Below are 66,966 nucleotides of genomic sequence, written 5' to 3'. Positions count from 1 at the left end.
ATTTTATCCCCTCAAACCTGAGGTTTCCTGATCAGACATTTCAGTTGTTTGAAGCTTCACATTACTGGTAACATGATGGATTTGCTTATTCCAGAGGGAAATATCCCTGTGGTCATCTGGAGTTAACATGAATCAGTCTGTAGTTTGTTACCAAGCAGCTTCATTGAAACTCTTCACTAGTCATCCTAATCAAGATAACCTACATGCTGTATTTGTCTTTTTTTTTAAAGAGTTTTACTGAGATATACTCTACATACTATAAACATCACCTGTTTAAAACATATAATGTTTCTTAGTACATTTACAGCATTGTACAACCATCACCATAATCTAATTCAGAATATTTTCATCCCCAAACAAAACCTTATACCCATTAAGCAGTGCCTCCCTCTTTCCCCCCGGCCCTAGGCAATAATTACTTTATCAATATTTTCTATCTTTATAGATTTGCCTATTCTGAACATTTAACTGGAAATATACAATATGTGGCCTTTTGAGTCTGACTTCTTGCATTTAGCATGTTTTTGAGGTTCATCCACGTTGCACTAATATGTCAGCACTTCATACTTTTTATGGCTGAATAATATCCCATTGTATGGATATACATTTGTTTATTCATCCATCTGTCAATGGACACCTGGGTAATTCCCATCTTTTAATTATTGTGAATAATGCTGCAGTGAACACTGGTGTACAAGTGTCTGTTTGAGTCTCTGTCTTAATCGAAGACAGAGACTCAAACAGTTAGAACTGGACATGGAACAACAGACTGTTTCCAAATAGGAAAAGGAGTACGTCAAGGCTGTATATTGTCACCCTGCTTATTTAACTTATATGCAGAGTACATCATGAGAAACGCTGGGCTGGAGGAAGCACAAGCTGGAATCAAGATTGCCGGGAGAAATATCAATAATCTCAGATATGCAGATGACACCACCCTTATGGCAGAAAGTGAAGAAGAACTAAAGAGCCTCTTGATGAAAGTCAAAGAGGAGAGTGAAAAAGTTGGGTTAAAACTCAACATTCAGAAAACGAAGATCATGGCATCTGGTCCCATCACTTCATGGCAAATAGATGGGGAAACAATGGAAACAGTGACAGACTTTATTTTGGGGGGCCCCAAAATCATTGCAGATAGTGACTGCAGCCATGAAATTAAAAGATGCTTGGAAGAAAAGTTATGACCAACCTAAACAGAATATTAAAAAGCAGTCATTACTTTGCCAAAAAGGTCCATCTAGTCAAGGCTATGGTTTTTCCAGTGGTCATGTATGGATGTGAGAGTTGGACTATAAAGAAAGCTGAGCGCCGAAGAATTATGCTTTTGAACTGTGGTGTTGGAGAAGACTCTTGAGAGTCCCTTGGACTGCACTGCAAGATCCAACCAGTCCATCCTAAAGGAAATCAGTCCTGAATAGTCATTGGAAGGACTGATGTTGAAGCTGAAACTCCAATTCTTTGGCCACCTGATGTGAAGAACTGACTCATTTGAAAAGACGCTGATGATGGGAAAGATTGAAGGCGGGAGGAGAAGAGGATGACAGAGGATGAGATGGCTGGATGGCATCACCGACTCAATGGACGTGAGTTTGAGTAAACTCCAGGAGTTGATGATGGAGAGGGAGGCCTGGTGTGCTGCAGTCCATGGGGTCACAAAGAGTCAGACAAGACTGAGCAACTGAACTGAACTGAACTGAACTGATGGCAATTCTATGTTTAGCTTTATAGAGGACTCATCCAACTGTCTTCCAAAGAGAGCTGCACCATTTTACAACCTCTCCAGCAATGTATAAAAGTTCTGACTTTTTCATATCCTTGCCAACTCTTGTTATTGTCTCTTTTTGATATGTTGGACTTTTTACCTGGGAAAATAATTATTTCTCTTCTGAACCAGTGGTGCCTGGTCATCTTTGTGTTGCCCTTTTAAATTCAGAGCATTTAAAAATTAATAGACTTTATTTTTTAGAACAGTTTAGGTTTATAGATAAATTGAGCAGATAGTACAGAATTTAGTCTTATTTTGTTCCTTGATATACAAGATTTCAACCAAGGTCCTTAGTCTCTTTTTTTTTTTTTTCTTGGTCCTTAGTCTCTTTAAAGACGATTTCCTTGTACTCACTGACTCCAAAGATTTCCTTCTCAATCTACCTTCAAAAGACCCTGGGTGGATCTAGTTCACATCTGACATACCCTTGTAAGTTTTTTTCCAATCAAAAATTGCAATTCAAAAATACAATGGGGAGCTGCTACTTATAGGAATTCTATGGTGAATATTTTTGTGAAACAATGAGTTCTTCAGGCATGTGAAATAATCCCCTTCAAATGTGATGTGGCCAGAGGCATACTCTGACTCACTGAGGTGCCCTCACTGTAGCCTATTTCACTATAGAAATGGGTTAGCCCTTAAGTGTTCAATCAAAATGCTCTATTCATCATACTGGTTACCTGGGGGGATACTGTATTTGTCCATGAGTAAGACAGGATAGGAATACTACACCAAAAATTAAATTAGCAAGTCAAATTCTTGAATTTGAACTATCTGCTCATGATATGGCTACTTAAAGGCAGCAATCATTAAAGCTTTGGCAATTTGGCTAAAGATCTCATTAGCTTCAAACCCTGTTTCTTCAAATTTCATGTTGAAAATAACTTACCTCCTTGCCTCCTTCACTCTTTTTCTATCACCAGAATATTGATCTTTTTTAGACAACTGTTTTAGGAAGGACTGCCCCAGGCTCAGTTCTTGAACCTCTTATCTATTGACGCTTACTCCCTTAGTGATCTCATTCATTATCACAGCTTTAAACACCATCTACATACTGATGATTTCCAAATATACATCTCCAGCCCATATCCCCCCTGAACTCCACACTTCAATGTCTCACTGCTTAAACCACATCTCTCCAAAAGTCTAACTGGCTCTTCAAACTTAACATGTACAAAATTATCGCCCCCCACCCCTGCCAAAAAAGCCTTGAACCTTCCAGAGTCTTCTCCATCTCTATGACAATACTGCCCTTCTCATGGCCTAGGCCTTGGAGCTAAAACTCCAACCTCTGCTCTCTTTCTCTTTTAAAGCCCAAATCCTATTCCTTAGCAAGTCATTATTCACTCTTCTCCAACATACAGGAATTTCAACCACTTTTCACAGCCTCCACTGCTACTCTCATCAAAGCCACCATTAGTTCTTGCTTGAATCATCACATTAGATTCCAGGCACACTCTCACCTGAGGGGTCTTGCATTTGCTTTAACCCTAGATTGGATTCTTCTCTCAACCTATAGACTTCAATCCAATTTGGCTTTCTTAGTGTGCAACCCCACTCCTATATTCCCCATATCTCTCCCCCACTTTATTTTTCTATAAACCTTTTATTGCCATCCAATATACTATATATTACTCATTTATCTTTTTTTTCTCATTTATCTTTTCATGATGTCTCCCTTTGTAAACTATAAGCTCCATGAGGCGTGGATATTTGTTGAATGAACAAATGAACAGATAATCAGTTTAAAAGGTGACATGCATCTTCCCAAGCACCTCTATTCTCTCTTAAATAACCTATTACCCACCATTATCTAGTAACTCCAAATTTAGTTTCATTTCATTTAAATCCCACAGCATTTGCTGAACCTTTGCTATGCTTTAGACATTTTTATCAGGTCTTTGGATGCAGATCAACTTATTTAACAAATATTTGCTGAGTATATATAACTGTACTCAGCACTGAGAACACAGCAGTAAATGAAACTGACAGAATCCCTATTTTTGTGGAGTTTACAGATTAATGGGAGATATAGTTATTATTAATCAAATAATCACATAAATATAATGTGTAGTGATAAATTCATGGTATAAGGAATTACAATGATGAAAGTGATTTAGATTAGTGGAGAGGAAACCAATGGAAGGTTTCTCTGAAGGAATAACATTTAAACTGAGCTGAAAGTTAATTTCCAATATATACACACCCTACCAGAAATTATCTTTCTTGTACAAGAAATTATACCACTGTGAAAAAAAGTGGCTTCCTTTTTGTTCACCTATTTGGAAAGGAGTAGAGTATCTGACTGGTAGTCTTAAAAATAAACAATGATAGCTAGTGGGAAGCTGCTGTATAATACTCTCTAATAGTGCTCTATGATGACCTAGAGAGGTGGGATCAGGGGAGGGAGGTTCAAAAGGGAAGGGATATATGTATACTTATGACTGACTTACTCTGTTGTATGGCAGAAACTAACACAATGTTGTAAAGCAATTATACTCCAATTAAAAATAAAAAGTAAACAATGAGGTATCATTACACACCTATAAAAATGACCAAAATCCAAAACACTAACACCAAAAGCTGGCAAGGATGTGGAGAAATAGTAACTCTCATTTATTGCTAGTGGGAATGCAAAATGGTATGGCCACTTTGGAAGACAGTTTGGCAGTTTCTTACAAAACTAAACAGACTCTTCCCATACCATCCAGCAATTGCACTTCTTGATATTTAACCAAATGAGCTGAAAACTAGTGTCCACATAAAAGCCTGCACATGAATATTTATAACAGCTTTGTTCGTAATTGCCAAAGCTTGGAAGAAGCAACCATAAGTCCTTCCATAGGTGAATGGATAGATACACTGTGGTATGTGCAGAAAGAAAAAAAGAGAAAATGAGCTGTAAGCCCATGAAAAGACAGGGAGGAACCTTAAGTATATATTACTAAGTTAAAGAAGCCAATCTAAGAAGGCTATATACTGTATGATTCCAACTATATGACACTCTGGAACAAGCAAAACCACAGAGGCAGTAAAAAGATCAGTGGATCCTGGGGATTTGGGGAGAAGGAAGAATGAATAGACAGAACACAAAGGATTTTTAGGACAGTGACTCTCTACCGTATAATACTATAATGGTGGATACATGTCATTATACATTTGTCAAAACCCACAGGATGTATGACACTTAGAGTGAACCCTAATATAAATGATGGATGTGAGGTGATAATGATGTTCCAATATAGATTCATTGACTCTAATGAATCACCTTGGTAAGGAATTTTGATGAGGGGGAAGCTGCACATTTGTGCGGGTAGGAGGTATGCAGGAAATCTCTACCCCTTCCACATGACTTTGCTATTAACCTAAAACTTCTCTAAAAAAAATAGTCTGTTAAAGTTTATTTTGAAAAGGCAGTACTTTAACAAATAAGAAGGTACTGTGGGGTGGTAGAATGAGACAGAGAAGGAATCTGACAACTATGTGCTAGCCTCAAACCTGCCACAATCAGGCTATGACTTAGGACACATTTTCTTGGCTTTTCTGGACCTTGTACATAAAGGGGAGTAGATCTCAGTGGATCCTAACCTGGTTTGGGTTGCTTCCTCCCAGGCTACCCTTCACACCAGGGTTATCATCCTAAAAATCACAAGCTGGTTATACTATCCCCTATTTTCAGCTTCCTTTGCCTGCCTCCTCCAGGATAAAAGCCAAACTCTTTTTTAGGGATATATAGAGAGCCTTCATAATTTGATCCTTTTGGCCATGCTATAATTTCCTTTCATTCTAGCCCATATTTCTTTACAAGTGCTCCTCAAAGTGTAATCCAAGGATTGCCCACCACTGAATGCCTGTGACAAAAGCAGATACCTCTTCCCCACATAAGGTTAGAATCTCAGGTAATAGAACACAAGAATCTATCTTTTTTGCAAGATCTCCAGGTGATTCTGCCTCACATGGTATTTGAAAACCAAAACCCTGTATTTTAGCCATGCTGAACGCCGCCACCCCCATTCCCCTGCCTGGAATGTCCTTCCCTGCCTTAATCTACATAGTAACATCCACTTTTTAGCACAAATGGCACCTCTCCTGTGAAGCCTTTAGCCCAGCCCCTAGGCAATGGACTGTTCCCTCCTCTGTGCTTCTATAGCGCTTAGTTCATTTGTCAGACAGTACCTATTGTACTGTACTTAGAATCTATTTACATGTCTGTTTCTCCTCGGATGTGACCTCTAAAGTAGTGATTATGTCTTAATATATTTTTACATCCCCAGCATCTAGGACATACTAGACATACAATAAATGTTTGGTGAACAAATAAATGGATGGATAAAGATGAAGAACTAAACTATTCCTTTCACAAGTATTCGAGTGCCTAAAATGTGGTAGATACTATTCTAGTATAAGAAAGTAGCCAGAAATTTTTGCCTGTAAGGCAATTAGAACCTTGGACACAGGGTTCTATTTTAAGCCTCTTTCAGCATTTTATCTGTGGAAACTGTCCAAATGAGCCCCTTGTTTGCTTATTCACTCTTTAGGTTAGAACCACTTGTCTGATGTTTACAAGCGAGTGGCATTATAAGAATGAATGGCAGTGGGAAAGCACAATGCTCTTAGTCTGTTCCCATAAATGTGCTTTAAGAGTCCAGACTCAATTTCATAGTCACCTTATCTTTATCAATTTCCGGAGAATGTAACTTAAAGAGTTGGCAGATGAGAGAACAGTAAATGAAGACAAAGCCAAAGTGATTCTGTCAATAAATACTTTAATGAGAACTGAGGTCTGTAACATACATAGCAGTAACTGCCCTGGCCTATGCCTTTTGCTCTAGCCCAAGTCTGGGGCTAACAAACTACATTTAACCCACATTTGAAGAGAAGGCCATTTTGAGTATCATCCATCAGTATCCATCTTCACAGAAGATACCAATCTGGGGCCAGAGTCTCAATGTTAATACTTCCTCTCAGGGAAAAGTTCACATGGCAACACAAACACATGAGCAATTTTGAACCATCCTATCATTCTTCCACCAGAAGGGCCTTGGGAGACCAATGGTTCAGTAAACACTTACAACTTGATCAAAATACATTAGAACACAGAAAAAAGGGGAAAGAAAAGTAGAAAGGTTGGCAGGGTTTGGCTCACGTCCTTAGATTTGAAGCCTCTTGAGCTGCTCATATGTAATAAAAAACTGAAGAGTAAGTCATGGAAGATCACTGGAATGATACTGAAAGTCAAACCTGGTTATAAATTGTATACTGCATTCTCTTATTGGGATACTTAGTCTCTGCTATTCTAAGTTGTACTTGCTTAAAAGTCTTTTTAAAGACTACATCTGGCAAATCAAGCATGTGTTGAGTGCCCATCATGCACCCATTTTAATTGTTGGCATTTAGCAATATAAGCATATTAAAAGTCTAACATACTTCTATTCTTTAGGGGCAAATAGGCCACGCACACACACACACACACACACATCCAAGAACATCAACAACATAAAATTCAGTGCTAGAGTAACTGTTACAGACATTAGATGATCAGGAAGAAGAACGAACGGAGACACTATCTCCCTCAACCTACAGACTCCACAAGGGCAGGGAATGACTTTTCAACCCTGCAGTGCTCACCACAATACAAACACCACCACACACACCATCTGACTCACGGCTCTGCACACAGGAGGCACTCAAACACAGCTAAAGGAAGGAAAGTTACCCAGGAGGAAAGAGCCCCCCTTGGCTCTGGATTCCTTTGTTCTATGAGTATTTTCTGTCTTCTTATTTCCCCAGCTACTCTGGTCCTATACTTAGGGATAGGAAATGTGGACTACCGCAGCATAGATCTTCCTGTGGATACCTCACAGCAGGGTTTTCAAAACCTTCCTAGTCCCTTCCAGATTTGGCTGTGCTTGTTGTTTGTTTTAAAGAGGAAAAGAAATTTTGGCATTTCTTTTCTAATCCCTTTAGCTTGTATTAGACTCCAACTGAAAGCCATTCCTGTACTTAGTTCCATGTGCAATGGTCATCACTAGAATAGATTCTCATTTGCCTAAAAGGCTCCAATAATCACAATTTTCCTTCCCATAGCCTCAAATTACCTGGGAGCTTGAAGCATGTGCTTTCATTCTCATGTTCTCAAAGGATACAATGATGTTCCAGGGTCCAAGTCGAAGCCAGTTTGGCCAAAATCCTTTATAGAGTGCAAAAAAGCCCTCGTGTTTCCACATCTGAGGGAAAGATATAAAAGAAATAAGAGTGAATTCTCCTTACACTTTACATCTGACAATTACCATTATTATAGTACTCGTCTTCCACGCCCCTCCCCAACAACTTAGGATCCATGAATGATCCTTTTTGCTACAGACATACATTTTTAATTAGTATGGTATTCTAAATCCATCCACCCACTCATTCAACAAATATTTGCTAAGTACCTACAATATGCAAGATACTCTTCTCAGTGTTGGGATAATAGTAACAATAGTAAACAAGAGAGAAAGCAGCTGTGGTAGCCAGCCTCCAAGACGGCCCCCAGTGATAACCATCTCCAGTTATTCATACCCTTGTGTAGTCCCTCCCACACATATCAGGATTGGTCTGTGTCACCAATAGCATATGGCAGTAGTTAACAATGCTATGCTATGCTATAAAAGATACTTTGCATTTAAGAAGGTTTTGCCCTGTTCTCTCTTGGATAATTTGCTCTGGAGGAAGCCAGCTGCCATATCATGAAGAAAGGCCCACGTGAGGCGAAACTAAGGTCTCTGGCCAACAGCCAGAAAGGATACAGAGCCTTCCTGCTGACAACAACATGAGTGATCTCTGAAGTAGATGTCCCAGCACCAGTCAAGCCTTCAGATGATTATAGACCTAGCTGACATCTGGACAATTACCTCATGAGAGAGCCTAAAGCTGAAATCACTCAGCTAAGCTGCTTCTGAATTCTTGATCCACAGAAATTGTGGGATAATAAATGTATGATGTATTAAGGCACTGAGCTTTGGAGTCATTTATTACACAGCCATAGATAACTTATATGGAGAAGGCAATGGCACCCCACTCCAGTACTCTTTTGCCTGGAAAATCCCATGGACGGAGGAGCCTGGTAGGCTGCAGGCCATGGGGTCGCACAGAGTTAGACACGACTGAAGTGACTTAGCAGCAGCAGCAGCAGCTCACTTATACATTCTCTGCCCTCAGAGAATGCACACATCCATGTGTGTGCTCAGTAGCTTCAGTCATGTCCAACTCTTTGTGACCCCATGGACTGTAGCCCGCCAGGCTCCTCTGTCCATGGGATTCTCCAGGCAAGAATACTGGAGTGGGCTGCCATGCTCTCCTCCAGGGAATCTTCCCGACCTAGGGATTGAACTGGCATATCCTGTGTCTCCTTCATTGCAGGCAGATTCTTTACCACTGAGCTACCAGGGAAGTCCCACAGAATGCATACTCTAGTGGAACTGATGAACAAATATACAAATTAATAATATTATATTAAGAAATGATAAGTACTAATATGAAAACTAAAGCAGGGTAGGGGAATAGGGAATTGGGCAAGTCACTGTCCTTTCTAAGTCTGTTTCATCACTGCAGATTCTGCATATGTAATGCCATGGCTGACTTTATAGGAATGACTGGAGGATTAGGTGAGGGACAATGTGAAATGTTTTGAATTTGAGTTTTCTGTTTTATACGATGGAGGTCCTACATATACCAACTGAGTGGTTATTAGAATTAAATGACAAATAATGCATAGCAAAGGTCATAAATTGATGATGTGTTTTTTTTTATGATGTGTGTTAAATTCAGTCAACAGAAACAGTTCCTGTTTAATGGATAAATATTAAGTAACTCCTGTGTGTAAGATATCATGTTCTACAATGAAAAATGTTATTTTGCCCTCTCACTGGTGAAGTAAAACCCACCACTATACTAAAAAATGAATATATTTGGATAAAACAACAATATGAGAATCCAGACTTCTAAATATCCCTTATCCTATACTATAGATTAAGAAGACTTGATATGATTATCCTTACTAACCATTTTGGAAGCAAACAGTAACATAAGCACACTATTTATAAAAACATAGTGGTAATATGCTTGTCCCAATGGATCATCAGCAAATGCTAAAGGTCTCAGACCAAAATTGATGTTGGAAAATTGTGAAAATCAACCAAAATAAATCCTGGAGGCAGATAGCCTCCTAGAATCACAGACTGCTAAGACAAGGGACCTTAGAGATACAAACCAATCTCATCACCTCTCACTTGGAACACCACAACAAGCCTCCTAACTGGTCTATGATCTCCACCTAGGAAGCCAAGCAATCTTTTAAAATTATAAATTAGACAGTGTCATTTTCCTGCTTAAAGCTGTCCAATGACTTACCAGTAGATTTGATTCTAATTGTAAATTTTCTTCAGCGACCTACATGATCCTAAATGATTTAGCCCTGCCTCTCTCCAGTTTCATTTCCTAATACTTTTCCCTTCATTCATCTCACACACACAGTCACACCAGCCTTGTTTTTAACCCTTGAAAGTGTCCAGTTCATTCCAAACTCAGAGCCCTTGTACCCATTCCCTCTTTCTGAAATGCTTTTCTCTCAGATTTTCTCGTGACCACCCTCTTCTCATCATTCAGACCCCTGCTCAAATAAATGTCACCCCCTCACACCCTTTCCCTCACCATCCTAGCTGAAGAAGTTCCCCACCACCATCAGAGTCACTATCTCATTACACTATGTTAGTTTTTTCATAGCATTTACTTCTTTATGAAATTACACCATTTATTATCTGCATATTGATTCTCTGTCTCCCTCAACTAGAATGTAATCTCCAGGAAAGAAGAGAGCAGGGACCATGTTGGTCTTCACCATTCTACTCCACTAACAAACACTCTCTGGCATAGTAAAGTCTCCACTAAATATCTGAATAAATATTTGTTGAGTAAATGAACACACAAACTTTTACACACACACAGTCACTAACAATCTCATGAGCCTAATGATTCCTTGTTGAGTTCCAAAACAGGGACCAACTTCTGAACATTGGAACTGGAACTCTTTGGCTTGAGACAGTTGAGTAAAAACAAACAAGAACTTCTGTAGATACACAGAGATAAGAGGCTACTTTATGAAGTTATACATTCATTCAATAAATAATTTGCTGTGGATAGAGAGATACATAAGATATGTCCCTACCTTCATGGAACTTACGTCCACTGGGCAGACAGACATTAAAAGCAACTACAATTGACTTGAACAACACAGCTGTCAGGGACACCAACCCTCAAAGTTTTGCAGTCAAAACTCCTGGTATAACTTTTTATCAGCCCTCCGCAACCACATATTCAACCAACCACAGGTCGTGTAGTACTGTAGTAGTTACTACTAAAAAAATCTGCATGTAAGTGGACCTGTGCAGGTCAAACTTGAGTTGTTCAAGGGTCAACTGTACAATAAAATGTAACAAATGTCAATAAATGTGATACAGCAATACAACAGAATATTACCCAACCATAAAAAGGAACAAACTATAGGCATACTTCATTTTATTGCACTTTACTACACTTTGCAGATAATGGATTTTTCACAAACTGAAAGTCTGTGGCAACCCTGATTTGAGTGACTCTATGAGCACCATTTTTCCAACAGCAGTTGCCCATTTTGTATCTCTCTGTCACTTTTGGTAATTCTCATCATATTTCAAACTTTTTCATTATATTACTTTTTTGTTATGGTGATCTGTGATCCGTGATCTTTGATGTTACTATTGTAAAGAGATTACCACTCGCTGAAGGCTCAGATGATGGTTAACATTTTGAGGTATGTACATTGTTTTATTTAGACAATACTATTGCCCATTTCATAAACTATTATGTAATGTAAAAATAATTTTTACATGTACTGGGGAACCAAAACAGTTCATGTTGCTCACTTTACTGCAGTATGTGCTTTATTGTGGTGGTCTGGAAGCGCATCTCTTCTAGAGCTATGCTTGGATTAACACAAGCTACAGCATGGATGAACCTTGAAACATGTTAACTGAAAGGAGCTGGTCAAAAACCTCACATATTCTATGATTCCATTTATATAAGATACCCAACAATAGGCAAATCTACAGAAATAAAAGTACATTCCTGGTTGCTTAGGGCTGGGAGGATAGTGGGATAATAGCTAAAAGGCACAGGATTTCTCTTTGAGGTAATGAAAATGTTCTAAAATTGACTGTGGGGTTGATGGTTGCACACAGCTCAGAACATACCAAAAGCCACACAAATAGGTGAATTTTATGAATTAGTGAGTTGACTCTCAAAAAGATGTTTTTCAAAATATAATAAATGCTATGGGAGAGCAAGAACATAAAACTACACACACATATATAGTTTAATGGTCAGGGAAGGCACTTATGAAAATAACGCAATCTTATGGCAGAAACCAACACAACACTGTAAAGCAATTATCCTCCAATTAAAAATTTATAAATAATTTCTTTATAGTATCATCCTTCAATTAAAAATAAATAAATTTAGCAAAGAGAAAAAAGATCCCACATGTCATGTGGCACAGCCAAAAAAAAAAAAAAACTGTTCAAAAATGTTTTTAAAAAAATAAAAAATAAAAAAAATAAAAAGGAAGAGAATTCTAACACATGCTAAAAAATATTTAAAAATAATGCAATCTGAAGAATGAGTAGGAGCTAGCCATCTAACAAAGTACATGGCATGGGTGAAAACTTGGCAATGAAACAAAGTCTAGTACTAGAACTTGTTCAGTCTGTCTGGAATATAGAATCAAGGTAGCAAAGATAAGGCTGTAAGAAGTAAAAAGGGATCTAATAATATGAGCTTTGTGTCAATGAGAAGCAATTCAAGTGTTTGCAGATAGAGGTTAAGAGGATGAGATGTACAGCTGCTCATTTCTACATCAAAGAGGAATGCATCGTTCCGTTCACCCAAGTGTACTCTTACAGATAAAATAATAAAGTATGATGACCATATAGAGCAAAGTTGTTTTAATAGCAAATAAATGAATGGCTGGTAAATGTAAGTACATAAAGGTTACTGTCAACACGAAAATACATTTCTGACGATACCATATGGCATAGTAGTTATGAGTATAAACTCTGGAATCAGATGAACCCTGATTTAAATCCCAGATCTGCTACTTACTAGGTATATAATCTTGGGTAAATACTTAGCTACCCTGAACCTAAGTTCTCTCATTTATAAAATGGCAAAGATATTATCTACTCTATATGGTTGCTGCTAGTTAAAGAATATACTCTAGTGTGTGGTACATAATAAGCATGCAATAAATGCTAACTATTACTGTATTACTGTACCCTCTATCTCCTCTTAGCCAACCTTCTTGAAAGAGTATTTTACACTTGTCTACTTATCCTCACTTCCTATGTGTTTATCTGTCTCTCCCTATTAGAATTAAAATGTCACGAAGGCCAGGACTTTTTTGCTCACCAACCTAGAACAGTACCTGGCACAAAAGACACTTGAGCAATTTTGCAAGAAATGAATGAATGGTTAAACATACTCTCCAATGGACAGCAATCTGGCTTTTGCAAACACCAACCCAGCAAACCTTCTCTAGAAAATATTAAACCCAACAGACTTTGCAGCCCTTATACTGGATCTCTCTATCCCAGTTATTTAGTATTAAATAACTTCTCATCCATTCTTGAAACTCATTTCTCCTTTGGCTTCTATGACAATAGTATATCTTGTAAGTTCCCTCATATCTTTTGAACTGTTACCTTTTGGTGTCTTTCCTGAGTTCCTCATCGGTCAAGCCCTTAAAAATTGGGAGTTCTTTCTTTGGCCCTACTCTTCCCTCTATACCAGTGATTGTCAAGTGGAAGGGTGAGCATGTTAGAAAGGAGGGCTTTGGCAAAACTCTACTCTTCAGAGTATGAGAATCATTGCTTCTGTGAATCACTAGCAATGGAAGGAGCATTACAATACTCCAGTGTGTGACGAAAGCAACAAACTTGTGAACTCTTCTTCCTGCTCTCCTTGGTCTCCCCCTCCACAGTTATATAACACCTGTACACTACTGTTTCCTCAAGTTCTTACCTCCAGCCCTGAACCTCCAAGTTAAGACTAGGATATCCAAATATATTCACTGGGTATTCCCCATGCACCTCAAACTAAGTATCACAGAACTGTGATGTCCCCCACAAAACCTGCTCCTTTTCCTGTAATGTCTCTGTCAATAAAAGTCACCACATGGTCACCCAAACCAAAAACTGGCAAGTTATCTCTGACACCTTCTTTCTCCCCCACCTCTCCACACCAAGTCAACCAAATCCTGTTGACTTTATCAATTAAATTATTCTCAGCTCTATCCCTACTGTTCATGCCAAGTCCAGTCTCTCATCACCTCTTGCTCAGGCCACTCTAAGAGCCTCCCACTAAGTTTCCCTATCCCTAGGTCAGCAGTTCTCTAAGTGTGGTCCCAAACTAGCAGCATCAGTATTGCCTGGGAACTGGTTAGAAATGCAAATTCTCAGGTCCTACTCCAAACTTACTGAATCACAGTCTGGTGATGGGGCCTAGCCATCTGCATTTTAACAAGCCCTCCAGGTGGTACAGATACATGTTAAAGTTTTCAGGCTTATTCCCTTGGTTTTATGGTTTTCAACCTTGGGTGAACATTGCAATCACCTGAGGAGTTTTGAAAATCCTGACAACCTAGTTCCTACTCCAGACATTCTGAGCAGTTGTCCCCATCCTTTTTGGCACCAGAGATCAGTTTTGTAGAAGACAATTTTCCCATGGACTGGGAGAGCAAGATGGTTTTGAGATAATTCAAGCGTATTACATTTGTTGTGCACTTTATTTCCATTACTATTACATCAGCTCCACTTAAGATCATCAGGCATTAGACCCCAGAGGGTGGGGACCCCTATTCTGATGTTAATGGTCTAAGGTGAGCACAGAAGCTGAGAACATTCCCCAGGTGATTCCAGTGTGCACTTAAGATTGAGAACCACTGTCTTAGATCCACTCTCCACAAAGCCAGCATGATCTATTTAAAACATAAATCTGACCTGATTAAATCTTTCAACAGCTCCTCATCAACTAAAAAAAATAAGCCCAAGCATTTCAACATAGCATTTAATATCCTTTATAACTTTACTAACCCTCAGCCACCAACGTAGGGAAGGCACCACGGTGTAGTTAAAAATGTTGGTTTGCAGTCCTAATGAGATGGATGAAACTGGAGCCCCTTATACAGAGTGAAGTAAGCCAGAAAGATAAAGAACATTACAGCATACTAACGCATATATATGGAATTTAGAAAGATGGTAACGATAACCCTATATGCAAAACGGAAAAAGAGACACAGAAATACAGAACAGACTATTGAACTCTGTGGGAGAAGGTGAGGGTGGGATGTTTCAAAAGAACAGCATGTATACTATCTATGGTGAAACAGATCCCCAGCCCAGGTGGGATGCATGAGACAAGTGCTCGGGCCTGGTGCACTGGGAAGACCCAGAGGAATCGGGTGGAGAGGGAGGTGGGAGGGGGAATCGGGATGGGGAATACATGTAAATCTATGGCTGATTCATATCAATGTATGACAAAACCCACTGAAATGTTGTGAAGTAATTAGCCTCCAACTAATAAAAAATTTTAAAAAAAAATAAATAAATAAAAGAGGTTAAAAAGAAAAAAAAAAATGTTGGTTTGAAACCAATGGTCTGAGTTGAAATCCCAGCTCTCCCACCTACTAGCTGTGAAACCCTGGGCAGGTTAATTAACCTCTTAGTGCTTCAGTGTGCTGTAACTGTGAGGATTAAATGAATGAATACATGTAAGTCTTGTTAGAACAGTCCCTGATAAAGCACTCAACAGATGTGAGTTATTATATTCAGTATTCTTCCATCTACAGGAAACCTATCCCAAATTTCCAAACTGGACTAAAATTTCCTTCCAATGAGCCCTGAGTTTATCACTTAACAAGATGTGTTGATTATCTGTTTGTATACCTGCAGTACACTGTAATTTCTCTGTTTCTACTAAAATGGTGCCTGGGGACATCCCTGGCAGTAGTGAATAAGAATCCACCTGCCAATACAGGGGACATGGGTCCGATCCCTCATCCAGGAGGATGAAGACCCAGCACAACCAATAACTAACTAAAAAATAAAATATTAATAAAATAAAATGGTATCTGATAGATAATAGTTAACTGAACTGATAACAGCAGAGAAACCATATGATAGTATCATATTTTAGCTCCAAATTTGCTTTTTTAGAAGTATTATTACTAGTGGTTATATAATGCATAATACCAGTATGATTCTCAGCTTCCTACAAACATAACACAGCAGAAACTTTCAAAGCCAAACTGGGAACAATAGTACAATACTGAACTAGAATCGAGTATCAGATTTTCTATTACAGCATCTCTGCCTTGTCTGAAGTGGGCAAATGTGGAATACGTCCGGTCCTTTTCATCAGTAATTCTACATGGTGCTATTGATAAGGTATCCTGAAGTCTTAAGCATTCAAACTGGAATAATAATATCAAGGACCACTAAGCATCAGCAGATTACCAAGGAGATAGTTTTCCTACCTGGCAATTACTCTGAGAGGCTACTAAAAATAGACATAATGATTCTTCCATCTTCAGAGCAGCAACTAAGAATAAGGACTGCAAGAAGGTCTGAGACATCAAAGAAAATCAAAAACACAATCCAAGTTCACTATGTGCATACCTTTAAAATGCCATCCAAAGTGCCCTTATAGAGGTCCACGTGTCCCACAATTGCCCTCTGGTTCATCATGCGAGTTCGTACCACATCAACTGGATTGGAAGCCAGAGCCCCAGCCAAGCCACATGTAAAGCTGGAACTAAAGATAAAAACTGTAAGAAGACAGACTGCCCCACTTCCACCTCTGCCCGCGTAAACAGAAATTAGGTCAAACATAAATGTACAATGAGTCAGACATCACAGAAAACCTGGCACTTGCTCTTTTATTACAATCTAAAGAGAAAGGAAATCTTTACTAAAGAAACATTAGTCAAAAGCTGTCCCCTTCACGTTTCAATCCAAAATTCAGATGGCCTTTAAAAAAAAGAGAGAGAGAGTTTGTAAGTCTAGCAAGTTTCCTAAGCAGGAAGTATTATGCATCATCTATTAGTTATGTAAAATTTTCAAGTCACAACATCATATGCAAAAGGAGTTTGAGTAGTAAAATATCATAAAAGTTGCAAGATGAAAAAAATGTAAGATGAAATGAGCAACATTTCAGTCCAAAACTGTGGTCTTGCTTCATAAGCCCTATAAAATTTCACCTTTATTTTTTTTATCATTGATAAAATTTGCTTTCTGACCCAAAATTAATCAAAGCAAATAATAGATGAGTTTAAAAGGTATAGAGTCTATATGAACAAATTCAAATACTGCAGACATCTGGAATTAGACACTGCTCCCAAGTACCAAAGTGCCTATTGCATCTGGAATCTCTGTACGTTTATCAGAAGGCTTGAAGTTCTGGTGATAAGAGAGAAAAAGGTATTTAGGCCATATGTACTCATTACCAATTCTAGATGAGGACTTCAGTGAAAGATGCTTTTTGTGCTTGAAGTACTGACAATATGGAATGAACACAACCTATCTGACTTACACAAAGTGAGTTAAGATTGTGTCTCCCATCAGCCCTGACAATATCAAGTGCTTCTTCGTAATATCATACACTGGTAGCTCTACTCCCACAACGATGGCAGCCCGCTGAGCAGTTGGGACAACACCCTACAAAACATAAGTGACGTGAGACACTGCGGAAATACATTGGTAGTGAGTTAAGTCAAAAGGTAAACAAAATAGGCCAGGAATTTAAAAATGGCAGAAAAAAATCCAAGTCTGCAGCATAAGATCACTCTTTCCCATCAATTGCATATACTGAAACACTTATAAATGTCCAATTCACTTACTGTACTAAAAATAAAATCATTGATATGACACCTAAAGCACAAACAATGAAAGAAAAACAGATAAATGGACTTCATCATAATTAAACATTCTTGTGATTAGTAAAACAACAACCCACACAATGGGAGAAAATATTTGCAAATCATATATCTGGACTAGTACAAAGCATATATTATATTAATATATGGACTAGTATCCAAAATATATAAAGAACTGTTACAACTTGACAATAAAAGGACAAACAACCCAATTTTTAAAATGTGCAAAAGACAAAGACAGAAATATAGATCAATGGAACAAAATAGAAAGCCCAGAGATAAATCCACATACCTATGGACACCTTATCTTCAACAAAGGAGGCAAGAATATACAATGGAAAAAAGACAATCTCTTTAACAAGTGGTGCTGGGAAAACTGGTCAACCACTTGTAAAAGAATGAAACTAGAACACTTTCTAACACCATACACAAAAATAAACTCAAAATGGATTAAAGATCTAAATGTAAGACCAGAAACTATAAAACTCCTAGAGGAGAACATAGGCAAAACACTCTCCGACATAAATCACAGCAGGATCCTCTATGACCCACCTCCCAGAATATTGGAAATAAAAGCAAAAATAAACAAATGGGACCTAATTAAACTTAAAAGCTTTTGCACAACAAAGGAAACTATAAGCAAGGTGAAAAGACAGCCTTCAGAATGGGAGAAAATAATAGCAAATGAAGAAACAGACAAAGGATTAATCTCAAATATATACAAGCAACTCCTACAGCTCAATTCCAGAAAAATAAATGACCCAATCAAAACATGGACCAAAGAATTAACAGACATTTCTCCAAAGAAGACACACAGATGGCTAACAAACACATGAAAAGATGCTCAACATCACTCATTATCAGAGAAATGCAAATCAAAACCACAATGAGGTACCATTACACGCCAGTCAGAATGGCTGCTATCCAAAAGTCTATAAGCAATAAATGCTGGAGAGGGTGTGGAGAAAAGGGAACCCTCTTACACTGTTGGTGGGAATGCAAACTAGTACAGCCACTATGGAGAACAGTGTGGAGATTGCTCAAAAAACTGGAAATAGAACTGCCATATGACCCAGCAATCCCACTCCTGGGCATAGACACTGAGGAAACCAGAACTGAAAGAGACACGTGTACCCCAATGTTCATCGCAGCACTGTTTATAACTGCCAGGACATGGAAGCAACCTAGATGCCCATCAGCAGACGAATGGATAAGAAAGCTGTGGCACATATACACAATGGAATATTACTCAGCCATTAAAAAGAATTCATTTCAATCAGTTCTAATGAGATGGATGAAACTGGAGCCCATCATACAGAGTGAAGTAAGTCAGAAAGATAAACACCAATACAGTATACTAACGCATATATATGGAATTTAAAAAGATGGTAACAATAACCCTATATGCAGGACAGAAAAAGAGACACAGATGTATAGAACAGACTTTTGGACTCTATGGGAGAAGGCCAGGGTGGGATGATCTGAGAGAATAGCATTGAAACATGTGTATTATCAAGTGTGAAACAGATTACCAGCCCAGGTTGGATCCATGAGACAAGTGCTCGGGGCTGGTGCACTGGGAAGACCCAGAGGGATGGGATGGGGAGGGAGGTGGGAGGGGGGATCAGGATGGGGAACACATGTAAATCCATGGCTGATTCATGTCAATGTATGGCAAAAACCACTACAACATTGTAAAGTAATTAGCCTCCAACTAATAAAAATAAATGAAAAAAAGATGTGCAAAAGATCTAAATAGACATTTTCCCAAAGAAGATATACAATTATATACTGCTGGTGGGAATACAGAGCAGCCACTGTGATAAACACTTTGGCAATTCCTGAAAAAGTTAAACATAGAATTACTATATGACCAATCAATTTTGCATCCAGATATACCCAGGAGAATTAAACATGTATTTATGCAAAAACTTGTACATAAATGTTCATAACATCATTATTCATAATAGCCCAAAAGTACAAATACTTGTTAATTGATGAAAGGATAAACAAAATGTGGTATGTACATACAATAGAATTATTATTCAGCCATAAACAGAAATGAAGTACTGATAAATGCTGAAACACAGTTGAAACATTTAGAATAGTATGCTAAACTAAAGAAGCCAGTCATAAATGCCACATATTGTATAATTACATTTACATGAATTGCCAGAATTGGGAAATCTATAGAGACAGAAAGCAGATTAGTAGTTGCCTAGGTCTGGGAGGGTTGGAGGTTGTGAGAAGTGACTATGAATGGGTATAGGGTTTTTTCTCTGATGATGAGATATTCTAAACTTAGATGGTGGTGATGGCGGTACAAGTCTGTGGATATCCAAAAAACATTATATACTTTAAGATGGCAAATTTTATGGTATGTGAATTATCTCAACAAAGATGTTGGGCTCCCCTGGTGGTCCAATGGTTGGAAAACCACCTGCCAATGCAGGGGACACGGGTTCAATCCCTGGTCCAGGAGGATCCCACATGGCCAGCAGTAACTAAGCCTGGGAGCAACAACTATCGAGCCCGCCCTAGAGTTCATGCTCCACAACAAGAGAATCCACCACAACGAAAAGCCCACACACTGCAACGAAGAGTAGCTTCCGCTTGCCACAGCTAGAGAAAGTCCACGCACAGCAACAAAGACCCAGCAAAGCCAAGAATAAATAAATAAATAATTTAAAAAATAAAAGCATGAAGCAAAAGTCAGTAGGGAGAGGACAGCTTTCGAGTTTAATTCACAGAATTTAGAATGTGCACAAAGGATACACTACGATCACACAAAAGTTATGACATAGCCAGGGAGAAGGCCAAGACAAAGTATACTTCCTTACAAGTCCTCCTGCAGTAACACTAACAGCTTTTCAGTCACAAGCACACTATTTCTCTCACAGCTTACATGACAACACAGGGTTGCTAGAGCATTAAAAAGTCATGTTTTTGAAGAATAAGAATAACACCACAAAATGCTTATAAAGCTAAAGAAGGGAAGAGATAGCATTATTCTAACTGGACTTCCCAGGTGGCTCAGTGGGTAAAGAATCTGCCTGCCAATGTAGGAGACATGGGAGACGCAGGTTCGATTCCTGGGTCAGGAAGATCTCCTGGAGTAGCAAATGGCAACCCATTCCAGTATTCTTGGCTGGGAAATCCCATGGACAGAGGAGCCTGGTGGGCTATAATCCATGGGGTCGCAAAGCATCAGACATGACTGAAGTGACTGAGCATTCTAACTTTAGGAGGAGAGGTATATATACAAATGACACATTTATGTAAAAATTTTTACAAGGAATATTTTACTTTTATAACTGTTTAAATATCATTTAAAAAATGGAGGGACTTCCCTGCTGGTCCAGGGGTTATGACTCCATGCTTCCAATCTAGGGGGCATGAGTTCAATCCCTGGTTGGGGAGCTAAGATCCCACATGCTGTGTGACATGGCCAAAAAATAAAATTTAAAATAATTTGATAAAAAACTGAAAAAAAAAAAAAACTGAAAATAACATACCAGGAGGAGTAACTGCTTTCTGGGATACCTGTTAAAATTAGAGTTCAATCTTCTCTAAATTCCCAAACGCAATTCATAAAGTGGACGTGATGGAGCTGTGCTATCAGCGGATGCTTGATTCTGCTGAGCAGGCTGGTTCGCCCAGCAGTACCTTCCTCTCTGACCCTTCCACCTGCTCAACTCTGTTAGGAGGTAGTCCCAGAAGACTAATTTGGTGAACAGTATGGCCCCAAGGGGTGAATTTTGGTCACAGACATGTTTTGCGTGGCCTACACAGTGTTTCTTAGAAGGCTGAATTAGCGTCAACATTAAAAAAAAAAAAAAAAACACCAAAAAAAAAATACCACAGGAATGGATACTTCACACAGGAATGCTGATTTTCAGCCTCTCTTGAAAGCACCATGGACTCCCATGGCACATGGCAGCAATGAACAGGGCAAGTGCTCTCCAAGTCACCGCTCCACTATCTCTCCAACCCTGACCCAAGCGCCAGTCACTTTCTTACTGTACTCCTGCTGTTATTTCTAAGAATGGAGTTAGGAAGAAAGGGAAATGCTTCCAGTGAAAATGAAATGTTTCCAGTACCCATGTTATTACAATCAAAGCAAGAAAATAAAATACAGACGAAAAGGGCCCTGTGTTTGAAGAAAAACGTAAACATACTTCCCTGTTGAAATGAAAAAAAGATTCCTGCATTTTAATATGTAAATAATACATGTCTGTGTCAAAAGAATGTGCTAAGTTGCTCGGTCATGTCCGACTCTTTGCGACCCCTGGATTGTAGCCTGCCAGGCTCCTCTGTCCATGGGATTCTCCAGGCAAGAATGCTGGAGTGGGTTGCCATTTCCTCCTCCAGGGGATCTTCCCGACCCAGGGATTGAACCCACATCTCTTACACTAGCAGGTGGGTTTTTTACCACTAGTGCCACCTGGGAAGTCAAACGAATACATAACCCAATGTATTTCACTTCTTTACCTTACATGTCTGGATGATGTAAATAGCCTGGATTGTAAAAGTAGCCATTTTCAATTCCTCAAAAAATTAAACAGAATTATCATACAACCCACAGCAGTCCCACTTTTGGGTATATACACAAAGAATTAAAATCAGTCTTGAAAAGGTATCTGCATATCCATGTTCACAGCAGCATTATTTACAAGAGCCAAAATATAGAAACAAACTAAATGTTCATCAATGGATGAATGGATTAACAAAATGCAGTGTATGTATGTAATAGAGTATTGTTCAGCTTTAAAAAAGGAATTCTGACCCATGTGACAACATGGTTGAACCTTAAGGACATTACGCTAAATGAAATAAACCAGTAATAAAAAGACAAATACTGTATGATTCCACTTACACGAGGTACCCAGAACCATCAAATTCATAGGGAGATAATAAAAGGCTGGTGGCCAGGGGCTGGGGGAGGAGGAAATGGCACACTGTTGTTTAATGGGTATAGAGTCCCAATTTTGCAGGATGAAAAGAATTCTGGAGACTGGTTGTACAACTACGTAAAATTGTGTTATACATATTTTATTACAATTAAAGGATTATTTTAAATAAAAATAATGTAGTTGTACAACTATGTAAAATTGTGTTATATATATTTTATTACAATTAAAAGATCATTTTAAATAAAAATTAAATAGTTATGTCCCCCTGAAAAAATCTCCAATTCTATTTATTGCTCTGTCTTTGTCCTTCTCCTAGCATTAGTTTGTGAAAGAGTTCTAGTTAGTTCCATTTTCTGGTTTTAAATTAGACTAATCAAGATACGGTACCTCAAAGGGCCTTTTTATCAAAAACCAAACCTCAAGTGTCATTGATGGATGCCATTGATGAAAGGTTATTAAGTAACAGAACATATGCATGTTGTTGTTAGATATATTACAGCACTGTTTATAATAGCCAGGACATGGAAGCAACCTAGACGCCCATCAGCAGACGAATGGATAAGGAAGCTGTGGTACATATACACCATGGAATATTACTCAGCCAGTAAAAAGATTTCATTTGAATCAGTTCTAATGAGATGGATGAGACTGGAGCCCATTATACAGAGTGAAGTAAGCCAGAAAGATAAACACCAATACAGTATACTAACGCATATATATGGAATTTAAAAAGATGGTAATGATAACCCTATATGCAAAACAGAAAAAGAGACACAGATGTACAGAACAGACTTTGGGACTCTGTGGGAGAAGGCGAGAGTGGGATGTGCTGAGAGAACAGCATTGAAACAAGTATACTATCAAGGGTGAAACAGATCACCAGCCCAGGTTGGATGCCTGAGACAAGTGCTCAGGGCTGGTGCACTGGGAAGACCCAGAGGGATGGGATGGGGAGGGAGGCGGGAGGGGGGATCGGGATGGGGAACACATGTAAATCCATGGCTGATTCATGTCAATGTATGGCAAAAACCACTACAATATTGTAAAGTAATTAGCCTCCAACTAATAAAAATAAATGAAAAAAAAAGATATATTACCATAAACATGACCTGCTAATTGCAAAGAGGGGAAAACTTATCTTTTATTATGGTAAGAGGTGGTGGACAGTATCTTAACAAGTGAACAAACTTGGCATCACTAACTTGGGGACAACCTAATGTTATGTGCTTCTTGCTGTGGTGTAATATGACATACAGGGTCACCTATGAAGCTCTCTTACCAAAAACATTTCACATGCATCTAACCAAGCCAACAGATCTAACCTCCAGCATACAGGAAATACAGGGGAAATGCAAGGAAAATTTTATAAGAAAACTGAATATGGACTGGGTATTAGGTATTAGGGACTTATTAATTTTCTGAGGTGTGACAATTTATTGTTGTTGTTCAGTCACTCAATCATGTCGAACTCTTTACAACCCCATGGACTGCAGCACGTAAGGCTTCCCTGTCCTTCACCATGTCCCAGAGCTTGCTCAAACTCATGTCCATTGAGTCAGTGATGCTATCCAACCATCTCATCCTCTGTTATCCCCTTCTCTTCCTGCCTTCAATCTTTCCCAGCATCAGTGCCCTTGTAATGAGTCAGTTCTTCACATCAGGTGACCAAAATATTGGAGCTTTTATTGTCATTATGTAGGAGAATGTCCTTATTCTTAGGACATGCATAACCAAGTACTTAGGGGAGTACTATGATGTCTGCAACTTCCTTTCAAATAGTTTAGCAAAAACAAAGAGTATGTGTGTGTGTGTGGGTATGCATGTGTATATATATATGTATATATATATATACATATATATATACACGTAAGTAGATAAAGCAAATATGACTAAACTTTGAGTCATTTAATCAGGTGTGTAGGTTCTGTTCATTGTTGTGTTCTTTCAACTTTTCTGTATGTTTGACATTCCCTGGTGGCCCAGAAGGTAAAGAATCTGCCCTCAATGCAGGAGATGTGGGTTCGATACCTGGGTTGGGGAGATCCTCTGGGGGAAGGCATGGCAACCCACTCCAGTATTCTTGCCTGGAGAATACCCATGGACAGAGGAGCCTGGAAGGCTACAGTCCATGGGGTTGCAAAGAGTCAGACATGACTGAGCAACTAAGCACAGCACAGCACAGTTACGGAAAATTATAAAGAAAGAATAAAAGTGAGTCTCTCCCTTTTAAGAACCTATTAATGAATTTCCCATTATACTCTGAACTACTAGCAGCCTTATTTAATATTACAAACTTAAGTGATTAACATAGGACACAAAGTTATAGGAACAACAAAAAAAAAAACCCAAAGTACACATAGAAGACTGGAAGATAATATGACAAAATGTTAACAGTGATATTTCTAGTTAGTGGGATTACTGGATATTTTTCTTCTTTATATATTTTCTCAATATTTTATAGTATATCTTTTAACTTTTATAATGTTAAAGGGACCAATCCAAAGAAATGGAGAAAAACAACAAAATGGGAATGACCAGAGATCTCTTCAAGAAAATTAGATACCCAAAGATGGGCTCAATAAAGGACAGAAATGGTAGGGACCTAATAGAAGCAGGAGATATTAAGAAGTGGCAAGAATACACAGAAGAATTATACAAAAAAGATCTTCATGCCCCAGATAACCACGATGGTGTGCTCACTCACCTAGAGCCAGACATCCTGGGGTCCAAAGTCAAGTGGGCCTTACGAAGCATCACTACAGACAAAGCTAGTGGAGGTGATAGAATTCCAGTTGAGCTATTTCAAATCCTAAAATATGATGCTGTGAAAGTGCTGCACTCAATATGCCAGCAAATTTGGAAAATTCAGCAGTGGCCACAGGACTGGAAGAAGTCAGTCTTTATTCCAATCCCAAAGAAAGGCAATGCCAAAGAATGTTCAAACTACCAAACAACTGCACTCATCTCACACGCTAGCAAAGTAATGCTCAAAATTCTCCAAGCTAGGCTTCAACAGTACATGAACCGAGAACTTACAGACGTTCAAGCTGGATTTAAAACAGGCAGACTATGGCTGATTCATATCAATGTATGACAAAACCCACTGAAATGTTGTGAAGTAATTAGCCTCCAACTAATAAAAAAAAATTAAAAAAAAAAAATAAAACAGGCAGACGAACCAGAGATCAAATTGCCAACATGTGCTGGATCATAGAAAAAGCATGAGAATTCCAGAAGAACATCTGCTTCTGCTTCATTGACTATGCTAAAGCCTTTGACTGTGTGGATCACAGCAAGCTGTGGAAAATTCTTCAAGAGATGGAAATACCAGCCCACCTCACCTGCCTCTGGAGAAATCTGTATGTAAGTCAAGAAGCAAGAGTTAGAACTGAACATGGAGCACAAGACTGGTTCCAAATTGGGAAAGGAGTACGTCAAGGCTGTATATTGTCACTCTGCTTATTTAACTTATATGCAGAGAACATCATGCAAAATGCCAGGCTGGATGAAGCACAAGCTGGAATCAAGACTGCCAGGAGAAATAGCAATAACCTCAGATATACAGATGATACCACCCTTATGGCAGAAAGTGAAGAGGAACTAAAGACCCTCTTGATGAAAGTGAAAGAGGAGAGTGAAAAAGCTGGCTTAAAACTCAACATTCAAAAAACTAAGATCACGGCATCTGGTCCCATCACTTCATGGCAAGTAGATGAGGAAACAATGAAAACAGTGACAAATTTTATTTTCTTAGGCTCCAAAATCAATGCAGATGGTGACTGCAGCCATGAAATTAAAAAACGCTTGCTCCTTGGAAGAAAAGCTATGACCAACCTAGACAGCATATTAAAAAGCACAGACATTACTAGCTAGTGGGATTACTGGATATTTTTCTTCTTCATATATTTTCTCAATATTTTATAGTATATCTTTTAACTTTTATAATGTTAAAGTGATCAATCCAAAGAAATCGAGAGAAATGATAGAATGGGAATGACTAGAGATCTCTTCAAGAAAATTAGAGGTACCAAGGGAACATTTCACGCAAAGATGGGCACAATATGCCCATCATACTGTGGTTCCTCTTGAGGTTCAAGAGGGAGGGGATATATGTATACCTATGGCTGATTCATGTTGAGGTTTGACAGAAAACAACAAAATTCTGTAAAGCAATTATCCTTCACTTAAAAAATAAATAATTTTTTTTAAAAAAGCAGAGACATTACTTTGCCAACAAAGGTCCATATCATCAAAGCTATGGTTTTTCCAATAGTTATGTATGGATGTGAGAGTTGAACCATAAAGAAAGCTGAGCGCCGAAGAATTGATGCTTTTGAACTGTGGTGATGGAGAAGGCTTTTGAGAGTCCCCTGGACGGCAAGGAGATCAAACTAGTCAATCCTAAAGAAATATTCACTGCAAGCACTAATGCTGAAGCTGAAGCTCCAATGCTTTGGCCACCTGATGTGAAGAACTGACTCATTAAAAAATACCCTGATGCTGGGAAGATTGAAGGCAGAAGGAGAAAAGAACAATGGAGGATGCAATGGTTGGATGGCACCACTGACTCAATGGACATGAGTTTGAGTAAACTCTGGGAGTTGGTGATGGACAGGGAGGCCTGGGGTGCTGCAGTCCATGGGGTCACAAAGAGTCGGACACGACTAAACGACTGAACTGAACTGAAAGGCAACTGATAAGTTTTGGTCCTTTCAAAGGTGATAAGGAACTTCTTACCTTCTTATCCTTTGGGGGTTATCAAGAATCTTGCATAGTATAAGGTGACAATTCACAATTTTATGCCTTTATATAAAAGGTCTTCTTCACAAATTCCAGGTGTAAAGAATAATACCAAGAGTACTCACCCTCCACAAACCCCGGGTACCTTCTTGTTGGTATATATCAATGAAGCTGCCAATCATGCTGCCTTGGAACAAGCTTCCTTGAGCCTGCATTCGAATCTAAAATCGGAAGAGGTGCACATTTTGTTTTGTCAGAGAGCCAAAATGAAACGTTTCATTCATTTAAAATGAAGAAAACAGTATTTGGGAATTATAAAAAAAAAGTCAGCCTGCTATTATGATGAAATTAATGACTTAAGCTATGTATAGAAAGCATTATTTGTGTCAAAGTATATTTTTTTTTTGTTTTTGTTTTTGTTTTTTTAATTTGGCTGCACCAGGTTGTAGTTGCAGCATGCAGGATCTTCGATCTTCGTTGTGGCATGCAAATTCTTAGTTGTGGCATGTGGGGTCTAGTTCCCTGACCAGGGATCAAACCCCGGCCCCCTGCATTGGGAGCTCAGAGTCTTAGCCACTGGACCACCAGGGAAGGCTAAGTATATTTTATAAAGATGATTTTCATCAGTCTCACATTTTTCATACTAAGTCCATCATTTCTGGAGTTGGAAGAAAATTGGGGGAAAAAAAGAACAAGTACTCAAAGAGGGTAGAAAAGAATCCATTTAAACTATGATTAGTTTAGTGAAAACCTAGAAACAACCTACAAGTTCAAAAATAACAAAGGATTAGTTGCATAAAGTATGAAACATCCATTTAATGGAATAGTATGCAGCCATAAAATCTGATTGTAGAATAATATTTGTGGATATTTGAAAATGTCAACAATTAACTGCTAGATAGAAAAAGCAGGTTGCAAAGCAGTATGTATGACATATCATTTTTATCAAAAATACATAAACTTAAAGATAACCATATGCACAACCAAATGTTGATGGTAGCTTTAGTTTAAGTGACGAAGTCACAAATGGGCATTTCTCTCTTTTGTGTTTTTCCTGCCTTCCACTTTTTGCTACATTGAACATGCATTGTTTATTGAGGTGTAAAAAGCAGGGGGGGAGTTTTAAAATATAATTTAATGCTCACAAGACCTTACATTGAGTTTTATTGTAAAAAGCATGACACTGTATTCTGCAAAGTCGCCTCTGAGAGGTACAAGAAAAGGGAGATAGCATTGACAGGCCATGTGAAAGATCTGGTACAATTCACCACTGAGAGCACACACAGATCATGGTAGTCAGTCTCTAAATTCTAGTGGACCAAGTGCAGGCCTGATTTTCATGAAGCACAACTGTAGGTTTTAATAAATGTTCTTGGTAAGTCATGGTACAGGCATGTTTTTATGTGGGAAGTCCACTGCTACTACTAAGAGTGTAGAAATAAAACCTAAACCATATTAAAATGAAATATAAACTATCAAAAAGACAAACTGAAACCATAAATAACCTATGGTAAGTAGAGGACTTCTTTATGGAGGTAGTTCCTGAGCAGGGTTGGGATGACATCGAGGTAAGTGTGGCACTTTCCTCAGCCACAGAATGTAGCAGGAGGGTGTAAAAAAACCTCAGTAATTCAGATAAATGATATTTCAATGCAATATTTTTAAAAATCAAAATGAATGTACAAAAACCTACGATGAACCAATCATCAAAATTGTAACTAAAGACAGGATCCAATAGGGCAGGATTTAACGTAAGCAAGTGAGATGGATTGTACAAAATATGGCTATTTTGTTTCATCATGAAATTTTTACACTCATTTTAATTTTTAAAAAAGATTGCATAAAATGTTATTTCTCTTGATTATTGAGGGTTTTTTTGGCACATCCTTACATTTTGCACCCAAGCAGAGTATCTCACTTGTGTTGTCCTAGTCCTGACCCTGTTTCTGAGCTGTCTTAAAGGACAAATTCATGAGGAAAGGGGGAAAAATCATTGCAGGCAAAAAGAGAACTACATGCACACAGGCAAAAAAGCAGCACATAGTTCAGAGAGAGAACCATTCAAGGATAAGTGAAAGGATTAAACAGATCAACAGTGATTATAACTCCTAATAAGATTGTGACTACCCTGGTCCCCCACTCCCCAGGACCACTCACCACTCAGCACTACCTAAGTATAAGAAAGGAAAAGGCAGACTGTAGCACTGGTCAGTGGTTGCAACTGTACCAGACAAGTCAGAGGGACAGGAAACTGAAGTGAATCTGAAAAGCACCTTCTAACATGTATAATTACATGGTAAATATTTTAGAGTTTTAGGATACAGTCAGTTATCTTTAAAAATACTTAGTCTGTACACTCTAAAGTGATATAAAAATTCTGTAGATAAAATTTTCTCAATTTAATCCAGGAATATCATTTTCATAGATCCTTCATCAACCACCACTGGTTTCTTTCATGTGTACTGTTTTTCAAGTCACTCTCTCGGTTCTCAAGACTCTCTGAATCACAACAGATGCCCTTTCCACTTAACCTAGCCACCTGTGGTTTCAAATAAATAAAGTATATGTTCTCTTACTTTTTTCCCCTCACATTTCCCCTAAAATAATTTTTTAAAACTTGGGATCTTCTTATACATTTTAATCATATATTTAGTAATTTTAATTATCATCAGTTTAAATGAGTTAATAAGTTGGAAATGTTTACCACTCTATCTCAAATATAAGATATAGAGTGATACTATTAAATCAATGCAATTATTAGATTAAATCAAATATAGATTGATAATACTGATATAATTAAATAAATGTTTCATTCTGTGTTCTGAGAAATACTGAAAGAAATCCAATTATATTGTAAAAAACTCAGTACCACTAACCTATAATGTTCTGGTCCTGAATTCAGAATATCTCAACATAAGCCAAAATATATAATTTTAAAGCTAAATCTCATCCTTAATAGAAATATGGATAAGACAGGAAAAGACATCGACATCATAGACTTAAGATACCTCAATGAGTCATTAAAGGAGGTTTCTCTAAAACTGTCTTTCAGTGTATCCCTTTGCTTGCTATCCCAGCTTACACTACAGGTCGATACACCATACTAAGATTTGGGATGGGTGGGGGAACATGCCTTTCTCTTTTAAAGTGGGGAAAGGGTTGTTATAAACATGAGTTCATTTTTAGATCGGTTTTTGAGAAGGGTATAAAGAAAGTAAGGGATCTGGAAATTGATTCCCTTAAAATTGCATAGCCCCTTGGAAAGAATATTTAAAGGTTAGCATACTCTATAGTCTGAAGACTAATGGATTAATATATATCATAATAAATTGACTACTATTTATTGAGCATCTACTACCTACCATGTGTAATGATAGTTTACATATATTATCTTTAATTCTTAACAACTTCATGTATTATATACTGAATTATCTTCATTTTACAAATGAGAAAACTGAGGCTTAAAGCAGTTAAGTGCTCTGCCCAAGGTTTTACAGTTGGCAGTGACACAGTAGGGATCTGTGACCAAATCTGATACAAAGCCCATGCTCTTTTTGCTTCACACTGAATACACCCAATGCAACCAGACTTCTCTTACCTTCAGCACATCAGTGGGATTGGCTATAGCAGAAGATATCACTCCTGACACTACTCCACATATCATATTAATTAAAAGAGTTTCATCTGTAAAAAGGAACAAGAAAAGGAAAGGTCTGCTTATAAGAGGCACTGAGAAGAGAGTTTCTGAAAAGAGAGTACTGAGCTATCAGAGGAAGGGAACCATGGTCAAAGAAATGACTGTAGAAATGAACTACAAAGCTTATAAAAATAAAGAAACTCAAATATTTCTAGGTTCCAAAGGAGTACTGAAACAAAAAATTTGTAAAACATAGATTATTTTAAAATATTTCTACAATACACTGGAATATATCCTATTATTCTATATAACTGCCAATATTCCATATAAATTCAGAAAGTGCAAATAGCACTTTAATCACTTCAAACATCTAAAGAAAAAATTTTAAGTCTCTTTCTAGATAATTATCAATTCTAAAGACTCAGAACCAAATATTAAAAAATAAAATCTTATGTCTAATAGAAAAAAATTTCCTAAATACTAATTTTAATTGGCCTTGATAACTACTAGCATCTATTTATTTACAGAAGATTTCTGTAGTTAAATGTGAAAAACTAGTCATTTGGAACTAAATTCTCTCAGCTAGAAAAAAGAACAAAGAAACCACAGAGCATATTATTCTACAATTCAATCTTCACCATGCCTCCTCACCATGAAGAGCCTACGAAGAGAAACTAGGTAAACCCAAGTGAAGAATATGTGAGAGGAAATTATTTCAGGACTAGAATACTTCAGGATCCTTAAAGAGGAGGCTTCAGAAAAAGCTGATTTAGAAAATAAAGCAATTCAAAGGACATTACTAACCGAAAAGCTCTCCAGCTGTCCCCAACTATGCAACAGTCTCAGGCCTGTAGTAAAATAATCATTTTAGTACAGTATTTAGCTGAAAAAGCTATAGCAGCAAATAGACATATGGTAATGCTGAATGTGGGTTAAGATGACCATATTTTATGTATATATAAAACCACTCTATCTAACCAAAGCTTATTAAAACCCACAGCTAGAGGATTCCTTATAGTTGAAGTTCTCTTATAGATGAGGACAGCATTAATTTTCTCAACAAGTTTGTTCCATGTTCCCTCTGTGATGACCAGAAGCCTTTTTTTGTTTGACAGGAAAAGGGACAAACTTGAAGAGCAGATCCCTCAAACCTATAGTGGGATTAATCTCAAATCAGTACAAGCTGATTTGAGTGAATTGCAGTGACTATTATCCATTCTCAGACACCCCATGATTAACACTTCTCACTAAGCACAATTTTAACAATCCCTTTGAGTGTTATCTCAAAAGAGAATGAGGAGTCTACACTGACCTTCTAAACGTTCTACAAATAATCTCTTCAAGCTCTGGTAAATGCCAATTTTAATGGTGCCATATGATGCCTGTCTTAGTAAAGCAGGAGCAATTCTGCCAAAGAGAAAGAAAGAAAAAAAAGTTATCCTTATCGTATACTTGCAGATTATACATATCTAGACTGCCTATTCACTTCCATCACCCACCTCGTTCCATAAAAACAGCAAAATATGCATTGTTTTCAAGTATCCATGGAACATGTACCAAGAGAGCATATTTGGGTCATAAAACAAACCTCAAAAAATTTAAAATAATTGATATTATATACAGTATGTTCTCTCACCATAATGGAATTAAACTGGAAATCAGTAAGGTAAGGAAAACTCACAAACACTTGGAAATTAAATGGTACTTCTAAACAATCCTTGGGTGACATTGGTGTATTTTTTAAATACATAAAATTGAATGAAAATGAAATTTCAATCTTTTACAATATGTGGGATGCAGCCAAAGCAGTGCTGAGAGAGAAATTTATAGCACAAAATGCTTACATTAGAAAAGAGGGAGAGTCTCAAAATCAATAATCTAAGTTCCTACCCTCACGAAACAAGAAAAAAGAAGAGCAAAATGAACCCAAAGCAAGCAGAAGGAATAATAAATGGCATAAATTAATAAAATTGAAAACAGGAAAATAGAGAAAAATCAATGAAACAAAAAGTTATTCTGAAAAAAGTCAACAAAATTAATAAACCTCTAGTAAGGGTCATCATGGTAGTAACAGGAGAAAAACAGTAAGTCACCAATATCAGGAATGACGTGGGGAATAGCACTACAACCCTACAGTCATTAGAATGGTGGGCCAGTTGTAAAGAATCCACCTGCAATGCAGGAGACCGGTTTGATCCCTGGGTTGGGAAGGTCCCTTGGGAGAAGGGAATGGCTAATATTCTTGCCTGGATAATCCCATGGACAGAGGGGCCTAGCGGGCTATAGTCCATGGGGTTTCAAAAGAGTTGGACATGATTTAGCGACTCAACAACAATAAACACCCTTATGCTATAAATTCAACAACTTAGAAGAAATGGATTAATTCTCTGAGAACCACAAACTACGAAAATTCAATCAACATGAAATAGATAATCCAAATAATCTCATAACATCTAAAACATTTTTATTTATAATTTAAAAGTTTCCAAAAAGGAAATCTCCAGGCCCAGATAATTTCACTAGGGAATTCTACCAAACATTTAATAAATTGACACCAATCTTACACAATCTCTTCCAGAAAACAGAAGAGGGAACACTTCTCAACTTATTTTATGTAGCTAGCATTACCCTGATAACAAAACCAGAAAAAAACAGTATAGAAAAGGAAAACTACAACCCAATATCTCTCATGAACTTAGACACGAAAATCTTTAACAAAATATTAGCAAATTGAATCCAGTAATGCAGAAGTAGACACTATTACCTGCTTCATAGATTTTTTTTTTGAAAATCCACATTAATTCCTAGCAGTTGCAGACACAACTTTAATCTTATCCAGGAGACACCAGAGCCAAGATTTCACTCTATTTAAGTTCTGCTTATAAACTGGAGACATTCTCACTCAAACCTCCTTTGAGATTCTTCCATATTGCAGAATTAAACTTTAGCAGTTATAAATAGAAAGACAGCAGCAATTCAAACAGTTAAGCTTTTAAAATGATGACAAAACATGCATATTTCTGGCTTTATTGCTTGCTATCTGAAAAAAATATCTTGTGATTATCTGTGCCGATGAAAGAACAAGGTAAAACACATGATCCATGACTCACTTGCTTCAGGATGTAATTCTTGATTTTTTTTCCCCAAGTAAATTATCTTTGAAATTAAGTCCAACATAAGTTAGTAATAAAATTGATATCCATCCCAGAGCAATAAACTGGGACCCTAGATGCAGAAGTGGACTACTATTGGCAGCAGATTAAACAGCACAGTGGACAATAAACCACCAACTTATGAATAATCAACAGATTATTCCCCCCCCAAATGGTGGGTCTCCCTCTCTCTTATTCTTCATTTTCTGTTTAAACTGCCAGAATAGTATTTCTTAAAAGAGGAAAAAAAAATTTAAGTCATGATTTGGCAACTCAGGAAAAATATCATAGCAATATATACTGTCAAGTGGTGCTCTGCTATTCATGGTGGCTATGGACGACTCTCAGGAAAACAGGAGAAAGCCAGGGCTACACTGAGAGATCTATTTAAAAAATGTATCACTTATAGCCAAATGAACACAAAATCCAAAGCTCAAGATTTACAAGCAAGTGAAATATAAATTGGCACATCAATATTGAATTACATTTTATGGCAGCTGGATGGGATGGGAGTTTGGGGGCAAATGGATACATGTGTATGTATGGCTTAGCCCCTTCACTGTTCACCTAACACTATCACAACACTGTTAAGCAGCTATATTCCAATATAAAACAAAAAGTTAAAAAAATACTGAATTACAAGTTGAAATGGTGAATGTAAAGGGCACAAACTATCGAATGCTGAACTACACGGCTTCTCAAAAAATTATTTCTATTCATGATGTAAGGAAAGAATCCATTCTCACCCCGAATACAGAGCCAATACACCTTCTTCTTTATAGATTCGGAACAAGGCATGAAACATTCCTCGGTATTTTATCTCTTTGAAGCGCACATCAATACTTTGGCCTTGAACTTGAAGTCGCGTTTTGGTCAGGTCCACAGGGAAAGTTCCTATGAAATAACACACTCATTTATAAGTTTTTCCAGAGAGTCATAGTTAAATTTTGGATGAATTCAGGCCAATGGTAATTTTTAAAACATAAGGCAAACAAAAGGCATAGATCTTCACTAAAATATCACTATCAGAGGACAAGGGCTGTATATGATAAAGTGAAATGTACTGTATCTAGGCAGCAGGATTTGACCCACAGTATAACTGAGACTATGATATAATAAACTGCTTTAGCATAGTCCTAACACACTATAAATGCAAAATAACTTACATGTTGTTTTAATTTCATCTTAACATACAATCTGGCAATTATCTGTCTCTTCCTTCTGCCCCACCTCCCACCTCGTCTCCCCACTTCCCCCTCATAAAATCTCCGCAAATTTTTGCAAAGAAGATAGGAAAAGCATGGGATCGCTGCTCCACATACTCTTAAATACTGTTACAAAGTTTTGTGGGTTTTTCTTTTATCTGTTGATAAGAAACAGTTTTCTAGCATTATGCAAGATAATAGTAAAGTCCTAAATAGGACTAAATAGCCTACTCATCTGGTTCCTTGGGTAATTCAGGACTAACCAGCACAGTTTAGCAGGAAAATTTCTTTAACTAAACTTCTTTCTCTTATTATTATATCAACACAGACAAAGTAGTCATTATATTGGCAAAATGTTTCAAGGACTATTTCAAGGTCTAAAACTAACACAGTGATTATGCAACTCTGGTCACTGATGACCCTGAATCATAACACCAGAGTTCAAGACAAGAAAGTCAAGAAAAGCTAGTGGGGTCACTTAACAAACAATTTAGGAAAGAGAATCTGGAAAATGAAAAACAATCTAAAAAGTACTTCAAAATTAAAATCAAAAAGAGAAGAATCTGGTTTGATCTTGTTGGTCAATTTTCTTCCAAAATGGGAAAGAGGTTTGAAAAAAAAAGGAGTCTGAATACTTACTAAGAAATTTATGAACAACTTAGCACAAAGGAAAGGCCATTAGCATAAGAATATAGCATAAACCGCTATCTTACCGAACTCCTCTATATTTTCATGCATACTTCTTAAGCCTAGCAAATTAAATAATTAAACCACCAAAACAGCGTCCTAAGTTTGACTTTTCTTAACGTCACTTGCAGTAGTAGTACTTTCCCAGAAAATATTACTTGATAGCATTGAGACAAGTTTTTTTCTTATTTTTAATTGAAGGATAATTACAGTATTGTGTTGGTTTCTGGATGATCCATGTTGATGTATGAGACAACAGTTTTTAAAACAAATAGGGCAAGCTTCTTTTTCTCCACTTTTAACCAAAAATAACATTACCATATCTATACCCTAAAGGAGCAGATATGTCAGTTTCCACATTCTTACCAAACTCAGCAACAATAGAGGCAAGGCCGCCATATACAAAGGGTTTCCAATTCAGACCAGACATCTCATGGCTTACAGTGGCACTTTTCTGGTGCTAAAAATAAACACAAATCAGAGCAAGGCACAAGAGTGAGGAGCACCTGTCAGTGTATGATCACAACTTAGAGCAAACAAAACAGACATAGAGAAAAACCCTACCAAGTGGAATGACACAAAATGAAGGCTCCTGTTTTATGTGATAGATGACCATGATTGTGTTCTTTATTGCCTTTCCGTAGGGGTAAGTGTGCGATTCACTCAAATGTCAACCTGTGCACCTTCACGTTCTCTAGTTTCTTTAGTGTTTTATCCCCATCCCACCTGAAGAAGAAGTTTCAGTCCATCTAACACACCCAACTTAGACATTCAACTGGACAATTACAAGTGAAGGAATCTGGCGTTTAAATTACATAGGCTGAGGCATCTCCTAAAAGCAGTTCATGGTACTGTTAGCTTGATTCAGGTGCAAAGCACAGACTGGCATCACTACCCTCTCAAATTCTTAGCCCTCTCATCTCTCCACTAAACTTTATTTCATCTAGCTACTTTCCAGCTACACAAAACCTCCTCCCACTAGGCCCAGGCCAAGTTAAGCACCTTTTCACCCTCCTTGTTTCTCTGAGGAATGACAGCAACATGGATGATGTCTCTCTTCTCTCTGACATTTAACATATATCCATCTAGTGAATCTCCTTGTCCCTGTCCTTTTAAAGCACATAAATACAAATACTGATGCTTGAGTTCTTTAACAAAGTATTCTACTCTCAGTCCTCCTTACCTCCCTCCCCCTCCTGCCCCCATTAGACCTGTCACCTTCAATCTTTTCAGCCTATTTTCTTTTCCTGCCACTCCCAGCTATTTCTCTCTGGAATTTTATTTTCCCCACAGCTCTGCCTTCTCAAGAGTGGTTTTCAAATTTTAATGGGCACCAGAATCACCCAGAAGGCAGATTAAAACACAGATTGCTGGGCCTCACTCCTGCAAGTTTTTGATTGGTGGTCTGGGTCTGGCCTAAGAATGTGAAAATTTGCAAACAATGCTGATACTTTCAAGCTTTAAGACCTACTGCTCTAGGCCTTGCCTACTAAATTCTGGTCCAGCTGGAAGCTATTTTCTTAGGATGGCTTCTCAGATTTCTCTTAAATGTTCCTTTTTCAGATCTTCAAGGTCTGTCTACTATTGAATTTCAAAAGCAACTTCAACTGGTCTTTGGCCAGGAATGAGGATTCGAAAAGTTAGACTTGCCTAGGTTTAAATCCTGGCACCACCACTTATTCATTCTGTGACCTCAGGCAAGTTATTTAACCACGTGTGCCTGAGTTTGCTGAATTGTAAAATGGGGATAAAAATAAGTACTATATTATAGGATTGTTGTGAAAATTAAATAAAACACATAAAACTCTTAGAAAAGTACCTGGCACCTAATTCAACAACTATTAGTTACCATTATTACATTTTTTGAATAGTTAAGTACTCAAATATATATATTTTAACAGATAATACTTACTGCCCACCTCCCCTACTACCCAATCTGGGATTAGCACTGAATTGACAGTCTCTTTTTAGAGGAGACAAGGTTTTGTTTTGTTTCCGCACAAGGAATCCTCTGTAACTAAGCGCAGAAAAACAGCTTTCCAGAAAGGATACCTAACATGTAAACAAAGGTTTAAGAGGCCACAAAAATAATTACGGAAACTTCCTTTCATGCATAGTATGAAAGTCCATCTGACATACAGAGTCAGTAATACATAGCTCTTTTGGAGGAAAACTGTTTAAAAGAATTCTGAAAAGCCAAGTAGGAATAAGTACTTTAAATATCAGCTGCAGCTTGCAAGAAGAATCTTGAGTACTAAATACTACCTTATCAACATTTTCAATTATGCCCATATTTTAAGACTACAAATAATAGCAACACATGACACACACAATGAGAGGATAGACATGGAAAAGCAAGGAACCGGCATATCCCTTTTCTAAGTTTAGGGGAGGTGGAATGCCCTTTCCATTCACTAATTTAGAGATTCCTCCAAACAGTCAAACATTTCAAAAGGCAGCTATGCTTCTCTCCAAGGCTCTTTCTTTATAACTTCTTTCAACTCTTCATTATAGAAGAAGCCTGACTTGACTACCTGCTACCCAGCCTTTCAATAAAGATGTACTCAGGGTTCAGAGAATAATACTAATGCAGTTAAAGGCAGGGGGCAAAGCCACAGCAGGGAGCAGAAAGACCACTCACAATCTCTGGTCAGTTAGCCCAGTAGTTCTTTAATGAAATTTTCACAATTGTGAATTGAAATAAAGAAAATAAGGGCACCAAGTGCCTTTTTTCAGCTAAATGTATCTCATTTAAAGGACTATTAAAAGATCAAGTTCTTCCTACTCCTGGAGCATTTCTCAAAAATCACCTTTCTTATATGAAATGTAATAGTTGGTAGTTGATTTTGTTTAGTGTTCTTATTTGGCAAAATAAGACTGGCTACCCTAATTTGTGCCCCCTCCCCACACTTTCATTTCAATTTTACTGGTCCATGAAGCCTAAAAGTCTGGGACCACTGCCATCTTCCCACTCCCATCGGATAGTAAAATTTCTTTCCCTCCAATGCAGGGAAAGAATCTTGTTATGAAGAAATCCTGTATCATCTTTAAGTCTGATTTTAGACATTCCTTCCTCATACTGAGCCAAAAGTCTGTCTTCCTCTAGTTTTCACTCATATTTTGGAGGCAGTATGAACAATTTATTCTTCTCCCCTAGGGGAGTCCTTCAAATAGTTAAAGACAGCTACCATTTTCGCCTACATATTATTTTTTAGGCTAAATATCTACCAATAATTATTTTTTATTTTTTATTTTTTATTAGTTGGAGGCTAATTACTTCACAACATTTCAGTGGGTTTTGTCATACATTGATATAACTCTATGGCTGATTCATATCAATGTACCAATAATTTTTGTTGTTCTCCATATTACACTTCAATTACTATAGATGAAAATTGCAGTCGCTTTTATGGGAGTCATATCACACTACTGAATCATTAAAATGTCAGCTATAATCTCCAAGTCTTTTACATAAGGCTGTATACATGCATGCATGTTATGTCATACCTATTCCACAGCTGTATAATGCTCTTTTGAGCCTTCATTTATCCCTTCTATATCTTAAATCTCAGGCATACAAATAATGACTAGGATGAGGTTTATGTTCTGGTTGCCTCATGTTATTTTCTCTCTTAACTAGGTAAGATCCCTGAAGGCTGGCACCTGGTCTCATAGTACTTTTTATAACCCCTAAAATAGCTTACACAGAATTGGGTACACATCCATTAAATACTTGGTTGGTTCCAGCGTGATGTCCTTTATGAATGTATACAGCCTGTATCTAAAAGGTTACAGGGGAAATCAGAAAGATAACTTGCTGGACCCGACCAATACTACACAGTCTGTACATGACACTTTGCTGATCCTCAGAGACTCTCTCCCTAGGTTTTTGTTGCAGAAAATTACTTGTGTAAAATACTCCCCAAAGGATTTTGATTTGTGGGGTCTATCCCCAGATATGGGTAGAAGAAGCCACATCTGAGTTAAAATAGAAATACAGTACCTTAAGTATTTTTATTGTGTAAAGAAGCCAATGAAAAATGCCTTCAAAATGCAGACATGTATTCTGAAATCTGACTAAGGAAAATTTGATAGCCTAAAGAGTGAGAAGAATGTCCTAGAACACAAGTTACATAATCCTGTCACACTACTGCAAAGCTCTGGTCAGAAAAATCCAGGCGCTTTTCTTGGTTTCCCCTTTAAGAAAGAGTAAGCATTAGATATTCTCAGATTCAGAAGGTAAAACAGAGACTCAAGCAAATGTTTACTGAAGGCATACTAAATGCCCAAACGTGCTGCAGGTACAAATGCCATGTTTTAAAAAAACCACATAACATGTTCTAACACCATGACAATATTTATGTTTCCTGGATAATTAAGGAGATGGGTGTGGGGATAAAAGTTATATGAAATACAGTACTTGCCTTTCAAGAGCTTATAATCCGGTGGAAGAAATCAAAGTAGTTCATCAGAGAAAAAAAAAGTGCTAAACTATATAGCACAAACTTTAAGTGAAGGACAAGCATGGAAAAGGAACCAATCCACGTGAGCTTGAATAATTTGGAAAAGCTTATGGAGATGAGAGAACTTAAAGTGGGCCTTGATAAAGGGCAGGCAGAATATTAACAGGTGTACGTAAAGGAGAGGGTAAGGGGAGAACAGGCTGTATACAGACGGTATACAAATTTGGAGAAAGACACAGCATGTGGAGGCAAGCATCAGTATGGTTTGTTCTCAGAAGGAAGAATGCAACCCAACTGGAACAGAGAATTATTTTATATAGAAACAGTATATTGTTTACATATTGTTTATATTGAAACAATATCAGACAAACAGTATGATAAGGAACAGAGTCAGTTGAAAGGTATGAAATCAAAGTGAGTGTGGCAGGGTGGAAGGGATACTGTAAATTTTTGAATAGACTAGTGACCTGAGGAAATCTACCACATTTTAGTTAGCCTACTAGGGTTGAAGCAAGCAATGCGTTACAAACGGGAGAGGCAGGGAAACTAGCTTAGGATGGTGTGAAGTAAAGCAGACAAGATGTTTGTTGGCAGCAAGGTTAGAGATAAACTTCTAAAATGGAGACACAAAGGAACTTGATGATGTAGGGAATGAAGGTGAGGGAGGAGCTGATGATGACTTGAAGCGCCCCTGGCCTGAAAAAAAGAAAAACAAGGAAACACTGACAGAGAACTACAAATGTCCCTGCTGTTACCTTGTCTGAGAAGCTAATTCATATTCATAATGGCTGTCATCCCAATCAGTTAGCTGAACTGCATTTTAATAGATGCCTTCAATGCCTTGATCTCAAGGAGTGACAGGGGATAGAAACCGAAAGGGAGCACCTTTCAACAGCATCCCTCACACTAGTACAATGGAGGTGTTTGCTTACTCCGCTTACAATCACGGCCGCCGTTGCAAACTTCACCCTTAGAAAAATTAGGATTATTCCGGGAAAGATACCCATTCACCCTCTGGGTAGCAGGATCTTGCCAGTTCCTCAGCTGTCAGAGCGAGTTCGTGGAGAGAAGGGAGGCGCCTTAATGAGGCGGCCTCCCTGGGGGGTCGAGGAAGCAGGGTTCAATCGAAGAAGAAGTAAAACCACCGATGCCAGAAGAGTGAAAAACAGGGAAGGGGCTCAGCTGAGGGGAGAGAGAGATCAAAGGACCGTTAAGCCCCTCCCAGGTCGGGAACCAGGCCAGCCCGGCCCCGCGCGGCCTGGCGCGGCCCAGCCCCGCTCCCCAGCCTGGAAGTCCAGGAGCTCCCCCTCACCTGCTCGGGCTCATCGGACGACTGGGAAGCCGAGGCTCCCACAGTCGGAAGCGCCCCTGCAACGCCAACCCGGAAGCATTGATACCAACGGAAGTAACCAAGCTGTCGCCTCGGCAACGGTGGTACCGCCATCCCAACTCCGCCCCTCAGAGCCTAAAAACGGAGGCGCGAAAGAAGAGGCGGAAATGACAAGGGTCTTGACGGGGGAGTCGGGCAGGCTACCGGCGCAAAGGCCCAGAGGGGAAAACCTGACTTTAGGGAAGTGCAGGGACAAGAGGCTAAGGCATGAGAATTTGGCAGCTTCTGCAGCTAACGTGGGTGCAGTGATGCCTTCTTACAGTATCACGACCCACCTCGCGCGTGCAAGGTCTAGGGAAAGAAGCGGGGTGGCTACGAGGGCGGGGCGCCTGCGCGCAGAGTACGGAAATGGGGGAGCGAGAGGGGGCGGGGCAAAGATCTTAAAAGTGGGAAAAGGCATGAGCGGTATTTAGAGGGGTGCCTGAGCTAGGGGAGGGGCGGGGGGAGGAAATGGGGGCTGACGAGACTGAAATAAAGATCAGTAAGCAAATAACCTCAGCATCAGGTCTGAGGTCGCCAGGCCCTCAAAGCATGGTTCAGTTCAGTTCAGTTCAGTTCAGTTCAGTCGCTCAGTCGTGTCCGACTCTTTGCCACCCCATGAACCGCAGCACGCCAGGCCTCCCTGTCCATCACCAACTGCTAGAGTCTACCCATACCCATGTCCATTGAGTCGGTGATGCCATCCAACCATCTCATCCTCTGTCGTCCCCTTCTCCTCCTGCCCCCAATCTTTCCCAGCATCAGGGTCTTTTCAAATGAGTCAGCTCTTCACATCAGGTGGCCAAAGCATTGGAGTTTCAGCTACAGCATCAGTCCTTCCAATGAACTCCCAGGACTGATCTTTAGGATGGACTGGTTGGATCTCCTTGCAGTCCAAGGAACTCTCAAGAGTCTTCTCCAACACCACAGTTCAAAAGCATCAATTCTTCAGCGCTCAGCTTTCTTTATAGTCCAACTCTCACATCCATACATGACCACTGGAAAAACCATAGCCTTGACTAGACGGACCTTTTTGGCAAAGTAATGTCTCTGCTTTTTAATATGCTGTCTAGGTTGGTCATAACTTTCCTTCCAAGGAGTAAGTATCTTTTAATTTCAATCACCCTCTGCAGTGGTGATTGGAGCCCAAGAAAATAAAGTCAGCCACTGTTTCCACTGTTTCCCCATCTATTTGCCATAAAGGGATGGGACCAGATGCCATGATCTTAGTTTTCTGAATGTTGAGCTTTAAGCCAACTTTTTCACTCTCCTATTTCACTTTCATCATGAGGCTCTTTAGTTCTTCTTCACTTTCTGCCATAGTGGTGTCATCTGCCTATCTGAGGTTATTGATATTTCTCCTGGCAATCTTGATTCCAGCTTGTGCTTCCTCCAGCCCAGCATTTCTCATGATGCATATAAGTTAAATAAGCAGGGTGACAATATACAGCCTTGATGTACTCCTTTTCCTATTTGGAAGCAAAGCATGGTTAAGAAAGAGCAAATTAGAAGCAGAGAAGGGAAACATAAAAAGTTTTAGATAAAGAAATGAAGAGTGGAAATACTAACAGGGGAGTCCGAGAGTTAATCTGGACCTCACAATCAGCCAGCAAATGATAAGAGGGCCTGGTGACCAGCTTTGGGCTCTAGTCACCCCCAGAAACCAGAAGGGACAACTTCAATCACCCTAGGTGATTACGTTATCCACTGGGCTACACTTCTAAGTCTCTTGCGTGAAGGATCCATAATCACATAGGAATACAAAATAGTATGGTTTAGATGTTGAGTAAAAGTCAATGCAAAGCACGTGGCCCTAAGTGATTATTTGTTAAATGAATGAATGTCCAGAATACCTTTGTTCCAAAAGGATCATTCTCATTTTAGTTCACATTTTGGTTTTTTGCCCCCACTTAAAAAATTTATTCAGGCAACACACATAGTATCAGCTGACACTATGGAATACTTACCAAGGGTGGTGCTGAAAGCTTTCTTGTGCACAAAACTACCCTATGAGACAGGGGCTATTATTTCCCCCTTTTGATAGATAGGAAAAGTGAGGTCTTAAGAAGTTAAGAGAGTAACTTGGTGAGTGGCAGAGCTGGTATTCAAATTCAGTTCTGACTTAAGAGCCCAAGCTCTTAACCACTATGCTACACTGCTTTCAACTTTAGTAATAGCCTTGTTATCTTCAGAAACTTCCTTACTAAAAATAATGTGAGAAACCTGTACATGCATTCCAAAATGTGAATACCCTTAAATTTACATCTCAGCAAAGTACTCTCTTCCAGTCAGACTAAGCGGGTTACAGCTTAGAGTCTTTCTAAATTGTAAGGACTATATTCTCTCCCGTGACATGAACCGTATGTCTAGCTATAGCTGTGACCTGAGCCTGTCCCTCACATCCAGACCGCCCAACCTTGTAGAATTATGGCTCTCCTTGTGACCGAATCACTCTCTTAGCTTTTCTGTAAGACCGTACTGCACTTTTGTCGCCTCAGCCACTGCCAGCTAATCTCACCAAACACCTAGGTAAACTTCGTTAAATGAAGTATTGCTTTCAAATGACTTATTTTAAAAGATCTACAATAGATGAATTTTATAATAGCATCTGTAGAAACAACACTATAAACATATAGCACACTTTTATTTAACACATTTGCAGTTTGCTTAGTTTCCAACATTTTTCTAAAGCTGCAAATTTTTAAAAAATCTAATTTGTCAAAGTTGGACACTTTTTAATCACTTTCTGTTTATTAGTCTCTACCACATGACCCAAATTTGATTACACTGTCTTGGGTTATGCGGTAGTTGTGGGTTCCAGGAATGTTCAAATTTTGATCTCTCCAAGAGATCAGCTATTCAAGTGAATAGTATCCTTGAATCTTCAAGTCGGAAGGAGATTTAGAGGTCCCTTCTATAATATTCATTACAGACAGTTGTCCAGTCCCTGCTAGAATACTTCGAGTGTAAGCATAGATCACAAGTCAACCCATTAAGCTCTTTGATAGTTCTATTTGAAAACTCTCACTTATGTTGAACGAAAAAGTGCTTTCATCTTTATACTCTCCCAAGAGAAACACCTGGTCTTAAAAAAATGAAAAAAGAATTTTATTTGGAGTCAGAAGCCCATTTTTTAACTAATTGAGGTGAAGTTCACATCACTAATACAATATTATGTCAGTTATATTGCAATAAAACTGAGGGAAAAACAAAAAATAAATAATAGTGATAACATTTTTATTTTCATTAAAAGTCACAATTAAGAGAGTGAAAAGGTAAATCCCAGACTGGGAGAAGAGACTTTTAATCCACGTATCCCACCAACTCTCATATCCAGTATAAATAAAGAACTCCTAAACTCAGCAATCAAAAGACAGGCAACTCATTTTTTTTTAATAGAAAAAATACTTGAAAGACACTTCATAAAAGTCTGGAGAGAAAAGGGAGGCAGGAGTGTCTTTTAGGGCTGTTTAAGAATCAGCTGTTTGAATGCATGAGACAAGTGCTTGGGCCTGGTGCACTGGGAAGACCCAGAGGAATCAGGTAGAGAGGTAGGTGGGAGAGGGGATCGGGATGGGGAATACATGTAACTCCATGGCTGATTCATGTCAATGTATGACAAAACCCACTACAATATTGTAAAGTAATTAGCCTCCAACTAATAAAAATAAATGAAAAAAAAAAAGAATCAGCTGTTTATCTTTCTCTGACTTACTTCATTCAGTATGACAGTCTCTAGGTCCATCCATGCTGCTGCAAATGGCATTATTTCATTCTTTTTATGACTGAGTAATATTCCATTGTTTCAGTGATTCTTAAACAGCCCTAAAAGATACTCCCTCCTCCCTTTTCTCTCCAGATTATTGTGTGTTTTGCAATAATCTTGCAGTGACCCACCTGTAGTGACCGCCTGCCTCCTATCCTGTAAATAGCCAGTGTGTTTTTATCTCAAGACTTGACTGGGGAAGAATCCATGTCCAAACTCACTCAGGTTGTTGCAGAATTCACTTCTATGGAGCTGTACCACCAGGGCTTCATTTTCTTGCTGGCTGTTGGCCAGAGGCCATTCCCAGCGCCTGTAGCAGGCCCAGTTTCCCGTGATTTGGCCCTCTCTATAGGCAGTTCACAGGCGGTTCTATAGGCCACTTGTTTCTTCCAAGCTGGCAGAAGACGAGAGCCTAAGATGTGGTTTTATCAACACAGGATATAGTGGGACTATTATTTTCTGTGAGGAAAGAATATGCTTATTTTTCAAAAGTACAATAGCTTTGTTTTCTGATTATAAAAAAGTACATAATCATTTTAAAACTTTATACACAAAAAATGAATTATATACAGAAGTCAAAAGATGGTATTTAGGGCTCCCCTTATGGCTCAGCTGGTAAAGAATCCACCCGCAATGCAGGAGACCCGGGTTCGATCCCTGGATTGGGAGTGAAAAGATGGTATAAATTACCTGAAATCCTAATATCCACAGATACTCCTCTTAATAGTGTGGAGCAACTCTTCCTAGTCTTTCTATGCCTACACATTTGCTTATTATACTATCATTCTTGTGATTTGCGTGCTCCTATCACACGTTCCTCTGGGGTGGCCTCATGTGCTAAAGTCAGTGTTCCAAGCTACCTCTAATTTCTGGTCCCTCTACATTGCCCCAATTTTTAAAGTTATGCATCTTTATGGAAGAAAAAGGAAAATACAAAAACATAGACAAAGAAGTACTGGTGGCTCAGACGGTAAAGAATCTGCCTGCAAAGCAAGAGACCCGGGTTTGATCCCTGGGTCGGGAAGATCCCCTGGATAAGGGAAAGGCTACCCACTCCAGTATTCTTGTCTGGAGAATTCCACAGACAGAGGAGCCTGGCAGACTACAGTCCATGGCGTCGCAAAGAGTCAGACACGACTGAAGGGAGTAACACTTCTTTTCACTTTCACAAAAATATAATGCAAACGTCATCCCCACTACCTAGATAATGGCGTTAACATTTCTACATGTTTCCTTCCAGTCTTTCCATCATTTATATAACTGTATACAAGGCACAAGAGTGAAGGATAGGGAAACCCAGCGTGCTGTAGTCCATGGGGTCGCAGAGTCGGATACCACTTAGCGACTAAACAACAATACAAGCCACACAAACCTTGTCTTAACCTCCTTTCCTCCTTATAGACCTCACTCCCTCACTCACCCACCTTGCTGATCCTGGAGAGTCAAAGTCTCCCTTTCTTATTAGCCTCATATTCTTTCCAGGATGCCAAAGCAAGAAAATCCTCTTCTAATCCTGTGACACCCTCTAGTTATTGCCCAATTACCTTCTATTCACAGCCCTTGTAAAAAATTTAACAATATTTACTTAACCCAATATAACCAAAATAATATCATTTCAGAATGTAATCAATATAAAAAGTATTAATGAGTTGTCTTACAGTTTCTTTTCTTTATACTGAGTTTTTGTGTATTTTACACCCACAACTCATCTCAGACAAGATACATTTCAAATAGCTACATATGGTGATATGGCCACCACAATGGACAGCAGAGATCTAATTCAATGCTCCATCTAATGGAGTATCACAGACCTTCTCCAGCATCCCCTCACTCTAAAGAATCATCTGCTGCTAAGTCACTTTAGTCGTGTCCGACTCTAGTCGTGTCCGACTTTAGTCATGTCGCGACCCCATAGACGGCAGCCCACCAGGCTCCCTCGTCCCTGGGATTCTCCAGGCAAGAATACTGGAGTGGGTTGCCATTTCCTTCTCCAATGCATGTAAGTGAAACATGAAAGTGAAGTCGCTCAGTCGTGTCTGACTCTTAGCAACCCCGTGGACTGCAGCCTACCAGGCTCCTCCGTCCATGGGATTTTCCAGGCAAGAGTACTGGGGTGCCATTGCCTTCTCCGAAAGAATCATCTAGCTCCCTGCTATTCAAATGTCATCACTAGGCTTCTTCATCATCACCTGGGGCTTATTAGAAATGCAGAATTTCAGGCCCCACAAAAGACCTATTTAAATTACAGTCTGTATTTAAACACTATCCCCAGGTGATTCATTTGCATACAAAACTTAGGTCTGATCCACCTCCTGTTAAACACATCCAGTAGCATGGACTCACTCACTATCCCATCCCTAAGGAAGCCCATTCCATCTTCAAATGGTTCCAAGTATTAGAACTATATTTGTAAGCCCAGCATTATGCTAAGCACAGCACATAATTATCTCATTTAGGCCCAGCACTCTGAGACAAACATCCCAAATAGTCAAAGCCATGTTTTTTCCAATAGTTGTGGACAGATGAAAGAGTTTGACCATAAAGAAGGCTGAGTGCCAAAGAACTGATGTTTTCGAATTGTGATACTGGAGAAGACTCTTGAGAGTCCCTTGGACTGCAAGGAGATCAAACCAGTCAATCTTAAAGGAAGTCAACCCTGAATATTCATTGGAAGGACTGATGCTGAAGCTGAATCTCCAATACTTTGGCCACCTGATGCGAAGAGCCGATTCACTGGAAAAGACCCTGATGCTGGGGCAGACTGAAGGCAAAAGGAGAAAGGGGTGGCAGAGGATGAGATGGTTAAATAACATCACCGACTCAATGCATATGAATTTGAGCAAACTCAACCAACTTAGCAACTGAACAACAACTCTATGAAATAGTCTAATTTTGACTCCTTTTGTTATTTTTGCTGCTGTCATTGTTGTTTATGGTAAAATATATATAATTTATCATTTTAATACTTCAGTGGCATTAAGTACATACAGTGTTGTGCAAACAACATTGCATGCATGCTCAATCACCAAGTCATATCTGACTCTTTGCAACCACTTGGACTGTAGCCCACCAGGCTCCTCTGTCCATGGAATTTCCCAGGCAAGAATTCTGGAGTGCGTGGCCATTGCCTTCTACAGGGTATCTTCTCCACCCAGGGGTCAAACCTGTGGCTCATGCTGCCTCTCCTGCATTGCAGGCATGTTCTTTACCACTGCCACATGGGATGAGTCACTATCCATTTCCAGAACTTCCCATTATTTCAAACATAAGCCCATTAAACAATCACTTCCCTTTCTCCTCTCCCTGCAGCCCTTAATATCCACTGTTCTTTCTGTCTCTCTGAATTCTAGGTATCTGAATTCTAGGTATCTGAATTCTAGGTATCTCATATAAGTGAAATCATACAATATTTGTCCTTTTGTATCTAGTTTATTTCACCTAGTACAGGGTTTCAATGTTAATCCATGTTGTACTCTATTTCAGAATTTCCTTCCTTTGTACAATAATTATTCCATTGTATATATATACCAACATTATAGAGTGAGATTAATTAAGATGGCAGAATAGAAGGACATGTGCTCATCTTCTCTTGCGAGAACTCCAAAACTACAACTCGCTACTGAACAAGCATCAACAGGAGAATGTTGGGTCCCACAAAAAAAAGATACCCCACGTCAAAGGGCAAAGGAGAAGCCCCAGCAAGACAATAGGAGGGGCAAAATTGCGTTTAGAATCAAACCCCTTACTTGCCACAGATGCTCAGAGGGCTCAAACAAACCTTGTGCACACCAGGACCCAGAGACCCCACAGAGACTGAGCCAGAACTGGGTCTGAGTGTTTCCTGCGAAGGTACGGGTCAACAGTGGCCTGCCGCATAGGCAAGGGCGCTGGGTGCAGCAGACGAAAAGCGAAAACAACAGCCAGTTGTGGACATGACTGGTGATGGAAGTAAAGTCTGATGCTGAAAAGAGCAATACTGCATAGGAACCTGGAATGTTAGGTCCACGAATCAAGGCAAATTGGAAGTGGTCAAACAGGAGATGGCAAGAGTGAACACTGACATTTTAGGAATAAGCGAACTAAAACGGACTGGAATGGGTGAATTTAACTCAGATGACCATTATATCGACTACTGTGGGCAAGAACTCCTTAGAAGAAATGGAGTAGCCATCATAGTAAAGAAAGGAGTCCGAAATGCAGTACTTGGATGCAATCTCAAAAACGACAGAATGATCTCTGTTCGTTTCCAAGGCAAATCATTCAGTATCACAGTAATCCAAGTCTATGCCCCGACCAGGAATGCGGAAGAAACTGAAGCTGAATGGTTCTATGAAGACCTACAAGACCTTTTAGAACTAACACCCTTTAGATATTCTTTTCATCATAGGGGACTGGAATGCAAAAGTAGGAAGTCAAGAGATACCTGAAGTAACAGGCAAATTTGGCCTTGGAATACAGAATGAAGCAGGTCAAAGGCTAACAGAGTTTTGCCAAGAGAACGCACTGGTCATAGCAAACACCCTCTTCCAGCAACACAAGAGAAGACTCTACACATGGACATCACCAGATGTTCAATACTGAAATCAGCCAAAGATGAAGAAATTCTATATAGTCAGCAAAAACAAGACTGGGAGCTGACTGGCTCAGATCATGAACTCCTTATTGCCAAACTCAAACTTAAAGTGAAGAAAGTAGGGAAAATCACTAGACCATTCATGTATGACCTAAATCAAATCCCTTATGATTATACAGTGGAAGTGACAAATAGATTCAAAGGATTAGATCTGATAGAGTGCCTGAAGAACTATGGGCAGAGGTTCATGACATTGTACAAGAGACAGTGATCAAGACCATCCCCAAGAAAAAGAAATGCAAAAAGGCAAAATGGTTGTTTGAGGAGGCCTTGCAAATAGCTGAGAAAAGAAGAGATGCTAAAGGCAAAGGAGAAAAGGAAAGATATACCGATTTGAATGCAGATTTCCAAAGAATAGCAAGGAGAGATAAGAAAGCCTTCCTCAGCGATCAATGCAAAGAAAGAGAGGAAAATAATAGAATGGGAAAGACTAGAGATCTATTCTAGAAAATTAGAGATACCAAGGGAACATTTCATGCAAACATGGGCACAATAAAGGACAGAATAAGGTATGGACCTAACAGAAGCAGAAGATATTAAGAAGAGGTGGCAAGAAGAACTATACCAAAAAGATCTTCATGCCACAGATAACCACGATGGTGTCATCACTCACCTAGAACCAGACATCCTGGATTCCAAAGGCAAGAGGGCCTTAGGAAGCATCACTATGAAGAAAGCTCGTAGAGGTGATGAAATTCCAGCTGAGCTATTTCAAATCCTAACAGATGATGCTGTGAAAATGCTGCACTCAATCAGTTCAGTTCAATATGGCAGTAAATTTGGAAAACTAAGCAGTGTCCACAGGTCTGTAAAAAGTCAGTTTTCATTCCAATCCCAAAGAAGAGCAAATGCCAAAGAATGTTCAAACTACTGCACAATTGCACTCATCTCACACGCTAGCAAAGTAATGCTCAAAATCCTTCAAGCTAGGCTTCAACAGTACATGAACCAAGAACTTACAGATGTTCAAGCTGGATTTAGAAAAGGTAAAGGAATCAGCAATCAAATTGCCAACATCTGTTGGATCATAGAAAAAGCAATAGAATTCCAGAAAAACATCTACTTCTGCTTTATTGACTATGCCAAAGCCTTTGACTGTGTGGATCACAACAAACTGTGGAAAATTCTGAAAGAGATGGGAATACCAGACCACCTTACCTGCTTCTTGAGAAATCTGTATGCAGCTCAAGAAGCAACAGTTAGAACTGGACACGGAACAATGGACTGGTTCCCAATTGGGAAAGGAGTACGTCAAGTCTGTATATTGTCACCCTGCTTATTTAACTTATATGCAGAGTACATCATGCAAAATGCCGGGCTGGATGAAGCAAAAGCTGGAATCAAGACTGCCAGGAGAAATATCAATAACCTCAGATATGCAGATGACACCACCCTTATGGCAGAAAGTGAAGAAGAACTAAAGAGCCTCCTGATGAAAGAGAAAGAGGAGAGTGAAAAAAACTGGCTTAAAACTCAACATTCAGAAAACTAAGATCATGGCATCTGGTCCCATGACTTCATGGCAAATAGATGGGGAAACGATGGAAACAGTGAAGACTTTATTTTTCTGGGCTCCAAAATCACTGCAGATTGTGACTGAAGCCATGAAATTAAAAGACGCTTGCTCCTTGGAAGAAAAGCTATGACAAACCTAGACAGTGTATTCAAAAGCAGAGACATCACTTTGCTGACAAAGGTCCATCTATTCAAAGCTATGGTTTTTCCAGTAGTCATGTACGGATGTGAGAGGTGGACTATAAAGAAAACTGAGTGCTGAAGTATTGGTGCTTTTGATCTGTGGTGTTGGAGAAAACCTTGAGAGTCTCTTGGACAGCAAGGAGATCCAACCAGTCCATCCTAAAGGAAATCAGTCCTGAATGCTCATTGGAAGGACTGATGCTGAAGCTGAAACTCTGATACTTTGGCCACCTGATGTGATGTGAAGAATTGACTCATTTGAAAAGACCCTGATGCTGGGAAAGATTGAAGGCAGGAGGAGAAGGGGATGACAGAGGATGAGATGGTTGGATGGCATCACCGACTCGATGGACATGAGTTTGTGTAAGCCCCTGGAGTTGATGATGGCTAGGGAAGCCTGGCGTGCTGCAGTCCATGGGGTCACAAAGAGTTAGACACCACTGAGCGAATGAACTGAACTGAACTGATATATGTATCACATATTGCTTATCCATTCATATGGTGATGGACATTTGGGTTGTTTTCACCTTTTGGTCAATGTAAATAATGTTGCTTTCAAAACTGGTGTACAAGAATCTATGACTCCTGGTTTGAATTGTATTGGTTGACTCCTTGCTTTGAATTCTTTGGCCTACACCTAGAAGTGGAATTGTTGGGTGATACAGTAATTCTATACTAAACTTTTCAAGGAACCACCAAACTGCTTTTCATAGCAGCTTCATTATTTTGTTATAGCTTTTCTAAAAAAAACAAGAACAGTTATTGTGGCTTTATTTCTGATCAGAACATTTTAAAAATATGCTCTTTTAAGAAAACTGGAGTAGAGAGATAAGATTTTTGTAAAAATCTATAATCCCATTATCCTATAAAACTCTTCACATGTTGATAAATGTTCTTTCTGAATTTATTTTTATGACAACTGTTTCTTAAAATAAAGGTTTTGTTACCATGGAATTCTAAACATGTTTTTGAAGAGTCCTTCCTAAGGAAGGAATAGTATTTTGGAGTTGTGCTTGCCTTAAATATACACTATTTTTCAAATAATTTGCAGCCATCAGAAATTAAGTTTATGAGAACCGTGTAATAATAATAATAGTAGTAATAAACTCTACCTTCTATTGACTACTATATTTCAGAAACTTTTCACATGCCAACTCTATTCCTTAATCCTGTTTAGGCTTTCCCACTGATGGGCTAGGTTTCACCAGCTGTGTGGTCTTGGACACGTACCCACCCTGCCTGTTCCTAAATTTCCTCCCCTGTGAAAACAATGCTCCTATTAGCACCCACCTCCTGAGTTTCTGAGCATTCAAATGTGATGATCCATGTAAGGCACTTGGAATAAAACCCGGCACACCACAAGCATTCCAGACATGCATTTTCACCAAGTAAATTCCAGGTCCCCTGAAAATTTAAACATGAAAAAGAAAATCAAACCATGACATTAGTAGAAGAAAATTCAAGTGAACACTTTTAAAACCCTGGGGCTGAAGAAGTGTTTCTAAGCACGCTATCAGAGGCAGAGACAACGAAAGAAAAGGATTATTAGAACTGACAACACAATAAAAATGGACAGACTAAAAGCTCTTTAGTATACAGCAAGCTTCATAACTTAAAAAAAATACGAACACTGAAACGTATTTTCCTAGAAAAATAGACAGAAGATAACAAGCAGCAAAGCAAGACAGTCAGCCGTGGCCAGTTTTCCTGTGGGGACATTCTGATGGCCCTGTGACACCACTGCCCTAGTGCACTGCAGTTTCCCGTGTCCCACCCCAGTGCACTGTGCATGCAATTCAGTCTCCTCACCTTCAGTCCAGAGGACCTTCACTTTCTATCTGAGTCCTTTCTGCATTGCTCACATTTTCTTTTCCGCAAGTGTCACTTCCAATCTGAAAACAGTAAAGAAAAAAAAATCATCTTTATAAAAGAGATTTTATGATATTAAATATATTTGCATACTCAAATCCTGAAAGAAAAGTTGACTTTAGTTGAGCTTTTTTCCTCTATAGTCTGGAGCTGAGGATAAAGAATCTTGTGTTCTAAATGCCTTCCTTCTCTATATCTATGGATACATATATAAATACATCTAGATCGATAGACATGTGTCTATATATCAGATTCATTCATTAATTCACTGATAAGTACCTACAAGCACCTACTGTGTGCCAGGTACTCTGCTGGGCATGGGAAATCTAGTGATGAACTAAAAACAGCCCCTGCCCCCCTGGAGCACAGTCTGGTTGAGGGAGGAGCAGGCAAAAAGGAAGCAAATATTCAAGTTAATAACATATTATCAAGTGTAAAGAAAAATGAAGCAAGGAAAGGAGGCAGAGAATGGCAGGGGCTGCTGTCTCAGATTAAATGGTCAGGAAGGCCTCTCTAATGAAATGATATTTGAGGAGAGGCGGGAAAGAGGTGAGAGAGGGAGCTCCAAGGATCTTTGAGAACATTCTAGGCAAAGAGAACAGCAATAGCAAAGGCCCCTAAGCAGGAGTGAGCCTGGTGTGTTTGAGGAACATCCAGATCACCAGAGTGGCTGGAGCAGATGGATAAAGAGGGACAGAAGTTAGAGATGAGGTCAGAAACATAAAAGAGTTGAGGCAAACCAGATAGGGTTGTAACATCCCGGTGACAACTCTGGATTTTATTCTAAGAGTCTGAGAAAGTTGACATTATCAGGAAAGAAGAAACCCACAAAAAGCGGAGGTATCTATTCTTCACATTTTTAAATGAAGAAGAGAGTAATTTCCATTAAAACAAATGGCCCCAGGTTATATGTGATTATAGACCCAAATGGTGCCCAATCCCCGACCCTCTTTCACTGCCCCATCACTGAGACCTGTGCCTCAAACTGCAAGAGTTAACAATAGGGAAATCTCATGCTTGCGTGTTGTGGGTACAGAGTTCACACAGCAGGCTTGGTAACTTACTCCTTGCCTGTCTCCAAAAGAACCATGACTGATCCTTAGCCAACCCAAAAGAATAGGTCTGTCAGAGTGTTCTTTATATCACCAATGGATTGATGATTTTGTTGTGTACACCTGGAGTAGCAGACACTGTTGTATCATCTTGTTAGGGTTGCTTTGCACAGAAATATCAAGATTGATGACATGAACCTGTTTTCATTGCTTGAGTCAACTAGAATGTTAGGGTGCTGAGTTTTCTGGTCATGGTCAGTTGTTAACAACTGAAAATTATGAACACACAAATAAGCAGACTTATTGTGGTGAACATTTTACAATATATACAAATACTAAATCATTATGCTATACATCTGAAATTAGTATGTTATATGCCAATTATACCTCAATAAAAATAAAAATTCTACTGCTAAAAAGAAAATGAAATCAGAAAAATTTATAGGATGTAGCTAAAGCAATTGTTAGAAGAAAGTTTATAGCACTAAATGTCTATATTAGAAAACATTAAGGACCTGGAAACAATGACCTTAGCTTTCACATTAAAAAATTAAAAAGGATTTTCCTGGTGGTCTAGTGGTTAGGACTCTGTGCTTCCACTGCAGGGGGAATGGGCTCGATCCCTGGTCAAGGAACTAACATCCTGCATGCCTCATGGTGTGGCCAAAAAAGAAAAAAGAAATTAAAAGATAAAAAGCAAATTAAACTTAAAGTAAGCAAATAAACCCAATATAAAGATGACAGAATTCAAACACCGTGAAAACAGAAAAACAAAGAAAAGCTGGTTCTTTGAGAATGTCAATAAACTATAAAACATAGATCCTACAAATACTGTGTCTAAAATGATCCCTACTGATGCCTGCCTCCTAGTAGTCATGCCCCTGTGTAGTCCTCTCCCCTTGAGTGTGAACTGACCTAGTGACTTGCTTCTAACCAGTAAAATATGGCAAAGGTAGGGGGATGTCATTTCCATAACTAGGCTATGACTCCATCTTGCTACCCTCTATGGCTGACTTGAATGAAACAAGCTGCCATGCTGGAGAGATAACATGGCAAAGAACTGAGGGCCACCTCTTGCCAACATCCAGCAAAAAACTGAGGACCTCAGTTCAACAACCCACAGGGAACTGAATCCTGTTAACACTCATGTGAGCAGAGAATTGGATTCTTCCCTAGTCAAGTCTTCAGATGAGACCCTGGCCCTGGCTGACACTCTGATTACAGCCTTATGGGAGAACTTGAACTGAGGATCCAGCTAGTGAAAGTGAAAGTGTAAGTTGCTCAGTCGTGTCTGACTTTGTGACCCCATGGACTGTAGCCTACCAGCCAAGAATACTGGAGTGGGCTGCCATTCTCTTCTCCAGGGGATCTTCCCAACCCAGGGATCGAACCTGGGTCTCCTACACTGCAGATTCTTTACCATCTGAGCCACCAGGGAAGGCCAGCTAAGCTGTACCCAAATTCCTGAACTGAAGAATCTGTTAGATAATAAATATCTATTGTTTTAAGCTGTTAAGTTTTGGGTAATTTATTATTTAGAAATAGCTAACTAATACGAATGTAAAATGATAAGGAAATACTATCAACAGCTTTATGATAATAAATTTGACAATGAAAAGGATAAATGGAAAAATTGTTTTAAATACACAAACTATCAAAGTTCATTCAAGAAGAAATCAGGGGCTTCCCTGGTGGTCCAGTGGTTAAGAATCAGCCTTGCAGTGCAAGGGACACCGGTTTGATCCCTGATCTGGGAAGATTCCACATGCCTCAGAGCAACTAAGCCTGTGTGCCAAAACTACTAAGCCCACATTCTAGAGCCTGTGCTCTGCAACAAGAAGCCACTGCAGTGAAAAGTCCGTGCGCTGCAACGAAGAGTAGCCCCCACACATGACAGCTAGACAAAGCTTGAGTGTAGCAACGAAGACCCAGTGCAGCTAAAAATAAATAAATCAACCTTTAAAAAAAGAAAAGAAATCAGTAACGGACATACGGATACTGGTGGGGAAGATGGGTTGAATTGAGAGACTGGGGTTGACAAGTATACACTAGTACGATAAAATAGATAAATAATGAGAACCTATTGTATAGCACAAGGAATTCTACTTAATGCTCTGTAGTGGCCTAAATGGGAAGGAAATCCAAAAAAGAAAAAACGAGATATAAGTATACATGTGGCTGATTCACTTTGCAGTACAGCAGAAACTAACATTGTATGGCAACTATACTCCAATAAAAATTAACTTAAAACATTTTTTAAAAAGCTTCCAAAAGAAGAAATCAACAACCCAACTAGCCCTACAGCTATTACAAACATTAACTTGTAGTTTAAAAACTTTTCCACAAAAGAAACTTTAGGCCCAGATGATGTCACTGGTGAATGTTCCTAAGCATTTAGTAAGAAATTATTGCAATTCTACACAAACTCTTCCAGAAAATAGAAGCTACCAAATTACTTTCCAGCCCATTATATGAGACCTGCATTACTCCAGAATCAAAATCAAAGACATTATAAGAAAGAAAACAAAGAACAAGATTCCTCAAGAACTTATATGCAAAAATTTTTAACAAAATTTTAGCAAGTGAAGTCTAGCAATATGTAAAAAGGATACTTCATCATGACTACATGGGATTTATCTGAGGAATGCAAATTATGTTTGACAATCAAAAATCAATCACTGTAATCAAAACAGTATAGCCCTGGCACAAAAACAGCCATATAGATCAATGGAAGAGGACAGAAAGCCCAGAAATAAACCCATGCACTTAAGATCAATTAATGTACGACAAGGGCTTCCTGGGTAGCTCAGCTGGTAAAGAATCTGCCTACAATGCAGGAGACCCCAGTTGGACTCCTGGGTCAGGAAGATCCCCTAGAGAAGGGATAGGCTACCCACTCCAGTATTCTTGGGCTTCCCTGGTGGCTCAGATGGTAAAGAATCTGCCTGCAATGTGGGAGACCTGGATTTGATCCCTGGGTTGGGAAGATCCCCTGGAGGAGGGCATGGCAACCCACTCTAGTATTCTTGCCTAGAGAATCCCCCATGGAAAGAGGAGCCTAGCGGGCTACAGTCCATGGGGTCACAAAATAGTCGGACATGACTGAGTGACTAAGCACACAGCGCAGTGTACAACAAAGGAGGCAAGAATATACAATGGAGAAAAGACAGTCTCTTCAATAAGTGGTGCAGGGAAAATTGCACAGCTATATGTAAAAAATGAAATTAGAACATTCTCTAACATCATATACAAAAATAAACTCAAAATAGATTGAAGACCTACATGTAAAATCAGATAATATAAAACCCCTAGAGGAAAACATAGGCAGAACACTCTTGGACATAAATAACAGCAACATTTTTTTTTTTTGGATTGTCTCCTACAGTAATGGAAATAAAAACAAAAATAAACAAATGAGACCTTATTAAACTTAAAAGCTTTTGCACAGCAAAAGAACCCACAAACAAAATGAAAAGCCAACCCACAGAATGGGCAGAAATATTTGCAAATGATGTGACCAACAAGTAATTAATTTCCAAAATACACAAACAACTGATACAGCGTAATATCAAAAAAACAACCCAATCAAAAAATGGGCAGGAGATCTAAATAGACATTTCTTCAGAGAAGACATACAGATGGCCAAATGAAAAGATGTTCAATATCACTCATTACTAGAGAAATGCAAATCAAGACTATAATGAGGTATCACCTCACACCATTCAGGATGACCATCATCAAAAAGTCCACAAACAATAAATACTGGAGAGGCTGTGGAGAACAAGAAACTCTCCTGTATTGTTGGTAGAAATATAAATTGGTGCAGTCACTACTGAGAACAGTATGGAAGGTCCTTAAGAAACTAAAAATAGAACTACCATATGATCCCACAATCCCATTCCGGGGCATTTATGCAGAGAAAACTGTAATCTGAAAAGATACAAGTACTCCAGTGTTCACAGTAGCACCATGTACAATAGTCAAGACATGGAAGCAACCTAAATGTACATCAATAAATGGATAAAGAAGATGTGGTATATACAAAATGAAATATTACTCAGTCATAAAAAAGAATAAAATAATGTCATTTGCAGCAACATTGATGGACCCAGAGATTATCATATTAAGTGAAGTAAGTCAAAGAAAAACAAATATATGATATCACTTCGAGGAATCTTAAAAAATTATATAAACGAACTTATTTATAAGACAGAAGTAGACTCACAGACATAGAAAGCAAACTTTTGGTTACCAAAGGGGCAAGTAGAGGGAAGGGATAAATTTGGAGTTTGGGATTAACAAATACACACTATTATGTATTAAACAAATTAATAACAAGGACCTACTGTACAGCACAGGAACTATACTCAATATTTTGTAGCAACCTATATGGGAAAAGAATCTGGAAAAGAATATATATGCACACATGTGTATATATATAACTGAATGACTTTGCAGTACACCTAAAATTAACATGACATTGTAAGTCAATCATACTTCAATAAAAAAATCAATTAAAAACAAAAAAGAATATGTATATGTATAACTAAATCACTTTACTATACACTTAAAACTAATACAACATTGTAAATTTTACTTCAATTATAAAAAGAAAATCAATCACTGTAATTCACCATATTAATAAAAGAATAAAGAAAATACATAATCATCTCATTAGACACAGAAAGCATTGGACAAAAGAATAAAATTTCTTAGCAAAAGCATAAAATCTCTTAGACTAGAAGGGGTCTTCCTCAGTCTGAAGAAAATCCTATAGCCAACATCATATTTAATGAGAAACTGAATGATTTTCCCCTAACATCAGGAACAAATCAAAGCTATCCACTTTTACCACTTGTATTCAATATTATACTAGAAATTCTAGTCAGAGCAGTAAGACAAAAAAAAAAAAAAAAACATGCATCTAGGGTAGAAAGGAAAATGTTATGTCCTCATTATTCAAAGATGATAAATTGTTGAAACTGAAAATCTTAAAGAATGTATTAATACAAGAAAGCTACAACAATTAACAAATGAGCCTAGAAAGGTTACAGCATATAAAGTCAACATACAAGAGTCAATTGTATTTTCATATATTAGTCAGACACTTAGATTTTCAAAATAATTTAAAATTGCATCAAAATATGAAATACTTAGGGATAGATGGAATGAAAAATGTGCAAGACCTAGACATTGAAAACTACAAGACTATGAAAGATCACTAAGCAAAATTAAAGACGGGTTAAATAGAAAAAGATACTATCCTCATGAGCTGGAAGACTCAATATTGATATGATGTCAGTTCTCCTCAAGTTGAGGAATAGATTCAACACAATACCAACCAAAATCCTAGGAGGCTTTCCAGTAAAAATTGATAAACTGATTCTAAGATTCATAATTGATATGCAAAGGACCTAGAATAGACAAAACAATTTTGAAAAAGAGTGGCAAAGTTAAAGACTTACACTATCTGATTTCAAGATTTATCATAAAGGTAAAGTAATCAAGATATAATAGTACTGCCAAAAGGATAGACACAGCGATCAACAGAACAGAACAGAGGGTCCAGAAGTTGACCCATACACATATGGTCAACTGATTTTCCACTGAGGTGACACAGATAATATTTTCAATAAATGGCGCTGTAAAAATTGGATAACCTTACACACACACAAAAAAATCACTTCACTCATTTTATGTTCCATATAGCAATAAACTCTCAGTGAATCATAGACCTAAAGGTTAAATATTTCTTGAAATGTTATGTAGCAGTTAATTTCTGATACAAAAGGATTCTATGGTATAAAAAAATGTAAAGAATTAGATTCCCCTCTTAAAGATGTATATTTACAATATCCAATCAAAAACTGAAAAATTTCAACAATAAACAAATTGGCCTAATTTGGTTTCACCCAGTAATCACAAATGTATTTGATCATGGAGCTATTTATCTGCACACTAGTAATATTCTATAAAATACACTTTGGAAACCATGGTCTTGTCCCAAACTTTTGCTTTACACTCGAGGAATGGGATATCTAGATAGAGTGATTCACTTGACCAAGACCACTTGAATAATGGAAGATGTCTCCAGACCGAAATCTTCTGCTCCTTGTATTACACAACAGATTATCATTTTCATTCTAAGTTTAGTGTATACCTTGAAGGCCTCATAAACAAGTGTTGCTTGTATTTCTGTGTTTCCACTACTCTGGGCTGTCTGTATTATACCACTTATCAGCATATAGTACAATCACTTGTCTTTCCCATGGAATTCAGCACTCCTGCCCAGGGAATGTGGACTGATCATTTTTATTTTGTCCAAGCAGTTCCAGTGGCTTGAATACAACAGAATCTCAATAAATGTTCCACAAATGAAAGGAGGGGGCAGATTTCTATGTAAACAGTCCAAGGACAAGAGTACAGATATCTAAGAGTGTAAGACTCCAAGTTGGAAAAGAGATACTGAGCAAAAGTGATACAACGGAGGGAGATAGGATTGGTGGAAAATTAAGAACTGCACAGCAAGAAATCAGGAAAGAAGAAACAATTAGACACAGTGGTATCTTTAATGCAGAGAAGATATTTGGTTCAGGGCAGCTGGTACCTTACTGCATAATTAGCTATGCTAAAGGCCAAGAAAATGCCTTGCTCCATGCAAAAAAAAATGCACAGTAAGACATAATAACATTAAAATAATCATTTCAGTTAGGTAACATTGGATATATATCATAAATAAGTAGAGGTTCAATATATTGAAGAAAATCATTTCAAGCTTGTTATTCTCAAAATAAAAGTACTAGAATATATGAAAACAAAAGCACATCACAAAAAGGACTTCCCTGGTGGTACAGGGGCTAAGAATGTCAATGTAGGGGACACAGGTTCAATCCCTGGCGGGGAAGACTCCACAAGCCTGCAGAGCAACTAACGTCCATGGACCACAATTAGTGAGCCTGTGCTCTAGAGCTTGCAAGCCGCAACTACGGAGCCCATATACCTAGAGCCCGTGCTCCACGACAAGAGAAGCTACCCCAATGAGAAGCCCATGCACCTCAGCGAAGAGTAGCCCCCACTCACCACAACTAGAGAAAGCCTGCAGGAAGCAACAAAGACTCAGGGCAACCAAAAATAAATAAACGAAAGGAACTAATATTTATTGAGCATGACAAACTCTTGACAGACATACCCCATTAGGTCTCATAACTACCCTGTGAGGTAAATATCTCCCTTTCCCTTTAAAAAGATTTGAGAAACTGAGGCGTTCTGTCTTCTAAGAATTTGCATTCTGTCATAAGAATCTGGGGTGATCCAGTTTTTTTCTCAATAATTTCCCAAACCAAGAAAAACCTCTTAATGTAGGGAACTTCTCCAATGTCTCCAATTTTACAAACAGTTTAATTTTCCTGACTTACGGAACTTTGATTGAGCACTTAAATAAAATGGTTAAGAGGTCCATATCTTGCTCAGAACAAACTGCAGGAATTCAAAACAGCTGCCTCTTCAAGGAGCATCCAAGACTGTTAAGACTTCCCAACATGGTTTGTATCAAAATCAATTTGTTACTTTTCATGGGAACAGAAGTAAAAAGAGGAATGAGTGTTTATAGAGTGCTTAATAAATTCCACATATTCTACTAAACAATTTATAAAGCTTCTTTTATGTAATTCTCACACTCCCCTTACAGATAAGATAGACCTTGCTTCTGGAATGTTGATAAAAATTTACGTTTCAAAAGTTTGAAAAACAAAGCACAAAAATGGGCTAAATGTTTAATAATGGAGTTAGTCATAAATACACAGAAAGTAAACGTCAAGACAGCACTATTCTAGGAATAAAAATCTCATTTAAAATCTGAATTTCTATTCATTTGTATCATTTATTTCATTAACATTTTAAATAATAGTCCACAAATATACGGCAAATGCATTGAGTGATACTACTTCCCAATAATAAGGTGGTTCTGTTTTGAAAAACTAGTCACTTATATGAGAGATTAAGATCGTTAAATTTGCATTGTAATTTTTTGCCTCTGAGCTTCATCTCGGAAGAAAGAAAATCTCACTACATTTACTCTATATTTACATATATGCAGTCAAAATTGTGTTCAATGACACTACCACACACAGTAAAGATTTACCATATGACAGTTCGATAGAACAAGTGTTGGTTCTGCCTCTTATGCAGTTAACAACAAAATTCAACCCATTAATTTAATAGCTTAAAAAATATCGACCAAAACCAAGGGGGTTTTTAAGGTATTAAATTATTTCCTGTGTCAAAAATAAAAAGCCAAAACGATCTTAAAAGTGCCCAGTTAAAACTGGCTGAAAATTCTAGCCCTGTACTTTGTTATAACTGACATCTTTCAGATGTCACGTGGATGCCTGCTAAGTCGCTTCAGTAGTGTCTGACTCTTTGCAACCCTATGGACCATAGCCTGCCAGGCTCCTCTGTCCATGGAGATTCTCCAAACAAGAACACTGGAGTGGGCTATAATTTGCTTCTCCAGGGGAATCTTCCCCATCCAGGGATCAAACCGGGTCTTTTCCATCTCCTACATTAGCAGGCAGGTTCTTTATCACTAGCGCCACCTGGGAAGTCCAGATAGCATTAACTGTATTAATCTGATCTTGGAGAAGGGAATTAAAAAGGATATTGAAAAAAAAATTAACCTTTTTTTCATATAAGACCTCAAATACCTAAATTCCTAATAAGTATCAGGGTCAGAGAGTGACTCATGATTTCACTGTTTTCAACTGGTTAAATCAAATGACCCCTCTGGCAGTCAAATTTTAAATCTGCAAGTCTAGACATTACATCAAAATTCAGATGTCCAAGTCAGGGAAGCTGGACTCTGGCCCCGAGAACTACTGCTCAAAGCAGATGGAATTCAAGCTGCCTAACCTCCAGATCGCTTCCCGCCGCCCCCCCCCCCGCCCCCGCATTTTTCTCTTTCCTTTTTTTGTTTGTAAACTTCCGCAGCATTCCAAGATGCCGCGGAGTTCTCATACCGAACTGAAGTGGAGCAGGTTTTTCAGCTCCTAGGTCCCTACAGTATGCGCTGCTGCCGAGTTTCATCTTAGGACCCCTTCCAGCAGGTCCTAATCTGGGGAAAGAGGTTCAGTGAGAGACCACCAAAGCCAGAGTGGGGAGTGGGCAGATGGAGCAGGGCGTCGGGAAAGAGGAAGAAGGTTGGGGTCCCGGGCTGATCCCCAAGGTCCCCTACTAGTTCCCAAAGCGGTGCGGGCGGGAGGCGGAAGAGCCCAGGCCGGGTGAGAGTCAGTTGGGCATCCCTGCCAGCTGGGCGGCCGGACAAAAAGTGACCCGCTCGCCCCTCAAGGATAGAAGGGCCCTGATGCTGGGAAGGCGCCGGTGGCAGGGCCAGGTCCGAGCGGCCGCCGGATATCCTCAACGGGGCCCTGGAGTCAGAAAGCGGGTCCAAGGAGCGTTGTTAAAAAGAAAACAATTCAAAAAAAAAAAAGAAGAAGAAAGAAAGAAAACAACGTCTCGCTGTCGCCCAGCATCCTCCTCCCTTGGCTTGGCTTCCTCCCACTTTTGCCGTCGTGCCCGCGGCCGACCAGCTCGGCACCTACCGAGACCAGAAGGCTCGCTGGGCTCGGAAGCCACGCTCTGGCCCACGCGCCCCCGAGCCCGGGCCCCGGCCCCAGACCCCCACGTCGCCCGCGGACTCGCGATCCCGGACTCGCGGCCCCCATCCCTCCCCAGTGCAGACCCGGCTAGGTGTTCCCCGCGCTACCGAGGAGCGCGGGAGTGGGGGCGCGGGCCAGGGTCACTCCTCTCCCCGTCGCCAGCCCGAAACTGCCGGCCGCCCCACAGTCGCATCCAGCCACCCGGATTCCAGTTCCTCGGGTGGGGAGAGCGCCTCTGGTTCACCCAGAGCAGGGGCTCTGAGTCCATGCGAGGGAGGCGGCCCACCGTCCGGGTCGCCCCTTCCTCCCGGGCAAAGGGGCCGTCCCCGGGAACACAGCTGGTGGGCCGCCTCGGGCGGGCATTTTTGGCGCTGGGATGGTCTCAGCACCGGCGTGGCCCCAGCGCCCGCTCTGGCGCGCCCCCTTCGCCTGGAAGAACCCCTGGTTAACCCGTTAGTCCCTGCCTCGCTGGCGCCACCAGCGCGGGGAAGTAGGGACCCGCCGGAGGCTGAGGGGCGGGGGGCGCAGAAAGGCCGGCGGGAATCTGAAGCGCGGGGGAGGGGAAGGAGATGCTGCACAGCGGGAGGACAAAGCCGCCCGTGGGGGAAGGCGGGGCGGCCGAGAGGCTTGCGGGCCCCTGGGGCGTGCGGGGCGACGGGCACCGGGACGCCTCCAGCCTTCTGCGCTCTTCCAGCTACTCCCCCTGTCCCGAAGCGGAGCCAGAAGGAGATGCAGCTGCGGACGCATCTGGATCCGCTGCCCAGGCCATTGATGGCTGCCGTCCCCGAGCCAGCGGTTCTGGCTGCTGGCGACTCAGGCCGGGGCGGCTACGCTGCGCTTGGCGAAGAAGATGCGCGCGTGAGAGAAGGGAGACCAGGCTACCTCGGGCTACCCTCGGAGTAGGTTTAGGTTGATCACATTCGGTGCGGAGCCCAGTGCAGAATAAAGGGCAGAAACTCCCTCAAACTCGACAAAGCAGTGTGGGCTTCAGGTTTCCAAACACGGCACTCACAGAGCCCCTCACGCCCAGAATCATTTCCTCCCATTTCCTCTCATTTTACCATTGAGAACCAGATAGGTTCTATCACATAGCTGTTGCAGGAAGGGGGACCCCTTCCAGGGCCCGAAACTGGGCTCTTGTCTAACACTCGGAAATGAATTGTCCGAGGAGACACATGCTGACAAAGCAAGAGATTTTATTGGGAAAGGGCACCTGGGTGGAGAGCAGTAGGTAAGGGAACCCAGGAGCACTGCTCTGCCGTGTGGCTCGCAGTCTTGGGTTTTATGGTGATGGGATTCGTTTCCCGGGTAGTCTTTGGCCAATCATTCTAATTCAGAGTCTTTCCTGGTGGCACACGCATCGCTCAGCCAAGATGGATGCTAGCAAGAGGGATTCTGGGAAGTGGATAGACACGCGGTGTTTCCTTTTGACCTTTCCCGAACTCTTCCGGTTGGTGGTGGCTTATTAGTTCCGTATTCCTTATCAGGATCTCTTGTCATAAAACAACTCATGCAAATGGTTACTATGGTGCCTGGCCAGGGTGGGCGGTTTCAGTCAGTGTGCTTCCCCTAACATAGCCACTATCTGGCACAACTTCTGAACTTGGCTTGAGGAAGAATCCAAAAACCGAAGAGAAAGAAAAGATAACTGAACCTCCATTTAGTTCAATTCAGAATTCAGAAAGAAATACCAGCGACAGCCAGTCACCCTTGGGGTCAGTGAATTCAGTAAAGAATGGTAAGGCCCAGGCAGAAGAGGCTGCTGAGAAGGACGACACATCCAGAGTAATGAATTCAAGGAAACAGCATGGCAAGAAGGAGCCGTTGGTACTCTGAGCTGCATGGATACAGGGAGGTTGATTCAATGGAAAATATACTTTCTTAAAATGGGAGTTGTCCAGCAGGGAAGGCAATTGTAGCTTCATTGTTGTTTAGTCACTGAGCTGTGTCCAACTCTTTGTGACCCCACGGACTGTAGCCCGCTAGGCTCCTTTGTCCATGGGATTTCCTAGTCAAGAATACTAGAGTAGGTTGTCATTCCCTTCTCCAGGGGATTTTCATGATGCTGTCAATGGCTAACCCAAGACCCTGTACCAGACAGACCCTTTGGTAACTTCCCCAATATCCTCTCCTTATCTTGGTGGTCACCTCCTGTTCCTTAATGTCACATCCTTGCCCTAACTCCCTCCGGAATATATGATTCCAATCTTAGCAAATTAGCACAATTCAAATCCAAATTAATCAGCCTTGTCCCATTCCTTGCCACTGGCTGGCTATGAGCATACTCTAATTGGGGCAGGTGAGGGTAGCAATTTCCTGGGGCTTTGGAGTAAACTTTTTCTTTCATTATCTGGAGGAATG

At 39.3% G+C, this 66,966-nt stretch overlaps 1 protein-coding gene and 1 long non-coding RNA gene across 6 annotated transcripts; both read right to left on the bottom strand.

Annotated features, from left to right (window-relative positions):
• Nucleotides 1-6,514: 6,514 nt before the first annotated feature.
• On the bottom strand, nt 6,515-42,025 carry SLC25A14 (solute carrier family 25 member 14). 5 transcript variants are annotated; one of them, XM_043896882.1, is made up of 12 exons: nt 41,878-41,961; nt 41,498-41,747; nt 40,527-41,261; nt 36,469-36,562; nt 34,957-35,104; nt 32,371-32,465; nt 31,020-31,105; nt 27,547-27,642; nt 17,426-17,550; nt 16,513-16,648; nt 7,912-7,992; nt 6,515-6,957 (listed from the first exon to the last, which is right to left on the bottom strand). In XM_043896882.1, the coding sequence occupies exons 4-12, from the start codon at nt 36,530-36,532 to the stop codon at nt 6,916-6,918; spliced, it is 873 nt and encodes a 290-aa protein (XP_043752817.1). In that variant the 5' UTR covers nt 36,533-36,562; nt 40,527-41,261; nt 41,498-41,747; nt 41,878-41,961; the 3' UTR covers nt 6,515-6,915. The 5 variants fall into 5 exon arrangements, with proteins under 5 accessions (XP_043752817.1, XP_043752815.1, XP_043752816.1 ...); XM_043896880.1 differs by lacking the exon at nt 40,527-41,261; XM_043896881.1 differs by lacking the exon at nt 40,527-41,261 and having other exon boundaries at nt 41,507-41,747.
• Nucleotides 42,026-53,321: 11,296 nt separating this feature from the next.
• On the bottom strand, nt 53,322-64,812 carry LOC122689981. The gene is made up of 3 exons (XR_006339957.1): nt 64,713-64,812; nt 53,841-53,923; nt 53,322-53,435 (listed from the first exon to the last, which is right to left on the bottom strand). It is a non-coding gene; the product is annotated as an uncharacterized LOC122689981 (long non-coding RNA).
• Nucleotides 64,813-66,966: the final 2,154 nt, after the last annotated feature.

This window comes from Cervus elaphus, chromosome X (genome assembly GCF_910594005.1).
Source record: "Cervus elaphus chromosome X, mCerEla1.1, whole genome shotgun sequence".
Lineage (NCBI taxonomy): Eukaryota > Metazoa > Chordata > Mammalia > Artiodactyla > Cervidae > Cervus > Cervus elaphus.
Note: the sequence above shows the minus strand (reverse complement) of the source record. Positions and strands in the feature narration are given on the sequence as shown.

Excerpts from the sequence above, each read along its gene's own strand:
- SLC25A14 (XM_043896879.1), bottom strand. The coding sequence starts at position 42,009 with ATGGCGGTACCACCGTTGCCGAGGCGACAGCTTGGTTACTTCCGTTGG. Across the intron at positions 32,466-34,956 it reads GTATTGGCTCTGTATTCGGG|AATTGCTCCTGCTTTACTAA; the intron begins GTGAGAATGGAT and ends TCTCTTTGGCAG. Across the intron at positions 31,106-32,370 it reads ATTTGTAGAACGTTTAGAAG|ATGAAACTCTTTTAATTAAT; the intron begins GTCAGTGTAGAC and ends TCCTTTTTACAG.